The sequence below is a fragment of the Neophocaena asiaeorientalis genome, unplaced genomic scaffold, assembly GCF_003031525.2.
Source record: "Neophocaena asiaeorientalis asiaeorientalis breed wild unplaced genomic scaffold, Neophocaena_asiaeorientalis_V1.1 scaffold474, whole genome shotgun sequence".
Lineage (NCBI taxonomy): Eukaryota > Metazoa > Chordata > Mammalia > Artiodactyla > Phocoenidae > Neophocaena > Neophocaena asiaeorientalis.
The window spans coordinates 732,236-804,324 of record NW_020175391.1 but is presented as its reverse complement, the minus strand read 5'-3'; the positions used below and the strand labels follow the sequence as shown (position 1 = coordinate 804,324).

Here is a 72,089-nt window from a genome sequence, read left to right as displayed (position 1 = left end):
CTAACTCCGTTAACCAATGTGTTTCTTCATTATCTCTATTTTGATTCTGGCTTTTTTCTAATTCCAGTCTAATTCTGCTTCTGTTTCTTATTTCTTCCCTGGATTAGAATTTTAGACCGAACAATTCTACTCCTGGGTATATATCTGAAAGAAAAAAAACACTAATCTGAAAAGATACATGCAACCCAATGTTCATAGTAGCATTATTTACAATTGCCAAGGTACGCAAGCAGCCTAATTGTTCATCAACAGATGATAAAGTAGATATATATAATACTACTCAACAAACTAGTGAATATAACAGAAAGAAGCAGAAGAAATATTAATATACTGGCCTCCTGATGAAATTGAAATACAGAGAGATTTCTTTCCCAATTTTTCCTGGGGGAAATTACACTGAAGAAAGGAACCTGGGAGGGGGCTCCCCCACATGTTGGGACTTAGGAACCATTATGACTTTCTGAAAGATATGAGCTGCAGACGTGCAGTCATGCTTCTCTTGCTGAGAAGCCAAGCTAGGTGGAGGCTGAGTCAGAAACTTGAGCTCAACAAGGAAAGCAACCATCCCCTCGACCCTGAAGAGCTTTGGCTCTATCTGCCCTCCGCCCAATACCAAAGACACACGCCAGCTCTGGCCATCATGCCTTCATTTACCAACTACATCGACCAGATCTACATGTATTCCCACACCCCTTTCTAAACTACAAACCCGCACTTTCCACTCATAACTCCTAAATCACAAGTCGATGCCTCCTACGCGTCTCAGAGTCACAAATTCTAAAACTCAGCACACCAGTGAGTTCCCTGTCAGCACCACACACCACCCTCTGCCTCGACACTCTGTGATCAGACCCAGGCACAGTGTCTCCCAAAGAGTAGTGTGTACTGTCTCTCAAGTGTTTCAATCAACCACCAAGACAACACCCAAATCTGTTCCTACCCTTACCTAGTGTGTTTATCCTCACCACCAACCACCCTGTTGTCCAAACCAGACCTTGCTACCCTCTTTGGATATACTCTCTTATCCTCCTGGCACAGAAGTTTATGTCCAGTATAATCAAGAGATCGTGCTTAACTTTATTGGGTGCACCACTGGCTTACTGCCACTCTATGCCTACACTCTTCCACCCACTAATACATTCCATCCGTTAATACAACCAGATAAAAAGCCGGCCTCCCTACAGCCAGTCTAGTCTACACTAATCCATTTGCCACACTGTATCCTGAGCGACACTTCCGCAGCCTAAATCTGGACATGCCTGTTGCCTAAAGCCACCTAGCATCCCCATATTCCTTCACTAAAATGTCTTATTACCTCTATGACATGTACTCTGCTTCCCCCCCTTCCTCATCATCAGAATATCTCTTGCCAATTCTCAAATCCAACAACAGTGAAGTACTTGACCTGTCAGGAACTCTCTCACTCTCAGGGACTTGCTTCTCTCTACAGGGGATGGCCTTTCACAACTCCCTCTTTGTTCTTCAAATTCATCCTCATCCTTCAGGTCTCAGTTCAGAAGCCTTTTTCCTCTGGAAAGACTTTCCTGACTGTCAGAATTGAATATGTGATGTGTCAACTTTTATTTTGGCATTAATTGTGTTCTAACAAAATCACATTTTACTTGACTCTGTCTTCTGAAGACATATTTTCATATGAAAAAGATTCATATTTCCCAGAAAACTAAGGTTGTATATGTAAATAAAATATTCTCAGGAGGTAGAACAGTGCCTAGCATAGTTTATAGTCTAGGGTTGTTAAATAATGAAAGAGAGAGAGAGGAGCAAATAAGGAAAGTTTCTCTCTCTCTCTCTCTCTCTCTCTCTCTCTCTCTCTCTCTCTCACGCACACACACACACACTCTCACAGATAGACAAAAGAGAAAAAATTAGCTAGATAGGCATAATGATTAGTCTGCAAAGTAGCAAAACTCCAGCAGAGCAATTGAAAAGGGTAGAGAATACAATGATCAAGAGTAAAGTTTTGCTGGAATGTAAGGTAGTAAAAAGACCTTGAGTGGATCTTCAGAGTTGAAAATAAGTCAAGAGCTGGAAAGGAGAGGGGAAGGATATAGTGTGATGTGGTGAAGGGAATAAACCTTGGAGTGAAAATTTCACTTAATACTCTTGTGTAGGTCTTGTAAGACACAAGAGTTTGAAAGCTGCCCATTTTGATCCTTAGGCTTTTCTAGGGACTTAAAAGAGATGCCAAGAGAGGAGAGAGGCTCTGGGGCCCTGGAGTGATTGTGCATGGGTTAGTGCTTGGCCTGTGCCAAGCTAATTGTAAACAAAAGAATAAAAAAGGAATAATTTGGATATCAGAATATCAGACAAGGCAAAGGGCAAAAAAGCTTTACATTAGATAGAAGAGTAACATTCTAGCATCTACCCAGAATCGAATGTAATCGTTTTTCTCTGGCATGCCCTCTTCAAGTGGCCAAAGAGGGTGGGGCTAAAGGGAAGAAATCTTGAGGGAAATTTTCACTTATTCACCCTTTTGTAGGTCTCTCTCAAACACAAGAGCTTAAATTCAGGACTATTTGATCCTTGGCCTCTTTCAGCGACTCAGAAGAGCATCTTATCTGGTTAATTTTATTTATTCTGAAGAGAATAGATTAAATTCACTTAACTGTCCACTCTATTAAATTTTGTTATAATTTATGTTACTGTAGTTGAATCAGGGCAGGAGGAAATTAAATTGCTTAAAAAAAAAAAAAAACCTTAGGAGGAGAGAGGTTTAATAGTCACTCAGATCTGGAGTAACTCAGGCACATCCCCAAACCTCCAGTCTCCCAGACCGTCCCTGAGTCCTGAACGCCTGTTTAGGGAAAGAACTTGTGCTTGTCTCAAGATTGGGGGGAAAGGGTTTGGGAGGCACCAAGCAATGGGAGGGCAAAGAGAATGCATCCTCAGTGAAGAAATGAAGTCCAGTATTTTGATTTGAATGCTGCAACTTGGTGGTGTTTCCTGACCTAAGCCTCCTACACAAGGCTTTGCTCTGGGTGTGGTTTTTTTTTCGGGGGGTGGATAGCGGGTTGTTCTGCCTAATAAAGAGGCCTGTATAAACTTATTTTTAGAACTGGCTTTTCAAAGTCCTTCCCGAGACCCTGCCTGGTGACACCTAGTCTAGCAGTACAGACCAAGGCATTGGTGATTCAATGGTAGAATTCTCGCCTCCCATTCGGGAGACCTCGATTCCCAACCAAAGCATAGCTTTAGCTGCGGGGCCCTTCCCGGTATAAGGAGCTGAGCTCAACAGGAGTACTTTCGCAGCCCTCCGAAGCCACGAAGTGATCGCGCATGCGCGAGTGCTACAGGGCAGAAGCCACCTGGCGAGAGCCTGTCTTTGAAGCCCCAAGTGTGTCTGTCTGCTGGATCTCTGCGGTTTGGAACACTTGAAACTGAAACCCTTGTTACTACTTATCCTTTCTCCTATCCTATCCTTGGACTACATCGCACTATGGAGTGGGGATCAAGAAATGAAGGTCACTGAAGGACTGTAGCTCGTCAGGGGCCCAGGGAGGCGGACGCTTGTGGGGAGGAATTCGCGTGGAGATGAAGGAAGTTGGAGAGCGGGACCTCTGACCTTCCTGGGGAGGCAGGCCCTAGTTTGCGGGTCTTGGTAAAATTAAGAACAAGAATGAGCCCGCAGTGGAGCGGCGCACCCACGAGAAAATCATTTTTATCTTGCCTTTTGGTTTTACACTTCAGCACTCCAATCTTCTGGTCAGTAGATCTTTGTTTTTGCATTATTAATACTCGTTAGAACTGTATGAGGATTACAAAAACATCGAGCACATAGCAGAGTTGTCATATTCACTCCTTCTTTGCACAGTTTCCTCTATTACTTACATCTTGCCTTTATGTGATACACTTCTTACAATTAATAAACCAATATTGATACATTATTATTAACTAAAGTTCATGGTTTGCGTTAAGGTTAACTCTCTTTTACTATCTCTATAGTTTTGCCTTCAGTGTCATATAATTAGAATCATACAGTATGCAGTCTTTTCAGACTGGCTTTTCACTTAGTAATGTGTGTTTAAGGTTCTTTTGATTATAGTCCATTTCTTTTTATTGTTTAGTATTATTCCATATTTTGTTCAATACATTCACCTATTGGAGGGCATCTTGCCTCCAGTTTGGGGCAATTAACAATAAAGCTGCTTTAAACTTTCGTGTGCAAATTTATGTGTGGACATATGTTTTCAACAGATCTCTGTAAATACCTAGGAGGAGCACGATTATTAGATCATATTGTAAGGCTATGTGTGGCTTTTGTAAGAAACTGTCAAAGTCTCTCCCTAAATGACTGTATCATTCTTCATTCCCACAAGCAATGAGTGATGATTTCTGTTGTTCCACAATCTGCTGTAGCATTTGGTATTGTTCGTTTTTTGGATTTAACCATTCTAATGGGTGTGTAGTGGTATCCCATTGTTGTTTTCATTTGCAATTCCCTAATGACATAGGATGTTAAGCATTTTTTCATATGCTTCGTTGCCATCTGTATACCTTCTTTGGTGGGATGTCTGTTTAGATCTTTTGCAACTTTTTAAACTGGACTAAAACATTTTTCTTATCATTGAGGTTTAAGAGCTCTCTGTGTATTTTAGATACAAGTCCTTTATCAGATACTTGTTTTGCAAATATTTTCTCTTAGTCTGTGGCTTGTCTTTTTGTTCCCTTAACTGTGTCTTTTGCAGAGCAAAGATTTTCATTTTAATGAAGTCCAGTTTATCAATTTTTTCTTTCATCAATGGCACTTTTGGTTTCATACCCAAGAAACTTAGTGTCAAGCCCAAGGTCACATAGATTTTCTCCTATGCTATCGTCTGGAAGTTTTATAGTTTAACACGTTCCTTTTAGGTCTATGAACTATTTTGAGTTATATTTTGCGAAAAATGTAAAGTCTGTGTCTAGATTTGTCTGAGATTCTCTTGCAGCTTGGCTTCTGCATAGAAATTATGTATGCCATTAGATGCACTCAAGAGAAACTGTAGGAGTGAGAAAAAGCAATTTTCTGCATCTGTTGCTGGTGGCACGTAAGGTTATGGAACCATGAGTGTTCAGACACACCTGTGACTGGCAGCCATATTCTAGTGTCTAGTCACCTTTTTAGTGCTCTTCAGTGGCAGTAAATATTCCACTTCTCTATGACCTGCCTCACTGCTCCCCTTCACTCCCCCATACTAAAACCTCTAGGATAGAAGGCCATCGGTCTTGCTTTCCTTGTCAATTTCCTGTCCATTGCTCTCTTTCCTTCAGTGGACATTTATTCTCAGATCCACAAATAACTAGTAGAATGGCATTCATATGAGCCTTTCCCCAAAGCTGTAGTTTGAAATTACCCAAATGTCCATCATTTGTGACATGGTTTTACATTAGTGTAATGCTTATCATTAACACCAAAATTAAGGTGTGAGAAACTCAATAACATACGTATATATCAAAAACATAATGCTGCTTGTTAATAGCCAGATAGAAAAATTATATATTCATTCATATGAACTTGAAGAAAGGACAAGCCTAATCTGAAGGGGTAGACATCAGAGTAATTTAAAGTAGCAGGAGATGTACAGGCATTACCTGGAGAGTATCAAAGGGCCATGCTTGAATGATAAAAATCTTCTGTCAATCCTGGTGATGATCACACATTTCAATAGTTAAATAGCTGCCCATTAATGATTTGTGCATTTTGTCCTGTAAACACACGTTAATAATTTCCTTTTAGGATTGGTGGGTGGACGTCAGAAAATCCAGTGTAGACCATGATCGGTTTGCAGTATATTGTAAACTCTTTAAAATCTGTTTTATTTTGTGTAAAAAGACATGACTGATGTTTGAAACATTTGCACCAAAAACCAAAGCCGAACAAAATCCCCGTGTGACTAGACCATTTCCTTCGTGGAAGTTACATATAAGACTCATTTAGAGCTTGAACCTGATCTTTAGATATTTTCTCTTAAATGGTGAGACCCGGAGCACATCCAGAGCTCTATAGCCTAGTGCACTGATGGGCTGACCTCCGTTCTCCTTACCTTACTCCGTTTGGACAAGCCAGCGACAAGCTAAGAGTTGCTTTGGTAGATACAACGCAAAAGATGGGGAAAACGCTGCTATAACTCGGACTCGAGCCGAGGTTGCTGCGGCCACAACGCAGAGTACTAAACACTATACGACCACAGCGCGCCACCGTGCTGGCAGTCAACTGCACTCTTGCTCTTCTCATTTTGACATAAATCCGTTCCAGTTACTGCTCTGCTTTGTTGTTGGATAACTGCAGGCACTCCTGATTTTCCTTCACATCTTCCCTCCGTTATCCCCTCCCAATTCTGACGCATTTCTCATCTCCCCTGTGTCCAGCCCTTGTCTCTGCACAGCCTTCCAGGAAGTTATCTTTGCGTTGTCCTTGCCTCCCTCCCCTGCTTCATTCCCGCCTCTTTATATTTCCCTTTTGAGCAACCCTCCCCAACCCCTCTTTCCCGCTCCCGCGGCCAAGCCCAGATGGTCGGGTGAAGACGGAGCAAACGGGGAGCCATCACGAAGCCCACGGGGCGTTCAGCTTCCCTTGGACCCTACTCGGCTCAGGCGGGTAGGGTCGCGACCCCTGGCGTCTCCGGGGCGCTGGCAACTGCTGCGGGTGTGGAGCAAGGCGCGGCGGGGACTCTCTGCTCCCTTCTGCCTTCAGAATCGCCCGACGCACGGCTTTCCCACGGAACGAACGCGCTGCGTCGACTCCACGTCTCCGGTTGTCCGAAGCTTGGAGCCAGCTCCTCAGTCCTGCGAAAGGCGGACTTGCTCCCTATTGAGATGAGGTGGGGGAGGGGAGAGGAAGGGCAAATTGCAGGTGTCTCTGTGGCGCAATCGGTAAGCGCGTTCGGCTGTTAACCGAAAGGTTGGTGGTTCGAGCCCACCCAGGGACGGGCCTTATCGTTTTAGAGTGTAAAGGGTTTGCGGTTGTTTCTACCCTGTACACTGCTCTAAAAGTGCAGAAGCCCTCCATTACTCTTCTGTCCCCCAAGTCTTATGCACAACAGGAGGACGTAAGCCGAGATCATCACTGATCCTCGCAGAAGAGCTCTGGAGGAAAACAGGTCACTTGGAATCCAGGATTCCTCATCTCATCGTTATCTTCTGGGTTCCTTTTAGCAATGAAGTTTCTTCCATAGTTTGTTTGTACTAGTATTTATTGAAACCTTTCCATATAACTTTGAAATTAATTTGGTCCTATGCTTTTTTTTTAACAAATAAAAAATCATTCGTGTGCACATGTCTATAGGGTAAAGTTCTGGAAGAGCAACTGCTCTATCATAGTATTTACATGGTTTTGTATATGGTTCCATTCTCTCACCTTTGTTGGCTTATTAGCTATAACTCTTTCTTTTGCTATTTTAGCGACTGCTTTAGGCTTTACAGCGTATATCGGTAACTTACCACAGCCTGCCTGCCAGCGATGCCACACCTCTTCACATTTCTCCCCTGCCTGGCCTTTACGCTATTGTCATACATTTTACTTTGCATATGTTATAAACCCCACAATCCATCGTTGTTACTTTTCGTTAAACTGTCCCATGTTTTTAAAAAGATTTAAATAGTAATAATAATACCAATAATAAAAATAAATGTTGTATGTTTTCCCTGCAGATGCCATTTTCGTTGTCCATCAGTTTGTGTACATCCAGATTTCCATCTGGTGTGAGTTTCCTTTTTCCTGGAGGACTTCTTTAACATTTCTTGTAGTGTGGGTCTGCTGGTGATGAAGTCTTTCAACATTTGTATGTCTGTAAATTTTTCACCCTTATTTTTCAAAGACTCTTTGGGGGGAAGAAGCATAGAATTCTACGTAAACTTTTTCTTCCCCTCAGTCCTTTAAAGATGTTGCTTCACTATCTTCTTATATCCACTGCTTCTGATGAGAAATATCATATAATCTTTATTTTTTTCTGTATGCACCATGTCTTATTCTCCTGGCTTCTTTTGAGATTCCTTCTTTTTCAATGGATTTGAGCAGTTTAATTATAACGTGTTAGGTGTGGTTTTCTTCACGTTCCTTGTGTTAGGGTTCATTTGGTTCCTTGGATCAGTGGGTTTATAATTTTAATTATGATTGGAATGTTTTCTGTCATTGTTTCTTCAAAAATATATTCTTCTGGGCTTCCCTGGTGGCACAGTGGTTGAGAGTCCGTCTGCCGATGCAGGGGACGTGGGTTCGTGCCCCGGTCCGGGAGGACCCCACGTGCCGCGTAGGTGCTGGGCCCGTGGGCCATGGCCGCTGGGTCTGTGCGTCCGGAACATGTGCTCTGCAGCGGGAGAGGCCACAGCAGTGAGGGGCCCGCGTACCGGAAAAAAAAAAAAAATCTTCTGTAAAATTCCGCCCCCCCACAGTGTTTTCAGGGACTCCAATTATATTAGGTCTTTTAAAGTTGCCCTACCCTTCACTTATGCATGCTCATGAAAAAAAGTTTTTTGACTGTGAATTTCATTTTGGATATTTTAAAATTGTGGCTTTGTGTTCCACAGTCTTTTTTTTTTTTTTTTCCTGCAATGTCTCATCTGCTGTTAATTCTAGCTGGTGAATATGTTATCCCAGACATTATATTTTTCATCTCTGAAGTTTGATTCTCAACTTTTGTATATGTTCTACATCTCTACTTAACTGTTTGGACATATGTAACACAGTTATAATAACTATTTTAATATCCTCTCTACTAATTTTAAATTATATCAATTCTGGTTCAGTTTTGATTGATTGATTATTTCCTCCCTATGGGACATGTTTTCCTGCCTCTTTGCATGGCTGGTATTCTTTGATTGGATGCCAGAGCTTGTCAGAGTTTCCCTTTTAGGAAACTGGCTATTTTGACATTCCTATGAAACTTGAGATTCATTCTGGAGAGCAGTTAAGTGACTTGTAATCAGTTTAATGTCTTTAGATCTTACTTTTATGATTTCTAGGTAGATCAGTCTAGGACTGAGTGGTCCCACTAGTGAGGCAAACTTCCTGAGGGCTCTTGCCAATGGCCGATGAATGATGAGTAGTCCAGTATGGCTGGTGGGACTGAGTAAGATTTTCTGCCCTGTGTGAGTACCAGGCACAGTTCCATGATCTTTTCAGAATTTTCTTTCCTTGGCTTCATGCAGTTCCTCTGCAAGTAGACCCTGATCAGAACTCTGCTGACTACCTGAGGAAGATCTTTTTCATATGTCTGGATTCTCTCTTCCATCTCTCTCATCACTGGATCTTTGTCCTATGGACTCCAGCTACCTTGCTCTCCACAGACTCTCAGCTTTATCTCCTCTATCGAGGACCTAGCCTCAGATCCTACTCTTCATGCCCAGCTTTGAATCTCTCTGGAAGCAGTAAGCTGGGCCAATAGTAGGGCTCACCTTGTTTGTTTGTCTCCTTTGTTGCCGGATTTCCAGTGTCTGGAAAACTAGCCTTTCATGTCTTTTTCTCCTTTACTTTTCTTGGGGGCAGGGGAGAAGGGGAGGGTGAGATTTCAAGCAAGAGGGTAAATATACAATAATTTCTGTCACTCCACATTTGCCAGAAGCTGAAGGCATCTTTTTATATGTTCCTAGTTTGGCTTCAATAGGAGTTGTGCTTATTTATATCCCAATGTATTATTCCAGCTTGATGAAAGACCCTTTTTCTTGCCAGTACAACAAGCTTTGTACATCTATCTGATATTCTAAAAACGGGAGTGGTGGCCTCTGGGCTCAACTAAGCAAGAAATACAACAGAAAGACAATGTGGACATTACCCAGGGACACCTACTGCATATGTTCAGCAACTAAACCTCCAAGATGTTTAGAAAGTCTTCCAACAATTGTAATTGTTTTCAGTGGTGACCTACATAATCGGGTCCAGAGAAGACTGATTAGAATGACCTGAGATTGCTTCCTGCCAAGTAGCTTATTGGTTGGAGGTGGGGAAACCATTGGTCTCAGACATTTGTTCCTCTTCCCTTTCCCATGTGAATTGCATTTTTGCCTTTGTTGAATGCACACAATCTAATGGCTGTGTGCCTCCTATACCAGGGTGAGCTAGCATACTGATAACTGTCACTATGTAATTCCTTGACAGTGTTTGGCTATTTTTGAAAAAACAAATTACCCCATTTGAGACAAATCATTAGAACCAACAGAATCCTACTGCTAATAATGCATCAAGTGCAGACCTGGACACAAAGAGTTATTGGCTCACCTTCCCTTGGTTCTTCTGTTGAATCTCATGAGTATAATTGAGCTCTTTGGCTTTTACACACTAAATATGGTTCCTGGACAATCACTCTCTCTCTCAACCACTCACTCTCTCTCTCTCTCTCTCTCTCTCTCTGTTTGTCTTTGTCTGTCTGTCTGTCTCTGTCCCTCATACTCTAGACTGCCCCCAATCTTACCCACTTTTTCTCCTCCTCTCCTGCTTTCCAGGATCTCTCATTAGAATGTCTTCAATCACTGAGCACATATTAGGGGCTTACTAAATGCCAGGCCCTACTCTGGGAGAGATACTGCATAGTGAGAAAACCCAAGGTCCCTGCCCTCCTGAGCCCACATCTGGAGGCATCCAAAAAAAAAAAAGTGTGGCAGGAACACAACAGCTTGGCACTGTGTCCTTTCCAGGTGTGTCCTCCCACCCCTCTCCCGGGGCACTAGCAGTGAAAAATAAGACAAGGAAAGCCTAACAAAGAACGGAAAAAGGGTGACTCATGATCTAGAAGGCAGGTAACAAAGAACAACCCCCTACACAAATTTTTAAAAACTAAAAACACTTCAGGAAAACAGCAAGTGTCCAGTGACAGCTCCTTAATTCCTGGAGCAGACATTGCATGTGTTTTACACTTCTTAAAAATGACAGTGTTGGCCATGCTCACAAACATCCCTTAAAGTACTGACATTTCCTTTTAACCTGTTACCATATGGCCACTTTATAATCTATAAAAATATGAGGCAAATGACTGAAAAATGGTAGGTGGAATAATTAACACAGTTACTTCTAGAATCATAAGACTTAATCTCCATTTAAAAGATATCATATGGTATATTTAATTTACTGCAACACATATTTTTAAATCTTATAAACTTAAATATTTATGGAATTTAAGTTTGCTTATTGGGCCAGTAAAAATAATATAGCAAAATTAGGCAGTTCAGTGTCATTAGGATTTTGAAGAGAAAATAAATCTGAGACTTCTACAAAAATAGAACTGGAGTTCTTTGCTACCAATATTTTCTTCATTATTAGAAGAAAATAGCTCTTAGAAATTATTAAATTGGTGAGATGCATAAAAGGAGTCATCTTTATAAGTATGACATGACAAAAACATTGTCTATGCCATTATATGTCAATTATTAGAATTCTTTAAAGTCTTTAAAAGTGTTTTGTTTTTGTTCTGTTTTCTTTTTTGTTTTTGCTTTTGTTTTTTTACCTAGCACTGAAGACCACAAATTTATCCAGAGCTAAACTTCCCCCAACCCCCTGCCCCGAGTTACATGTCACCAAGAAAGAAAGTTCAAGAACAAAACCCAACCCATGGATGCCATCCCCTGGGATCCTGGAACTAGAAGCTCAGTGACTACCCCACTTTGGAAAGAGGCACAATGGAATATGTTCTGCAAACCAGGATGCCTCTGTCTGCTTGGACTCAGACTGGACCCTGGCCCAGGTCAAGGCCAAGACAAGATTAAGTACCATTATCACAGGGCAGCCACCCGCCCTGACAGCACCCATGCAGACAATTCTGGGAAGCTCTTGAGAACTTTCCCTCTCCCTTTAATGTATTTACCACCTGTTCCACTCATCCTCCCACCACAGGAAAGATCCTTCACCTTTCTATCCAGTCAGAACCCTTTATGCTCCCTGCAGGGCACAGAGAGCCTGGTAAGCACCAAGGGGGCAGCTGCACCTCCCTGACGGTTACTCCCAAGGTAGGTGGTTCTAGAACTCAGATTGACCCAAGACCTCACTGGCCAACAAGAGAAACAGGAGGAGTCTGGAGAGCAGATGGTCCGGCGGGATTCCTACAAGCACAGGGCATGCCCGGCCTGCACTTGGGGGAGAGCCGAATAAAACACCACCTGAAGATTCTCTACAAGCCTGGAGAGAACAGATTCCAGGTTTCTGAAGTGGCAAGAAGGGCCTCCTCACGAAGACAAAGCTTCCTCCTGTCCTTGGAGAACAGGTCCTGCAGAAGCTGGTTTTGAAGGAGATGTCAAAGGAAAGGAGCAACAGTGGCCTAACCAGTGATCTTGAGTTGAGATGTCTGTAAGTTACTCTCAAATGGTGTAGCAAATCATGTATATGGAGAGAGAGTGAGAAAGCAAGTGTGGGAAAATGTTAACTGTGAGATTAGGTACAGAATAGACAATGTTAGTGTTTCAAAATTTTTGTATATTTAAAAGGTTTTATGTTTTTGTTTTCTTAATGAGTTTTTCGAAGTTAAGTCCCAGGTTCTCTTTGGATGAAAACTCCATATGTGAGACACTAGGTTTCTGAAATAAAGGAAGAAAAGAGTGGAGTGGAGGGCAGAAGCCCTGGTGGTTCATCACATTTCCCCTCCCCCACATGGAGGGTGCCTGGCGATAGGAAGCCTGAGGAAGGTCTTGCATCGCCCTTCTGGCAAACTACCTCTGTTCCGGAAGAGGAAGATTTAGCGCAATTTAGAGCTTTGCTGACCTGGAATCGAATTCGGGCCCCAGCAGTGAAACGCCAAATTGTAGCTACCAGGCAACCAGACATAACAAACCTCCATAATTTGGCTTCTCCAGTTGAAAACTGGAAGAGTAAGGTTAGATTTTTGAGAATGGCACAGCAGAAAAGGAGGCGATTCCCAGCGGCCCGCGGCTGAAGGCAGCTGTGAAAGGTTCCCAGCCCTTGCACCGCTGCTCATCACCTTTCACCTCTCCTGTTCCGGGTGACGCTTTGGGCTCTGAGGCCAGGCCGCAAGGTAAGTGGCTGGGTTCCATCCTGGTCTAGCTTTAGCGCTGTGTGCGGCAGAGCCAAGGTCATGCTCTCTTTCTGAACCTCGGTTTCCTTATGTGTCAGGTGCTGACTTGGCTCTAAGCAGCTGATGAGAGTTTCCGTCTACTTCCTGATCTCTGAGCTCACTACAGGGGCTCTCCTGATAATGGCACGTGTAAGGACTCCTTTACGTGCCCCTACCAGCTGCAATTCTGGAGCCTGAAATTCGTCTATGTGTCTTTGGGTCGAGCACCCGGTGTGGAGTTGGGTCGGTCTCTTTTGTTCTGTCATGCAAATCAGTGTGTTCCGCAAGCGTGCTGACGTGGGGTAAGCAAGTGAGCTTCACAGGGATAAACTTCTTGTTTCCAGAGACAAAATACGTGCCAGCGTGTAGAGGAGATTTAGTTGCCACATGAGAAGGTGAGGGGATTTCCGAATGTAAAGATAACCTTAACTTAGCTTTGTCCTGTGCCCTTCTTGGTCTGTCTGTGGCCTTGTCTTCAAAGTGACACAGAGCAGACAAAGGAGGGATGGTTGCTAGTGCTGAGTAGGCTTTCAGGCAATAAGGGAACTCCTCCTGTATTTCGGGGGGATAAAAATACAACTGCACGCGCTACCTCAATCCATCCCACTCGCCCCGTTCTTTGGTGTTTAAACGTGAATGTTAGTTTCAGGGAAAAAACTGGACGTGTTTCCGCGTGGTTTCGAACCAGGGACCTTTCGCGTGTTAGGCGAATGTGATAACCACTACACTACGGAAACAGCTCTCTCTCAGGCCCCTAATGACACATCTAAGAACTGTATCTCTTGCAACGACTGGCCACAAATATTTTCAAAAGCAAAGGACCCTGGGAGCACAGGCGAGCCCTCAGGTAAGGAAACTGCAGCTCCCGAGAGGCCATCGTTTAGGGTTCCTCGTTCCTCTTCCTCTCCTCCCTCCCCTCTGCTCTGTTGCGCCTGACCCGCGAGCTCCTTCCTCGAAAGCCCTTTCGCAGCAGCGCTTCTTCGGTGTCCTTCCCTGCAAAGGGGCTTGCTCAGGTGCCCCTGTGGCTTATTCTAGTCGTCTAGTTGAAGTCCAGTACTTTAATCACACTTTCACGTTTAGCAGGAACCGTAGCAAAGGCTGACATCTCTGGTCATTTGGCTGTTGGAAAAACATCGAACATCAACCCAGGCCTGTATTGACTTCGTTTGAAGACCAGGCCCAGCCGCGGAGGACGCAGGCGCGGTCCACGCCGATCTCACAGTTGTTCATTCCTCCCTCATCGTACTTGACATTCTTCTTGAGGAACAGTTTTGTTTTACCTTTTACAAGGTCTGAAACGTCTTTTATTTGCCTTTTATAATTTTCCAGTTCAACAGGTCATGGAGAGCGAATTTTAACCTAGGAAGACAAAGAGGTAAAGGCGGTTTTGCCAGAAAGCCGGTGTCTGGAGGGGGTTTCGTGTTCACCTCACAGCACACGGCCAGCAGGCAGACGACTTTCTTTTTGCTGAAAGACTTTAATGTAATGTTGTCTGTCTGTGTGTCTGTGTCTCTCTGTCTGGTTTCCTTTAAAAGTAAAGCTTTACAAGTTTGGGGAAGCACGTGTCATTTTCTCCAGTCTTTGTTTTCCTTCTTTCTTATTGTGGCGGTCACCGCGTTTCCTTCACACGTGAGGTTCAAGTGCTGCGACCCCGAGGAAGGCGCGGGCAGCGTGCGCACTGACTCCCAAGCCGCGGGGCTCTGCCTTGTTCCGCGTCGACTCCAAGTGCCGTCGAGGGTGCGACCGGACTGCAGCATCCTCGCCAGCGCTGAAGGGCTGAATGGGTACAGTTCCTTGGAGGGAGGTGCGGCACTCAGAACAGGAGGGCGGGAGACAGCAGACACTCATTATAGGGTTCCTACCCTCACTTAACAAAGGGCTTGCGTACAACTGCTTGGTGGTCTCTTGGCTATAATTCGGCGCTTTCACCGCTGCTATCCTGGTTCGATCCCAATGAGGGAAGTTTTTTTGTGTGTGTGTGGCATCTCAGCACTCAGTAATCTTCACTTCCTCCTCACAAGTGTTATGTGCCCCAAGGCGCAGATGCAGTAGATCTCTGCATTGAATCCTTAAGCCAGTGAGGTCTGGACCCAGGGTCCAAGGCATCTCCCAGGCTGGGAGAAGGGAGATGTGATGAACAGCATTGGCAGCCCCTCGCAGGATTCCTATCATCACTTACAAACGCAGAGTGCACAGCTCCCTGGTGGTCTAGTGTCTAGGATTCAGCGTTTTCATCGTCGCGGCCCGGGTTTGATTCCCAGTCAGAGAAGCTCGTTTTTTGAAGTGTCACACGCAGCCGCCTTTACTTCTTCTGCAGAAGTGTGCTGTGCCCCAACGTCCAGATGCATTAAAGTCTCTGCACAGAATTCTGAAGCCATTGAGGTCGGTCTCCAGGGTCCAAGGCAGCTCCCACGCGGGGAGAGGGGAGATGTGATGAGCAGCCTGGGCACTCCCTCGCCTCCACTCCTCCCATCATCTCAGATACCTACAGCCTCACTTTCAGTGTCCATCTAAAGAGAACTTGGGACCTGAGTACCAATTACTCCTTAAAAAAACAAACAAACAAAAAAACCTACTTTGAAACCTCTGAAAATTTGCAAGAATAGTAACAGCATATGTTCTTCACCTAAATGCACCATTTAACATTCCCTCACATTTGCTTTCTAACTCTCTCTCCAATGTACATAACTTGCTACACCATTTGAGAGTAACTTGCAGACATCTCAACTCAAGATCACTGTTTGAGCCGCTGTCGCTCCCTTCCTTCGTCTCCCTCAAAACCAGCTTCTGTGGTACCTGTCCTCCAAGGCCAAGGGGAGATTTTGTCCTGGCAAGGAGGCCCCTCTTGACCTGTTCTCTGCAGGCCATAAGAAGCTTCAGGTGGAAATTTTTTTGGCTCTCCCTGACAGTGCAGGCCAGAATGGCGTTGAGCTTTTAGGAACACAACTAGGCTGTAATCCGCCCCCAGAACCCGCTGCCCTGCAGACCCTGCTTGGTTGTCTTGGCGGGCAGTGGGGTCTTGGGTCAGCCTGAGTGCTAGAACTGCCTACCTTGGGAGGGACCCTTCAGGGAAGTGCAGCTGCCCCTTGGCTGTTTCCTGGCTCTCTGTGCCCTGCCAGGGTATCATTTTACTCATCTTTTTGTTTATAATATTTTTTATGCATACAGTATTATATTTCAACTTCTGTATACACTACAGTGTGCTCACCATCAAAGATTGACTTTCCATCTCTTGCCATACAGTTGACTCCCTTTACTCACTTCTCCCTCGCCCCTCCACTCTTCCCCTCTGGTAACCGTTGCCCTGTTTTTGTACCTATGTGTTTGTTTTTGTATGGCTCAGCTTGTTCATTTATTTTAAAATTAAAAAAAATTCCACATGTGGTGAAATCACATGGTATTTGTCTTTCTTCGAATGACTTATTTCACTTAGCATAATACCCTCAAGTCTATACATGCTGTAGCAAATGGCAAGATTTCATCTTTTTTAAGGCTGAGAAATTACATGGCTGCCAAACCACTAAGCATTCCCGTGATTTGTCAGTATGAAATACCTTCATTTCTTTCTGATTTAATGGTGTATTCTGCTCTTTGAATGTCCTATGCTCATGGGTATGTGCCAGGTGACTATAAGCTAATGAAGGTGATCAACACAGCACCTTCTATGTTTGTGGGCTTAATAAATAAACTACTAATTATAACAGTCCACAGACTCCCCTGGGGCTGTGAGGCAGGGTGAGGAAAGGGGAGCAATATCAAGACAGTTATGTCTGGAACAAAGAGAGTTCAAAGTGCCCACAGCACATAGCCATAGAAGGGGCTGGCAACATGACAACTATGTTATTCCAGATTCTCCAAAAAGCAACTGCTGAGCAGGATTAAATATACAAGGACTATATTAGGGAAAATACCTATGTGAAAGGAAATAGGGAGGTACTTAGGAAGGATGGGAGACACCTTAGAACATGAAGCAAATCTGACTCTGAATAAGGAAGACAGGGAGAGAAAGTGTCCAAGACTGCCTGCCATGAAGTCTAAATTCATCAAAGTTATTGTGGAGTCACTGAGCCAAAGTCAGCCAACAGAGAGTCCTATGTCTCCCAGGAATGGGTCTGCCTTTGCATCCTCACTGCACTCAGCTACTGGCAGGGAGCAGCCCATGGGAGATGTGGCCTCAGAGATAGATTTTAAAGCATAGCTGGGTCCTTCAGTCAATTAAGATCTATGTATTACGAAGGTCTATAAGGCAAATTATCATGGCCATCATAGCAGCCAAACCCAGAATAGATGTAAGACTACACAAAAGTACTAGTGATTGGCAAGTATGGGGAACAGAAATAAGTACAGTGGTAGAACTGTCACCTCCCCTTCCAGTTCTGTGAAAGCTACTGTCACTCACCTTTTGTTCTACCTTCAGTTTGAGCTATAAGTGGCAATAATGAATAAGTGGACCCAAGAGCCACAGATGTGATTACTTCTGTGCCCTGGGCTGATCTCATGAGACAAGTCATCTTGTTGACAGCATCTTGATTAAAACTATTCTTTTTCTAGTAAGTACAGCATTGTTTCTTGCTCAAGCCTGCATAGAATGTAAGCATGTACAACAGTGACTGAGACAGCGGGCTGGCTCACATTGTGGAAGGCAAGGAGAGCAGGAAGAATGGATACAGGGAAGACATAACTAAACACTACTATATGTATATATATATATATATATATATTTTGGCTGTGTTGGGTCTTCGTTGCTGTGCGCGAGCTTTCTCTCGTTGAGGTGAGCAGGGGCTACTCTTCGTTGCGGTGTGCAGGCTTCTCGTTGTGGCTTCTCTTGCGGCGGAGCACGGGCTCTAGGTGCGCAGGTTTCAGTAGCTGTGGCACACAGGCTCAGTAGTTGTGGCTCGCGGGCTCTAGAGCTCAGGCTCAGTAGTTGTGGCGCACGGGCTTAGTTGCTCCGCGACAAGTGGGATCTTCCCTGGCCAGGGCCACTGCGCAACCAGGGAAGCCCACTATATTTTTTTAAAAAAGAAACTTGGGAATTCCCTGGTGGTCCAGTGGTTAGGACTCTGTGCTTTCACTGCTGAAGGCCTGGGTTCAACCCCTGGTTGGGGAACAAAGATCCCACAAGCTGTGTGGCGCAGGTCCCCCCCATCCCCCCCCACCTCCCCAAAAAACTAAATATGTAAGGAGATTGGGTTGCTGAGGGCAGTATCCATATTTCTTTTGAAGACAGGGGAGATTAGATTGAGAAAGAATACTGAAAGAATAAGAGAAGGACTAAGAGTGCTCTCCTGAGAAAGCAAAGAAGATTGAGCCCAGAGGGATGTGATAATGCAAAAAAAATGGACGCACACCACATGGAATAATCATGCATGTGAAAGCACTTTGTACATTTCAATGTACCCCAAAACAGAAGAGATAGATCTTAAATATAATGAATATGCATTGCCATTAGTTCAGTGATTCTTATGTTGCTTGGTATTATCTCACTATCTCACTCAATGCTTCCAGCAACCACTTGAGGTAGATTTTTTTTTTTTTTTAGATTTTTTATTATGGTGTTAGAAATGAGGAATTTGGGACTGGCTTAAATACCTGAGAGCCTACATTGTTTGTCTAAAGCAAAAACCAAAAAAGTAGTGGCAAACCAGAACCTCCTGCAAATAGTGGGGACAAGCAGCTGTAATTAATACAGTAAAGGCTCATGACACTTTATTTGAATCTTTGGGGCCAGATGTTTCTAAGATGTTGGAATTTGTTATTCTTTTAGGAAAATAATATAAAGCACAGCCTTTATATTACACAACACCTCCAGTGAATACTGGGATTGTATCCCACAATCAAATACATATACTGGATTCTAAAAATATAGGCATCACTTGTCTTGCCCTAGTCACTTCCAGCTCATGAAATGAGGGCCACTTCATTTGGAGTCTTTATCTGGAAGTACATTCATCCTGGAAAAACAAGTTCTCCTGTTGCTTCTCCTTCCAGTTCTGTGAAAGCTACTATCACTCCACCTTCTTTTGCTCTACCTTCCATTTGAGCCCTTGAAGCTGGGACTGAGAGGATAGCAGAGCCTCCTCAGGAATTCCATCTCCTTGGAGTGTTCTGGTGAGCCCAGGTTGGAAAGGGGTAAAGGAGGGGGAATTTGGGTTCTCATCACTGCAAAGCAGTCAGCTGGAAGGTGAGCCCAGTCACACCCACACTGATATTGAGATCTAAAGCAAAGGTGGAAGGAAGCATCACTATTGGTATCTGAGGTGAGCTAGGGCCATATAATGGCCCCTGGGGTGACCTGCACTTATCTGGGTTCAGAGAAATAAGAGTGGCACCTAAATTCAGGGAAACTGAGCTTAGTACTGAGGCATCAGGAGATGTGCTGGGTTTATTTGTGGGAGGTTGACGGGGGTTGAAGAGAGCTATTGAGATGGTGTGAGTGCCTTTGCAATAACCTACTGAGAAAGGTAGCATCCAGTAAAGACAAGCACATAAAAAACTATGCAATAGAACTATTTAAAAGACCAAGCCGTGAATATTGATTAAAGAATCATAGAACCTTACAGTTGGATTGTGCCTTAGGCATCTAGCTCAGCAAGTTCTCCTTTCAAGGATTCACTCTCAGACATTCTCCATGAGGAAACATCTACTCTGGTCTTGAATACTTCCAAGGACAGAGAGCTCTCTCCGCTATGAGGCACGCTACTTCTGTCATTGGACAGTTCTAGTTGGTAGAAATGGCTCTCATCATCAAGTCCACCTTGGCCTTCACGTCACTTTCACCCACCGGTGTTCATTCTGCCCTCTAACTCCATAGTCTAATTTCATTCCCACATGGCAGCTGTTCCAATATTTGATGAGCCTCTATTCAGAATCTTTTCTTCTCATGTACCTTTTTTCATGAAATACTCTGTCATCCTCTGAAAACTAGCAAATCTATGTCTCTTAGTTGGCAACTAGAAGTTCTCTTAAAACCGAGCAATGCCATGACCAATATAGAGCACATGGGCCTAAATTTTATCCTTGACTCAGCTCTCTGGGCATTCTTCTGACCTGCTAAGTTATCAATATGGCTTAACTTGCTCTTGGTGAACCCATTCTGCTTATCAGTGCCAATCTTTTCTATGTGCTTACATGTCATCTAATTAATACCAATCCCTTCTTAGTTTGAAAAAGATCAAAATAAAATTTACTCTTCTATATATATTGAAGTATATTATTTCTACCTTTCTGAAAATTGGACAACTGCTATTTTCCAGGCTTGAGGCAACCCTGATCTTCATGACTTTGAGAAGCAGCTTCTGTCATTCTGTTGAAGGGACTGCACCCGGGTCTGGTAAATGGTCTTCATTATAAACGTTCAGATTTTATGCTACTATATTTTCACGTGATAGTTTTTCTGTTCTTTCCAAGCATGTAATGGGGTTCAAGGAGTCCCACGGCCCCACGCTTAGTAGCTCCAACATTTTCCCAGCATCGGCCTTTCTGGTCTAGTTCTCTGAAATAGAGATAGCTAATAGTGAAAATGTATTTTTTCCTTTAACCTTTGCTACGAATTTCAGGCCATTCTGGGTTTTATTCTTTCCTGCCCAAATTTTACTTTTTATAGACAATAAATACAGGTAAACAATTTTTAAATAATAATTTATTAAATTGATCCATTCATTTAAAGGTAATATCTGATGCCTCCAAGTTTACATCCACGAATGCTGTTGGGTAGGGCTGGAAAATCTGGAGAACATATCTCTAGACCCTCCTGTTGTCATGTCACAAGATGTCCTTATCAGAGCCAGAATAGTGACTCTCAGTGTATGAATGAGGGGTCGCAAGGGAGATATCTGGAGCTGGCTGTGCAGTTCCTAGGGAGGGAGAGACAGAGCTGCAATGAAGTCTGGAGGGACTTAGGGTACTCTCTTCACTGACTGCTCCAGACAGAAACTGACATTCTTTCCCTTCCTCATTTACACTCAGCTGGAAATGGGAAAGGGAGAGAAAGAGACACCAAGCTGGTGTTCAGTTCACAGCCAGTGACCCTCTGGTTATCTGCAAAGATGGGAGAAGGGATTTATATATGAAATGTGAATTTCTCAGTGCTATTCACAACTAGAGCTTGTGAGTCCAGGGACTTGTAGGTGGGATCTCATAAGAAGCAGCCTTATCTAGATTGGGCTGTGTGGATCTGCGCAATTTTTGTACTCTCCACCCTCTTCTCTTTGATTCTGCAGCAGAGTATTGCTGTGGAAAGGAGGAATATGGAAGTGACCTGAAAACTCCAGCTGGCTTCCCTGAAGGCCCTTTTCTTCCTGTAGAGCTGAGGCATGGACTCTGGGTTCTAACCATGGAAGCCAAAGGTGGATACTGTCTCAGGGAATAACAACAACCCAGTCAAGTCACACATTTGGGTAACAGATCATTTCAAAGATATAGTTCCTTGCATTCACCAAAGTTTCAGCCCTAGCCAAACAGAAAACCTGGGAGCCTCATGCACTGGGACAATAGTATGATGTGGCTGAGTCCATGACGGGCCACACACTCCTGTCAGTGGCTGCAGTTGTAGAACAGGGTCTTTCCTCCTAATTGGCTGCTGCTGTGATGTTGTAGGGGCTCTGGTCACCTTTTTTCTGATCCTGACAAGGGAGAAGGAGTGTGGAAGTACTGGTCTTCCAGCGAGAACATCTGGATGGAAAGTGTGGAAATACGGGCCACTTGCATGGGGCGGGGGAGTGGCAGGTGCTATCCAGGGCATGTGGTAGTAACATGAAGGTGGGATGTGGTCCTCCCTCTGCTGAAGTGGGCACCATGGAAGCCTTGGCTCTATCATTTGACAGTCAGGCCACAAGCCCAGGGGCAGCACCAGGTAGTATAAGGAGTCACAAGAATGGGCATCACATCAGACAGCCCCCTGAGGATGAAAACTAGCCCTGCCTGAGGCAAGCCACTTGGGGTCAGTATTTGTAAAGTAGGGACAATAGTGCCTGTCCTGCTTCCCTCTCTGGGCTGACTGTGAGGAAGACTGGAGTACTGCACACCAATGTGTTTTATAACTGCAAACCTATATGCCCTCTTGAGACTCCTAGATGTGGACAGAACCAGGAGGTTTTGGTGCCTTTCTTACTTTTTCCTTGGTGAGCATTGCTGAGCACATATTCCAGCCTCTCCCGCAGGCGGTCATTGATGAATATGGATTCCTCCAGGCGCTGGCGCAGGTTCTGGATCTCAACAAGATTCTTTTCCAGCAGGTCGGCCCCTGTTGCGTACCACCAAGACATGGGAGAGGTAGGAAATGGGGAAGGCTGTCACTCATGGGCAGGTGGGGGGTTCTGCCCAGGGTCTCCCTGCAAGATCCCTGCCCATATCTATACTTCCGTCAACTTCCTCCTCACAACTGGGCACCCAGGAAACACCAGGCAACTTCGTTTAAAGAGCTCCTGGGCTCTCAATCACATCCACTCACTGACAGAAAGACTAAGGTAAGTGGAGATGAAATTAGATCAGGCTGTGAATAATGAGTGACACTGAGTGTTTTCCTTTGGTGAGAAGTGACAAGGAAGAGCCTGGGGAGGTATCAGGACCTGAAGGAGGAGTGAGAGAAAGGGACACCTTCAAGGAGAGAAAAAGATGCACAAAGGAAAGCGTAGAAAGACCAAAATTAGCTTCATCCACCAGGACATCTTGCTTAGGGCCAGCTTTTTCTCTGAGAATTTCAAATGTTGTATTGCTACACTGTCTGCATCCCAGAAACTGAGCTGCTTCAAGGCATTCCTCTACACAGCTGCACCCCTAGCCACTGGGTGCCAGATGCCTGGCTCCAAACCCAATGGCAAAGTTTGAGAGGCAGGACTGGCTTGTAGTTGTATACAAAGTGTGTGTGTGTGTGTGTGTGTGTGTGTGTGTATAGAAACAGTCTCCCATCCCGCAATAGCTCTTGACCTAAGGAAGACCTACCTTCCCCATGGAAGGGAACACACAAATGTGAGGCAACTCATCCTCCCTACAGAGTGCCTCAGAGTGCCTTCCTTTATTGTCCTGCCCAGAGTGAGTCCCTAGGTAGGGGAAATGGGAGAGGCACGTAGAAAGCACCAACACTGAGCTGGACTTCATTCTCTGGCTGACCCACGGGATGTTGCCTTTCATCTTCTCACCCATTTTCTGTGAGCCAGGGTCTAACAGAGGAACAAAAAACCATCTGGCCGGGAAAGGAATGTATCATTCCTGTCAATGGGCTCTATTTCACCAACTTCTCCTTTGTATTTTACCAGAGGGCTTGGAGTTGGGCTGGTATAAAGAGGAGAAGGAGGATAGGTTCCCAGATGCATTCATCTTCTGAGGCCTCATCTCATCCCATGGGCCACTGCTGCCATGAAGCCCAGGGTCTGGTGTCCCACTCAGTTGTGTGGTGCCACTCAAAGGATAGAAGGGCTGAGCAGACATGGCTTCTGAATGGTTGCTGGGCAATGAACCTGAATCAGCAGGAGTGGCTGGGCTCACATCTGTCCAGAAAGGAATATGAGTGAGAAACAAACAGAGAAGTCAGAAATGAAGTGTTTTAAAAATAATTATACTGGGTTGAATAGTATCCTCCAAAAATTCATGTCTACCTGGAACCTCAGACTGTGACCTTTATGGATATAATTACTTAAGATGAGATGATACTGGATTAGGGTGGACCCTGAATCCAACAAGACTGATACACAGGGGAGAAGACCACATGACAGTGGAGGCAGAAATGGGAGTGATGCATCTTCAAGGCAAAGGATGCTTCCTGCAACCACCAGAAGTCAGGGAGAGGCAAGGAAAAGGGAGCATGGCCTCTTGATGCCTTGATTTCAGACTCCTAGCCTCCAGAACTGTGAGAGAACAAAGTGCTGCTGTTTTTATTTTTGTTTTGTTTTGTTTTTTTGCGATACGCGGGCCTCTCACCATTGTGGCCTCTCTCGTTGCAGAGCACAGGCTCCGGATGTGCAGGCTCAGCGGCCATGGCTCACAGGCCCAGCCGCTCTGCGGCATGTGGGATCTTCCCGGACCGGGGCGCGAACCCGTGTCCCCTGCATCGGCAGGCGGACTCTCAACCACTGCGCCACCAGGGAAGCCCCTGCTGTTGTTTTTAACATCCAGTTTGTGATATTTTGTTACAGCAGCCTTAGAAAAGTAATGCAGTAATTCGTGGAATGAAGACTAAGGTGGATATCAGTGACCCCCAGCCTAGTGCTGAGTATCAGCTAAAAACTCATTTCTCAAGGACCATAAATTTCACCCCAAGGTTACTGGCATCCCTGGCCTATGATATCAAGAAGTAGTTGTTAGATGTAGTGTCTGAGGGTCACAGTGCACACGCAGGAAAAGTACAGGGGCCCCTCTCCTAGCTCCCTCTATGATCCCCAAATGCTGGAATGTTCCCAGGGAGGTACTTCAGAAATGTCTCCTCCAACAGCAGGACTCATTGCCAATCATATAGGTCATGAGACTAAGGAGATGAAGCAATTGCTGGTCTGTGAACAGGTGATTCACTCACCCAACAGTCTATGCTCTTGCCAGCAACAGAGCAGCTAGTCCTTCCTGAGGTTGTTCTGTACTGGGGTTGTTGGAAGAGGATGAAGAAGGGAAAATTGTCTCTACTTCTGGCGGATGTGCAGAAAACCTAGACAAGGTGGCTCCCACTCCTCCTGCCTCAGCTTACTCTGAACGCCTCCTGAGGCTGAAGGAGTGTCTGAGTGGCAAGTGGTGAGTTGCATCCCACCCAGAATGGCTCATGAGACTGTAAAAATAATTCTTAAATATAGCTGATTGTCTGGCTCCCGTCCAAAGAATGACCTGGGTATTTCTGCATGGGGGATTGTAGAACCAAACAATATATGGTATCTTACAGCTCAATGATCCTACGAGAACACCATCATGTCCTTTGCTGGCTCCCTTTAGAAAAAAAACCTGGCTAGGTGGCAGGGCCATAATTCAGAGAAAAGTTCAAGAGTCGCCCCTTTCAAGGATTATTATCAAGGTCCACAGAGTAGTCGGGTTTCTCCTCTAAGCAGGGAGGAGTGAAGTCCTATTTCCCTCAACCAAGCCAAGTTCCTCTAGGGAACTGCCTACTTAAGTTAGTATCCTTCCCCAGTTTACACAATACCAGATTTAATTAACATCACAGTGAAATAAAGAGTAAAGCCTTCAGTTCAGAGCCTCACTTAAAGTAGGAACTCAATCAAAATGTGATTCCCAACCCCTTTCAAAGCCCCTTTATCTCCTCCCCAGAAAATCAACTTACTCTCAGCTAAGACTGTAGGAGGGTTCATGTCTGTCAGTTAACAGTGATCAGCGTTTTCTTGTCCCATTCTCCCCTGGCCACACAACACAGGGAGCGTGCCCTACACGGCATGTGGAAAGCAGCAGAGAAGTGCCTCCTGTGAGAGGAATTCAGCCTCACAGTGAAGCTGCCACACACCATTTGTTAACTACCCTAGACATTTTGACCCCAAAAGCAAAGAAGAAGTAGTGATAAGCCATTGCCCCTCCGAGAAAATAATGACTTCAGATGGGAAAAAGAAGGGCTTCAGTCTCCCTCAGAAAAGATAGGAATAACAGAAAATAAGGCCAATACTTTGAGAGTGCCACTCCAGCAGCCACATTTTAAATGTGGCCATTCTTACAAGTAGTGGCAGGAATTGCAGGTAAGGAGAAGGTGTATTTGCCTTTCTCCTGCTGTCCCTCAGGGCAGCGCTGAGGTGGAACCAAGTGCCTATGGTCCAAGGATGCACTCAAAACTCCCATAGGCCCTTGGATGATGTCACATACATATCAAGGGCACCCCATTCATTTATAAATTCATGGGTGGAAGTGCAATGTGTCTAGGGTCTTGTCTCCTTTGCAGAGGCTAGGCCTTTGTGTGGGGCATAGGGGCAGAAAGAGTGGAATGGGGAAAACCCTCGCTCCAGAAGCCTACAGAAAGAGGTGTGCAACGGAGTGACTCCCTCCCTGCTTGGTCCCTGAATGCTGAGGCTGCAGTTCAGTGGACAGTCTAAGCTTTAGGGTCAGGCAGGCTCACAGTGAACGTTACCCCAAGCTGGGCTGTCTTCAGTAAGTTCCCTTACTTCACCAAGCCTCAGTGTCCTTAGCTGTGCTGTAAAATCAGAACACCAGCACCAACTTAAGAGGATTGCTGTCCTGATTAAATGAAGAAACATATGTGTAGTGGTCAATAATACAAGCATAATAGGTGCTCAATAAAGGTGTACTTCCTGTCTTCCCTTGGCTGCTATACTCGTGAGGAAACATTACGCTGCTTTGCTTCTCAGGGTAAAATGACAAACAGGCATAGTACCAGGTCAAAACCCATTATGGCTTATTCATGCCTAAAACAGACAGTTCAGGTAAAAACAAGAGAACAAAACAAAAAGCAGATATAGCCAGGGACTAAGGATGGTTTCCTGGTCCCTGGTTGTTCACACCAAAATCTGACTCATACAGTTGCCTAAAAATTCAAATGCTTTTCTCAGCAGGGAAAATAAAGAGAAGGCTTAGCAGGAGAAAATGAAGGTTTGATTTTAAACTTACTCTCCTCCTCCTATCCCTAGCAAGGCTGCCTTAAAGGCCTCCTTGGGGAATTCTGGAGAGGGGCATGCTGGTGATGGATTCAGCCAGTCCCAGTTACTGATGGTTTAGAGGATATTACAGCTGAATTATTAGAATGATGAGTGGGATCTGTAAAGCCACAAATGATAAAGAATACTTAGTGGTGAATAGAAAATAGGAACTGTGGCTGTTTACCCAAAAGAGTCCAAAATCAGAGGCCCAATGTTAATGATATTTGCATCCATAGTCTGAAACATGACGTGACTGTGTTGCAGTGATGAGGAGCGTCTGTCCCCTCCCGTTCCCAATTCATGACCCCTCCCCTCAAGTCCAATACCATGTACATGCCTGATGGGGTCTGGTGGCTGACGACGTCGGGGACTGGGAATGGAGAAAAGCTATCTGACACCCTTGGGGCCTGTGCTCGGCACCGAGCCCCAGACCTGTGCTCAACCAGGTGCATCACAGTGGATCTGCAGGGTCGGGCTGCCAAGACGCCTCCCCTTGGCCTAGACAAATAAGCGAGCACCCAGAAACTGGAGGCTCTCTGCATACTTACTGGCCACATCCACCGCAGGGCGCACTTCCTGCTCATCAAACAGCGGAGAGGTGCTGCTAGGGGAGCGATGGGCAGCGGACTGGGCACGGCTGCTGGAGCGGGTCTGGGGCCTAGTCTGGGGCCGGGCATCCTGCTTGGTCTCTAGGACTTCTGTCATTTTACCCTTCTTCTGCAACTCCCTTAAGATACTAGGGGGTAAGAAAGACAGAAGGAAAAGTGAAAGTCACCCGAACACCACAGCTGTATTGAGCTGGGTGCTCACAAGGGAGGCCCCAGGAGTCAAGGAGACTGTTCCTTTAGGGAAGAAACCAAACAATCCATTTCCATTTGGGGGTAGAGAGTTGGGAGGCAGGAGAGAACAACAGTGTCCAGTGCCTTGGCCACAAACATCCTGAGAAAGAGAGAAGACCCATCAGGCTCTGTAACACTTAACGGTTCCTTCACAAGACACCCACAGGCCCGTAAGATTTCAATATACTCTGTGACATAATCCACTGAATAGTATTTAAAACTGCTTCCTGAGGCAATGTTGCCTTCTGGGCGTCTTGTAGTTTCTAGACCTCCTTCCCTAAGTATAGTTATACACAGTATAAATCTATCTATGTCATATTTATAGTATAAATCTTTTTTCTTTCAAAGAAAATTTGTAGCCATTTAACACCTGCCAGCACTCGCTGGGTCACACTTGAAGATATCAGGTATAATCTCACTCCAGTTTTTAAAGATCTAGGGGAAATCAGAGGTGATCCCTGGGAGTACAGGAGACTCCTAAGACTGGAGAGTTAGGCTAGAGCAGCTCTATATTACTAAATTAGTGAATTAATACGAGACTTGGAACCCAAAGAAAAATAAATTAAAAAAATAGGAAATGAGACCACGTTGTCGCTCAGTATACATAATAGTGTAATGGTATAATCAGCTGTTTGGTTTTTATGGAGGGTGAGCGCTTCTGCTCCTTTGATCTTCTGGCCTTCGCTCTGGATCCTTTACCAGATTATATCTTTCATAGCTCCTGAAAATTTGGACTTACCTGAGGTCCCGCAGCACCTGTTCTCTTTGATTCTTCTTATTTATACAGTCATCTGAAAAGCAAATTTAAAAAAGGATCAGTCATAATTTAAACAGCTCTCATTTACCAAATACAAACACACATTGGGTTCTCTCTCTGGGATCAGAGACACAAAGCTGCTTGACCCTCAAGTCCAGGATACTCTGAATTTTCTCAGGAGACACTGGGTGGAGTCTTTAGAGAACTTGTCTGGCAGACTTTCCTGAACCCACCGTGAAGATCATCATCTCTACTCGCTCTGCCCTGAGTCAGAGTAAAAAGCTGAAAATGTCTCTTTTCCCACAGATCATGGGATACTTGTCCAGCTGGTCTCTGGACCACTCCAGGCAGAGCCTCCAAGTCCTGCCACAAGACTGGTTCCCAGTCCCGTGTCTGTGTGTCCCATCACAGCTTTCATGCAGAACCTACTCCTGCCTCTGTAGAGGTGACAGACATCCCTTTCCCACCTCTGCATCTGCCACCAGGAGCCTGCACAGTGGCCTCAAGCCTGCTCTCACTATGTGCCCTCAGGTCTCCAGGCAATATTCTATGTAAAAGGTTCCTGAAATAAATATTCCACAAAAGGTACTAATACACAGAGCGCCTAAATCATTCCCAAATCAGCAAGATTCTTTTATCATTCTTTTTTTTTTTTTTTTGCAGTACGCGGGCCTCTCACTGTTGTGGCTTCTCCCGTTGCGGAGCACAGGCTCTGGACGCGCAGGCTCAGCAGCTATGGCTCATGGGCCCAGCCACTCTGCGGCATGTGGGATCTTCCCGGACCGGGGCACGAACCCGTGTCCCCTGCATCGGCAGGCGGACTCTCAACCACTGCGCCACCAGGGAAGCCCTTTTATCATTCTTTTGAAGTACTCTGATTAATATTGTTTATTTGTCCTAAGAACAATCATGCACACTTTAGGGGCTGGTATTATTTGACCTCATTTTTTAGGTGAGGAAACAGATATCAAAAGGAATATGAATATGTCCAGAACTAGTAATGATCACATACAGGCTAGAGCAAGAGTCTTTAGATTCCTAGTTTAGGGCTCTTTTCAAGACAACTAGCTGCCCCTACTACACCTCTCTTTCAATTAGTTTCAGATAAATGCTGTCCCCCCACTGATAGCTCCTGTCATAACAGCCATATTCCATGAGAGATGGAGGAGCAGGCAATCATCATGGCATCCTCAACCCTGTGTGCCGCTCTGTTGCTCCTAACCAGCCAGTCCTTACTCTGGCCTCAAGATGGTGATTACAAAGCAGGACCCCAGATTGAAAAGTCGCTTGTGGATGAGTGTGGGCCTGTGTGAGCGTAGGTCCTTGGGAGGGACTAAAGGCCCTCCTGAGGCCTGGGGCCAGATTACCTGTGTTGAACTTGCTGGCAAGGCTCTCTGCCAGCTGGCTGCTCTTGGTCAGCTGCTCACGGAAATGCTGCTCCATGTAGCAGTCAATCTTATTACTGCTGAGGAGCTCTTCAAAGGTCTTTGCTGTGTTCTTGACATGCTGGATGAGAAGGCAAGAGACAGCCCTCCCAATCCTCATCTTTTCCCGCAGGTGGGTCAACTCTCGAGCCTGATCCTGGATCAAGGAATATTTCCTAAGGCGGGAAAGAAACAGTTAAGGGTGGAAGGGGGTGACTGATAGATTATGGCGCTTCAGCAGAAGGTGCTTTGAGAATTTCACCGAAAGAGCCTCCACGCTGAACTCTAGCACGTGTTTAGTGACTGGAATGGGGTAAAGAGAATGATGTGTTTCTCTATGTAAAAGACCCCTGCTAAGATCATCTTTCCCCTTGCCCTATACTTCTGAAAATGGCTTTCTTCTTTAATTCTACTGTAAAATCTGCTCCCAGTCCCTCTCTTCAGCTTATAATCCATTTCAATACAGTAAACAAAGCTAGGTGTTAATTGAAAAGTTGAAAGGAAAAGCATTATGTGAGAGAAGAGACCACTTGTCTAGGCAGCGGGATTCTTCTTTCACCAGGATGGACCTATCTGTGCCTTTTCCATAGACAGCCAAGGCTTGATTGGCAAGACATCCTCAAGCCCTTAATTTAATCACTATATACTATTGCTTCTGTATTCTCCAGTGTAACTGCTACAGTTTTGCCCATAGGGTTCAAAAGAATGATCTGAAAAATATGATCTCCAAAAAATGTTCTGAATTAATTTAGAATCCTATGATATCTTGGCCAATATAACTACTATTTGTTATATAGAAGAGTAGAAGAGAAGGTTTTAGTTTATCTTGTTCCTGAGGGAGGCAAAGAGGTTAGATGTATGAGCAGGAATCAGCAAGCCCAATGCACTCTGTCCTCCCACCGCAAACTTGAGAAGTCACTTTACTACTTTGTGCCTCAGTTTCTTTATCTGCAAAGTGAGAGTCATTTAGCTTCTTTGCCTTTTTAGAAATACGGTCAGGATTGAAATTTATTTTAAATGTTGGGATGAGTACAGCAAAGCCTATAAAGCATTTAACTTATCAAAATGAAGACAGATTATCATTCATTACTTTGGTAATGGTGAACTTATAAGACCAACTTGACATCCTCTGTGTTTCTACAGATGTGCCAGAGCAGAACCAACGGCTTTTGATTTCACCATTTTCTCTTGGAGACCTAGGCAGTGTTGTCTGTATTGTGCCAGCAGAAAGCACAGGTGTTTGTTTTCTGAGAAGCGAAAATCTGCCTGAGTCCCAGGGTCGCTGGTCTGGAACAGGCAATCCAGGTGTTGGAAGGAGCCTGAATGGGCATCAGGGCAGGTCAAGTAGCATAAAACCCGCTTTGAACCTTTTAACCCACCCTACACTTTATTCACATTTCTGTCCAACAATTCTCAAGTCATTAAGCAGCTATACTGGTTACTAGGCTAAGAATTCTTTCAGTGCTGACACAGGCAAACACAGAGGGGGCTCTCAGTAAACAGTTCTTCAATAATGGAAAAGAGAAGTGCTTGCAAACCTCCACTCATCTCTCCCTGTGTTCCTGTCCTAAGTGTCCTCTCAGGGAGCCTATGGATTCTCCATTGACGCAGAAAACCCTTTCCTTAAGAAGGAGCCTGCACTCACTTGTGCAGAGGTCTGTGAAATGGGATTGTCTTCAGAAATTCATCTCAGTGGGTGACAGCTTCTTAGGAAGAGATGGCCTTGTCCTACACTCTTTTCATCTGGGCTTCCAAAACACCCAGAGGTTAGAACAGTTAAGAGTGTTCTGTTGAAGCTATCTATTCGTATACTTTCCTTCCCCACCGGTTTGAGTTTCTCCATGGAAGAGACCAGATCTTATTTATTTATTTATTTTTGGGCGGTACGCAGGCCTCTCGCTGCTGTGGTCTCTTCCGTTCCGGAGCACAGGCTCTGGACGCGCAGGCTCTAGATGCACAAGCTCACCGGCCATGGCTCACGGGCCCAGCCGCTCCGCGGCATGTGGGATCCTCCCGGACCAGGGCACGAACCCGCGTCCCCTGCATCGGCAGGCGACTCTCAACCACTGCACCACCAGGGAAGCCCGAGACCAGATCTTATTGATTCCAGGTGCCTAACATGGTATCTAGCAAATGATACATTCAGTAAACATTTATGAGCTATTACGTATAAAAGCCTTTCTCAAATGTAATATAAGTACAGGAAAATACTATTATTACTGCTGCTTCAGATGCATTAAGGATTTAAGCACACTGCAAAATCTCAGAAATTCTACTTCAATATGCAGATGACTTACTTCTGTGTTCCTCATCTAGAGAGAACTCAGGAGTTAATTCAAAATATTTGTTACGACTGGCTTATAAAGGCCATAAGGCCTCGTGAGATACACTTCAGTTCTCACAAGGAAAGGTACATTACCTAGGTCATGATTTATCTCTAAAAGGACACTTTCTGTCTCCAGAAAGAATAAGTACCACCCCAAGTAACCCAACCTATGACTAAGAACTTAGAGGTTTCCTCAGACCTGCAGGATATTGACAAGCCAGGGTCCCTAACTTTTCCTTGTTAGCTACTCCACTCTATGTAGGAATTGACTAAAAATAACACTCAAGAACCTCTTCCTTGGGAAACAAAATATGAGAAAGGCTTTACTGAAACTAACGGGCTTTACAAAATCCTCCTGCATTGGGACCCGCCCACCGGCCCCCAACCTGCCAACTACCCTAAACCTTTCATGCTATTTGTTTAGGAATGTAATAATCAGGCTTTGGAAGTTCTTATGCAAAAATCTGGAGGAAAAAAATAGACCCATAGACTACAATTAGGTCCAGTGGCCCGGGCATACCCAAATTGTTTAAAGGCAGTAGCTGCAGCCTTTAAATTCCTTTGTGGGATCCTCCTGGAAACTTGTTCAGGGAAGTGAATTAAATTTACAGGTTCCTCATGTTGTAGAAAGTTTGCTAAACATTGAGCGTGCACACCATTTCTTAGCTAGTAGATTAGCATGAGACTCTACTTCTGCCTCCTAATCTGAGCATTCTTTGCTGCCGCTCTTTAAACCCTGTTACCTTCCTATGCTTACCTGACAGAGAGAGACTCAATGGTGCTGAATTTGGCTCCCCAAATCTAACTCCTAGATGAGTTTTACAGAAAACCCTATTAGCCAACCCAGATTTAGTACTCTGTGTTGGTGGCTCCTATGCCACAAATTCTGAAGGGGAACGTCAAGCTGCATGTACTGTAACTACTCGACACGAACTGTTAGAAAGAGGAGTCCCTTCCTCAGTTTAATTCAGCTCAACCTACAGGACTGTCTATCCTCACTTGAGCCTGTGAATTGGCAAAAGGAAAAACTGCAAATATCTACACTGATAGCAGGTATGCCTTCAGAGTGGTCCATGGCTTTGGTATGCTCTGGGAACAGAGAAGATTTTTAAGTCCAGTGATACACCTATAAAAATGGACCTCAGGTTGCTGACCTCCTCTCTGCACTATTATTGCCCTCACAAGTTGCTGTCATAAAAACTGAGGCTCGTACCCACTGATCAGACCCTGAATACCAGGGAAATGTGATGGCTGACTTTCATGCTAAGGCTACTACTCAAGAAATTACTAAGGTACCAAAACTTTGTAATTTAAATGAACTCCATAAAATGGCACATAGCCATTTTTCCTGAATTTCCACAACCTACCGTCCACGGTAGAGCCAAATCAGATTACTTAAGACAATTTGTGTAATAGGCAAAAAATTGTATCTGATGCTGAAAGATACAAAAGTGTCATGAAGAAGGACGAATATGTAACATAAAAAAGAGGACTTTCAGAGGGCCCAAATGGCTGTCTGGTGCTTCCTGAATCTCTCAAACTACCACTCTTGCAAGCACTTTATGAGACTACCCACAATGGAATTGACAAAATGACTCAAATTATGAAAAAATGTTAGTGATACGGTTGTTCTAAATTAGCAAGACATGTTTATAATCCATGTTTAAACTGTCAATCATATAACATGGGTAAAACCATTAACGTAACTCCAAGGGCTGCTCCCCCACTGTCTGGACCATTTGAATATTTACGATTAAACTTTTTCAATTGTCTCCTTTAGGGGCTATCAATATGTACTTGTAATGGTGTGTCTAGAGGAATAGAAGCTTTCCCATGTTGGAAAGCTGATGCCAACATTGTAGTCAAGAAATTATTAGAAAATGTTTTTCCATTGTGGGGAATCCCAAATGAAATTTCAAATATTAGAGGGACTCACTTCACTAGACAGGTTTTAAAACAACTAACCAAGGTTATTCAAACATTATGGCATTATCATTGTCCCTATCAGCCTCAGTCTTTAGGGAAGTTGAATGTACCAATGGCATTCTAAAATTTAAGTTGGCAACACTGACTGAAAACACAGGAATACCTTGGCCTAAAGTGCTACCCTCAGCCCTCATGACAATGAGGTCAACACATTTTGGGAAACATAAATTAACACCCTTGTGAAATCACCACTGGACAACCCATGCCTTTGATAAGAGAACCCCATGCACATCCTGCCCTTGTAAATTCTAATATGACCCAATACTGTAGGGCACTAATACAATATTCAAAAGCTTACAGTCAACAGGTCAAGGAGACTTTCAGAGATCCTTGGTCTGATGAGGACTTTGTATCCCTTACGCTGGAACCTGGAGACTAGGTATTCTGGAAGAGATATCAATGAAAAACTCCACTTGAGCCTTGATGGAAAGGGGCCTACCAGGTTTTTCAAAATTTCTCACACAGCAGTTAAATTACAGGATATTGAAACTTGGATCCATGTCTCTCAACTGAAGAGACGCCTCCCTGCACCACCACCAGACTCTTGAACTTGTCAACCTTCAGCTGACTTAAAATGAAAGATTTCCAGGAAAAAAAAAAATCTTCGCTCAAAGCAGATGACAACATCAGGTAGACAGCTTACACCCAAGATCACAGAACATGATTCTGCTGGATTCCCCATTCTCTTCCAGGACTTATTTTTATAACAATTATTGTGATATTGCTATTTTACAAACACAAAACATTCAAACTCATTTTCCTTTTTCTGTTAGGGATTTTCTCTACCCACTAAGGTCTACCATTCAATGCATACCCTCCTTTACTAATCAAAATGATTGTTATGTTATTATTATTTAAGTGTAGCCACTTAAATGCTCAGGGAGACTCTCAGTTAATATTAGAACCAGGTTTTATACATACTTGGATGACAGGAAAAATGGCCTTACAGAAAGATTTAGTATCCATCCTTTGGCCATTCAGCTAATACTGATGGCCAATTAATCTGCCATTGAGAGGAAGCTTCAGAAGCCAAAGGATGGCCTGTAATCACTGTAAACTTCATTGCTGGCAATCTGTCCCTATGCATAGTAAACCTTAATGGTACTGGACTTGATTTAGGACATGTTCTGGACTCACTCTTTAATCGCACCCTTTGGTTTGACTCAGATGATGGAGACTGAACTCCTATATATAATGACACAGATTTTAAAATAGATAATGACAATGAAATCTTTGATTATAGTATTAAGAAAATTACTGAAGCTAAACTCAACCTAATCTGCCAAACAAGAAAAAATTACATTGGGCTGCCTCTCGTAAGTGCCTTTGAAAATCATAAACAAAACTTAAGCTGTTCCCCCAAATTGGCATGAGGTGGCCAGTTTTAACCAAACCTCGATCATTAGGAAAACTCTAATGCTATAACAAATCATTGTAAATAATCAACAGCCTCTGCATTCTTACTATATGAGCTATCTTATAACAATATACTTCTGAGCCTCATTCTAACTGTCCGTTTAAGAGTTCCCAGTTCATGAACTGTTTTTATGTGCACAACAAACTCTTACTAATTACTATTTTTAGTGATCCAATAGTTTCAATGTTGTCATTTCTGGATTTTTTACACTCAGTTCCCTCTAACTTTCTCATTCACACCAACTTTGGCTACCCGTTCCCATCGCACCGCCATCATCTCCATCCTTCTTCTTGTTATTCTCTTTTTCCAACTAAGAAGATGCGTCTTCTCCTATCTGCTCTTTCAGCTCTATCTCAGGATATAATATTAGCATAGTGTTCCTTGTAAGAAACACACACACGACACACAGATATACATCAGGGGCCAAGGCCCAGTCTTGGCTGCATTTACTAAGATAACAGACCCTTTAACATCCTAGTCCATCAAGAGGTATAAAATACTAGTTCAGGAAGGGACTTCATCTTATTTTACAGATGAAGACATTGAGGCTCACAAAGAATAAGAAAGATATTTGACATATGTCAAAAATATCTCAATAAAGCTGAGGGGGGATATATCCGAACCCCCGTAATTGGTTGGTGGAAGAGCCATCATTAAAAATTTTGGCTTCAAACTCTCAACCTAGTATCTTTATCAGTACCATGCATCCTCTTCTTCTGACTTTCAGGGGTCACTGAGATATAAATGAAGCTAATTCTACTTTTAAAACAAGGCTCTTTTCTGAAACACATTTATTATTCTGGATTCTATAGGTCTATTATTTACTCTCAGCCAGTTTCCAAATAATAAATAGCACTTATCACAATAACAATTAAAATGTATCTAGGTAATTTTTTTGCATAAAACCTGTTTTTTTGAAAAAATCAATAAGCCTCTGGCCAGGCTAACTAAGAAAGAGAGAAGACACAAATTACTAATAACAGAAATGAAAGAGAGGACATCATTATAGATCCCATGGACATTAAAAGGATAATAAAGGAATACTATGAATAACTCTAATCCCACAAATTTGATAACCTAGAGGAAATGGGCCAATTTCTTGAAAAACACAATCTGCCAAAACTCATACAAGAAGAAATAGACAATCTGAATAGAACTATATCTATTGAAGACATTGATTCAATAATTAATAACCTTCCAAAACAGAAAGCACCAGGCCCAGATGGGTTCACTAGTGAATTCTACCAAATATTTAGGGAAAAAATTATACCTATTCTCCATAGTCTCTTCCAGAAGATAGAAGCAGAGGAGATACTTTCTAACTCATTCTATGAAGCTAACATTACCCTAATATCAAAACCAGACAAAGGCATTATAAGAAAAAAACTACAAACCAATATCTTTCATGAACATATGTGCAAAAATTCTCAGCAAAATATTAGCAAATTGAAGTCAACAATGTATAAAAAGAATTATACAACAGACCAAGTGAGATTTATTCCAGGCATGCAAAGCTGGCTCCAACATTTGAAAATCACCTGATGTAATTCATCACATCAATAGGCTAATGAAGAAAAATCACATGATCTTATCAATAGATGCAAAATAAAGCATCTGCCAAAATCCAACACCTATTCATGATTTAAAAAAAAACTCCCAGCAAAATAGGAATAAAAAGAAACTTTCTCAACTTGATAAAGAATATCTACAAAAAACATATAACTAACATTACACTTAGTAGTAAGAACCCAGAAGCTTTTCCACTCAGATCAGAAACAAGGTAAGGTTATCCCCTCTCACCACTCCTTTGCAACATCATATTGGAATTCCTAGCTAATGCAATAAGATAGGGAAAAGAAATAAAAAGTTTACAGAATGGAAAGGAAGAAATACAACTTTGTTTGCAATGACATTATTGTCTATGTAGAAAATCTGAAAGGATCAACCAAAAAACTCTTGGAACTAATAAGTGATTACAGTAAGGTTGCAGAATACAAGGTTAATATACAAAAGTCAGCTTCTTTCCTATATACCAGCAATGTACAAGTGGAAATTGAAACAATACCATTTGCATTAGCACCCCTCAAAATGACATATTTAGGTATAAATCTAACAAAATGTGTACAAGACCCATGTGAGGAAAACTACAAAACTCTGAGGAAGGAAATCAAAGAAGAACTAAATAACTGAAGAGATATTTCATATTCATGGATAGGAAAATGCAATATTGTCAAGATGTCAGTTCTTCCCAACTTCATTTAAAGACCCAAGGCAATCACAGTCAAAATCCCAAGCAAGTTATTTTGTAGATATTGGCAAACTGATTCTAAGGTTTACATGAAGAGGCGAAAGAACCAGAAGAGTCAACATAATATTGAAGGAGAAGAACAAAGTCAGAGGACAGACACTACCAACCTTAAGACTTACTATATACCTATAGTAATCAAGAAAGTGTGGTAGTGGTGAAAGAATAGACAAATCAACAGAACAAAATGGAGAGCCCAGAAACAGACCCACAAAAATATAGTTGACTGATCTATGACAAAGGAGTAAAGGCAATATAATTGAGAAAAGATAGTCTTTTCAACAAATTGTGCCGAACAATTGGACATCCACATGCAAAGAAAATGAACCTAGATACAGACCTTATACCCTTCACAAAAATTAACTCAAAATAGATCATAGACCTAAATGTAAAACACAAAACTATGAAACTCCTAGAAGATAATGCAACAGAAAATCTAGATGATCTTGAGTTTGGTAATGACTCCTTTTTTTTTTTTTTTTACTTTTTATTTATTTATTTTAACATCTTTATTGGGGTATCATGGCTTTACAATGGTGTGTTAGTTTCTGCTGCTGCTGATGACTCTTTAGATATAATACCAAGTTTTAAAATTTAAAACTTCTTCTTTGCAAAAGACATGGTCAAGAGAGTAAGAAGACAAATCACAGACATGGAGAAAATATTTGAAAAAGACATATATGATAAAGGACTGTTATCCAAAATACACAAAGAACTCTCAAAACTCAACAATAAGAAAACATACAATTCAATTAAATAATGGACAAAAGACCTGAACAGACACCAAAGAAGATATACAGAGGGCACATAAGCATATAAAAATGCTCAATATCAATGTCACCATGGAACTGCCAATTAAAACAGCAATAAGATACTACTATACATCGCTAAAATGGCAACCATCTAGAGCACTCACAACACTAAATGCTGGTGAGGATATGGAGCAATAGATGCTCTCATTCATTGCTGGTGGGAATGCAAAATGCTATAGCTACTTTTGAAGACAGTTTCTTACAAAATTAAACATATCCCTACCATATGATCCAGCAACCACACTCCTCACTATTTACCCAAATGAGCTGAAAACTTATGTCCACATAAAAATCTGCACACAATGTTTATAGCAGCTTTATTCATAATTGCCAAAACTTGGAAGTAACGAAGATGTTCTTCAGTAGATGAACAGATAAATAAACTGTGGTACAGCCAGAAAATGAAATAGTTTTCAGTTCTTAAAAGAAATGAACAATCAACCTATTAAAAGACATGGAGGAATCTTAAATGCATATTACTAAGTAAAAGAAGACAGTTTGAGAAAGCTAGATAGTGTATGACTGCAACTATATGACATTCTAGAAAAGGCAAAACTACGGTGACAGTAAAAAGGTCAGTGGTTGCCAGGGATTAAAAGGAAGGATGAATAGGTGGAGCAGAGTATTTTTAGGGCAGTGAATAGTCATTCTATATGATACTGTAATGGTAGAAGCATGTCATCATACTTTTGTCAAAACCTATAGAATGTACAATACCAAGAATGAACCCTAATGTAAACTACTGACTTTGGGTGAAAATGATGTTCATCAATTGCAACAAATATCAACAAATATACGACACTGGTGTAGGATGTTGACATTGGGGGAAGAGGCTATGCATGTGCGGGGCAAGGGATAGGTATATGGGAACTCTTTGTACTTTCCATGAATTTTGCTCTGAACTTAAAACTGCTCCAAAAATAAAGTCTATTTTTTAAAAAGAATGATCACAAGAATATAAATTTTTTCAATGTGTTTGACAAAGTGAGTGTAGGCTTTGTGAATTGAGGGCCCAGGATTCTGGTATTATTTCTGCTGAAGGCTACTGTGCAACTGTGATCAAGCAACCATATCTTTGGGCCTGAGTGTTCTCAGTTCTAAAATAACTCTCAGGTTATTTTAGCTCTAACATTATTCTCTGGGTCAGTGAAATTTAAGTGGTACATATTGACAGTGACCCAATGGAGTATGAAGCAAAATCTAACCACCTCCAAAGCTGCACTTCAACCACTAAGCAAGTTCGTGATGATTTAGTATTTCAGTAACTGGTGCTCGCAGGTAACTGTGTAATAGATTATCCCCATATTAATTGAATGCTTTCCAAAAGTTATAGGCAAACAGCCGTTAAAGACAGACTGACAAATCTAGCCAACAGGCCATTATTTGGCAATTTTGTAAGCTTATTTGTAAAATTGAGCTGATCACACTGTAGTGTATACAGAAGTAGAAATACAAGATTGTACACATGAAATTTATATAATGTTATAAACCGATGTTACCTCAATAAAAAATAAATTTAAAATGTTGAGTTTATCCAAGTTGCCATTCTAGAAACCAGGGTCATGAGCTTCCAAGAGAATGGGGTGGAGATGGAGGAGCCTCTGTATAAGTCTACCTCCTCAGGCACTGATGTGGGTCAGCTTTCACCATCAAAACATCTCAGGTAACAGGAGATTCGTATGTGCTCCCATCAATGAAGAAAAGAGACATTATTCAAGTGACTGGAAGAGTTCCATGAAATCTCAAGCACCCATGAGATCATATATTTGGTGAATACATGCATTATTAGTTAGAATAAAACCAAATTACTCTGAATAATATAAAGTAATTAATAATAAGAACACAGGGACTTCTCTGGTGGTCCAGTGGTTAAGACTTTGCTTTCTAATGCAGGGGGTACAGGTCTGATCCCTGGTCAGGGAGCTAAGATCCCACATGCCTCACGGCCAAAAAATCAAAACAAAAAACAGAAGCAATATTGTAACAAATTCAATAAAGACTTTTTAAAAAGATGGTCCACATGAAAAAAATCTTAAAAAAAATCAAACACAACTTGGTTCCACGTTGTGGATCTTTTTTAAAAAATAAAATAAAATAAAAATACTATAGACTTTTCTTTAAAGAATTTCCAGGAAGGTCTTAAGAGAAAGCACTACAGTTAAGGTACAAAGCCTGAATACAGACCCTGAAAGCTGCTACGACAGCAATGACTTAATTCTTACAGAAGAAGTCTCTGAACAAAGTGTCTCTTACCCACTGTGGGACACAGAGGAGAATCCTGCTTTCTCAGCCTGAGTCTTCTGCTCATTCACTCCCCTCTCAGCAGTTCCCTTCTTCTCTAAGGGTTGATGCATCACAGTCTTCAGTTGGAGCATTTTCTCACAAAGAACCCTCTTACTGCCTCCTTTAAAAGGAAAGATAGAAAAGAAATGCATCTGGGTCTCCACAATGGCTAGACATTCCTCCAAAGCTACCTAGAGGAATCAAAACAAAATAATGGTTTAAAGAGGCTGGATTACTATGAAGGGTCCCCTAGGAGCATAAAAATCACAAGAGCAGAACCTACAAGAAAGTAAACAATGAAGCCTACAATGTGCCCCCTTGAAGAGTTCTTTATCAGCCATGAAGACCCTGGTGATCCACTGGGTTGAAGGAAAGATGCAGCAAGTAGGGGGAGACGCTGCTTGCTATGAAGAGGAAGAGGAGGGTCCAGAGAAGTTTTAGAACTAAAAACAAGCAAACAATGAAGTAAACAAATGAAAATAAATGGGCTTTAAACTGGGCTAAAGGATGAGTATTTTTGAGTCTTACAGTTGAGATAAAGTTCCCTGGGAGTGTCCCTTCAGAAATCAGAAAGCTTTTTTATCATCCCTAAGTTTTGACAGTCATGTAGGCAGAAACAAAATTTGAGATGTCAGAATTCAAATCTCAGTAACTGGGACTCAACAATAGCACCATGGGAAGGACTCAGAGTGTCTGGTCTCAAGTTGTAGTCCTAGAATTGGAATGTGGAGGTAGCTACAGAACCTGAGGAAGCCCTGCTTTCTGATGGCCCGCCATACTCAACACAAGGCTACCTGTTTCTCCCTGGATGTCCCTATCAATAAAGACCACCTCTCTTACCAGCCAGTTTTAGTATCTGTGTATTCTTTTGCTCATACTACCAACCAATCCATTTCTAAAGAAAAATCTCAGCATATTTTCCTTGTTCAATCTTGTTGTTGCATAGAAAACATCAAACAAATCATATTTTCTCAACACCTTTTATTTTCTTGAAGATAGTTTCAATAAAAACAACTCTTGTGGCTTTTCCTAAATGAATTTTTTAAGGCTTCTAGTGATTCTCACCATTTCTCTTTGGGAACTCTCCAGACTTCGCTCCTTATATTCTTTTTTTTTTTTTTTGCGGTACGCAGGCCTCTCACTGTTGTGGCCTCCCCCATTGCAGAGCACAGTCTCCAGACGCACAGGCTCAGCGACCATGGCCCACTGGCCCAGCCGCTCCGTGGCATGTGGGATCTTCCTGGACCGGGTCACGAACCCGTGTCCCCTGCATTGGCAGGCGGACTCCCAACCACTGCTCCACCAGGGAAGCCCCTTATATTCTTTTAAGAGCAGAGTGATCAAAAACTGGAGCATATGTTCGAAGTATGACTAATAAATTTAGCATAATGATTTTTCATTAATCATAATCTTTTCATTCCATAATAATTAATATATCCCAATGCAATGTTGGATTTCTTTCCCTTGAAGTAGGGAAACAGGTAGGGGTTTCGTTTAACAAGAAGTCAATTTTAACTTTCTGAACTCCCACCCTCGCCCAACTTTGCTACTTAACAGATGATTGTTTTTTGCATCTACAATTTACTTCCCACTTTGTCAAAGCCCTTAAAATATTTTATCTCCTTTAATATGATTAATGGATACTTAATGTTGGTGCCAATTTAAAAAATCTAACAGATTTATTTATTCTTTCACTTGGGTCTTGATAGAGTTGCCTGGGCTGCCAAAAAGCCATTGGAAATGGCCCTTGACAGAGCCCAGTAAGACCTAGGCCATGGAATGGAGGGAATGGATAGCAAATGCAAGCAATAGTTTTTAGTGACAGCAGCTGAGACTATAAAGAGAGTCACAGGCACAACAGGAGTGAGAGGGATTACCTTGTTTCTTAATGCAATTGAGTTGAGTGCTCCACGCACTCAACTCAACTGCATTCAGTCTCAGTGGGTGGTGGGTCAGTGGGTGGGCATGGGGAAAGGGTCAGGGCCAAAAGGGAAACTTCAGGAGGAGGAAAAGAAGAAGGGGAGGCATGGTCAAGGACAACAAGACCTCCCAGGAGGCTTGTGCAGAGACCCAGGCCAGATCCTGAGAGAAGAGAACTGTTTTTATTCTGTATCAGAATGGGGAGGGAGAAATGGAGAGAGAGGACCTGAAAGAGAGAAATGTGCGAGAACCTGTAGTTGTTTAAGAACAAAGTTGGAAAACATTGTGGATGTTTTCACAACAAAAATATTAAAGGACAGGGAGTGGTCAAGATGCTCAAGGAACTTGAAAGAAGAACTGATGAACACAATGAGAAGTTTAACAAAGAGTTAGAAAATATAAAGAAGAACCAAATAGAGCTGAAGGATAACTGAAATAAAAATACACTAGAAGGAATCAACAGCAGATTAGATGATACAGGGGAATAGAATAGCAAACTGAAAGACAGAGCAGTGGAAAACACTCAAGCTGAAGAGAAAAAGGAAAAACAAATTTTAAAAAATGAGAACAGTTTAAGAGACTTCTGAGACAATATCAAGCATACTAACATTCGCATTATAGGGGTCCCAGAAGGAGAAGACAGAGAACATACTTGAAGACATAATAGCTGAAGACTTCCCTAACCTGGGAGAGGAAACAGACATTCAGGTCCAGGAAGAACAGAGAGTCCCAAACAGGATCAACCCAAAGAGGATCACACTAAGACACATTATTAAAATGGCAAAAATTAAAGATAAAGAGAGAATATTAAAAACATCAAGGGAAAAACAACAAGTTACATATAAGGGGACTCCCATAAGGCTATCAGCTGACTTTTCAGCAGAAACTCTGCATGCCAGAAGGGAGTGGCATGATATATTTAAAGTGATGAATGGGAAAAACGTAAATACTCTACCCCACAAGGCTCTCATTCAGATTTGAAGGAGAGAGCAAAAGTTTTACAGACAAGCAAAAGTTAAAAGAGTTCAGCACTATGAAACCAGTTTTACCAGAAATGTTAAAGGAACTTCTTTAAGCAGAAAAGAAAAGGCCGCAACTAGAAATATAAAAATTATGAAAGGAAAAATCTCATTGGTAAAGGCAAATATACAATAAAGGTAGTAGATCAACTACTTATAAAGCCTAGTAGGAAGGTTAAAAGACAAAAGTAGTAAAATCATCTAGAGCCACAATAAGTAGTTAATGGAAACACAGAAAGATGTAAAATATGATGTCAAAAACAGTAATCATAGGAGGAGGGGAGTAAAAATGCAGGGTTGTTAAAATGTGTCTGAACTTAAGAGATCAGCAACTCAAAATAATCATACATAGATACAGATATAAAGATTACTATATATAAACCTCTGGTAATCACAAACCAAAAATCTATAATAGATACACACACACAGTTATTATTATTATTAATTTTTTTTGCGGTACACGGGCCTCTCACTGTTGTGGCCTCTCCCGTTGCGGAGCACAGGCTCCCGACGCGCAGGCTCAGCGGCCATGGCTCATGGGCCCAGCCTCTCCGCGGCACGTGGGATCTTCCTGGATCAGAGTACGAACCCGCGTCCCCTGCCTCAGCAGGCAGACTCTCAACCACTGCGCCACCAGGAAAGCCCCACACTGTTATTTTTAAATGGGTATGTGATACATGTAAAAGAAATAAATTCAGTTAGAATCTATTTTAGCACTGTAAACTGAAGTGGTTTAAAAGCAACATCACCCAAAGCTCAGTGAGTATCCACAGTGTCCAGGTTTTGGTCTTTAATACCATTACCCACAAAATGAAGCAGACTTCTTAAAGAAATGACTACTTCCAGGAATGGTGCAGGGGAATTACAAGGTGAGCATGGGAAAGCTTGGACCAGAAAGCAATGTTCATTAACAAACTATTAGGATCTTTTCAAAAACACATAGCCAGCTTTAAGGAATTCCCAGTGGCATAAGTTGTGATAATTTGAGCATGAAAAAGAATTGTGATTTTTGTGCAGGGGTCAGTAAACTATGGCCTACTGGCCAAATCTGGCTCACAGCCTGTTTTTGTAAATTTTTTTTTTTTTTGGAACAGAGCCAGGCCTATCCACATATGTATTATGTATGGCTGCTTTTGTGTTACAATGGCAGAGTTGAGCAGTTGTAACAGAGACCATATGGCCTGCAAAGCCTAAAATATTTACTATCTGGTACTTTTCAGAAAAGAGTTTGCTGACCACAGTCTAGTGGATTAAAAAACAGAATATTGGAGTCCATAAATGATAATCAAAGAGATGAAGTCATTTGCATGTTGAAGTACTTAGGTTCAATGATCATGATGTCTGTAAATTCCTCAAAATGGTTCAACAAGAACATATAATTAAGTAGATGTAAACTATCTGATTTCTATCTTCATAGATTAGTGTTGACTGTTTTGAAATTCACATAAATAAATATACTTTTTGTGTGTGTCTGGCTTTTTTTTTTCATGCAACATAATGTTTTTGATGCATCTGTGTTTTTGAGTGTATTATTTTGGTGTTATTCATGAAGGTTATTCCTGTGTGTGTCCATATCACTGTTGATGGATAATTGAGCTATTTCTAGTTTTGGCTATTGTGAACAAAGCTGCTATGAATATGCTGGTATAATTCCTTTCTGTAGACATGTGCATTCATTTTTCTTCAATATATACTTTGTAGTAGAATTGCTCAGTCACAGGGTAGGTGTACGTTATTAGAAACTGCCAAAACAGTTTTCCAGAATGTGCGATTTTACCTTCTCAACAGCAGCAAGATATAAGTTATTCCACATTCTTGTCAGCATTTGCCGTTCTCTGTCTTTGAAGTTTTACTTATTCTTATCTCATTGTAGTTTTAATTTGTGTTTCCCTAATAAGTAATGATATTGCACATCTCTTAGGTCTTTTGCCCATTTAGAAATTCTCTTTTGTGAAGAAAGTCTATTCCAGTATTTTGCTCATTTTTATATGGCTTGGCTTTTGTTATTATTTCTATGAGTTCTCTATACATTCAATACTAGAGTCATTTTCAGTTATGAATATTGCAAATATCTTCTCCTAGTCTGTGGCTTGCCTTTTTACTTTATGGTGATTTTGGATGAGCAAAAGTTTTTAATTTTGATGAAATCTAGTTTCTTTATTTTTTCTTTTATTGCTAAGGCATCTTACTCTAAGACATCTCTCCTATCCCCAGATTGTGAATATATTTTCCTACATTTTCTTCTAGAAGCTTTAATGTTTCAGCTTTCAGCTTTTACATATATGATTCATCTCCTGACCTCAGCACAATCCTTAATCACTATAGAATCCATAGCTTGCTTGCAGACCACCAACCCAGATTCCCCAAATTTTTACAACCTTTGATGTAAACACATTCACAATAGTTTCCTGCTCTGCTCTTCGATAACCACAGATCCTTGTACTTCCATCTCTCACTCTTTCTTTGGCCCTCTCTTTCCTTCTCTCTCCCCTTCTTATCCCTACAGCTGAGAAAACCAGAAAAACCTAAAACTGAGAAGAAAGACCTGGTCAATCTGTGCTCAGGAGCACAGGTTCTGGTTTGTAAAACTGATTCAGCCCTTGTGTGGCCTTGGACAAGTAACTTAAACTTTATGTGCTTCAATTCTTTCTTCTGTAAAATGGGCCTAATAGGAGTAGTCTACTTCATTCTGCCATTGTTAGCTGTGCCTAAATTTAGTAGCTACTCGATCAATGTTATACTTAGTAGAATCATCATTTTCATTGTCATTATCCTCTGCATTATTTTTGAAAAACACTGTGCTGATATTTTGCACCTTAGTTTTACATCTTTGAGAGGTTATTGTAAATGGAATAATGGAATATGAACGCTGTTGTGTTCTGCATAATGGCTCTGAGTTTTATTCATATTGTTGAGTATATCAAAAGTTTATTACTTTGTATTGCTGAGTAGTATTCCATTGCATAGATATACCACAATTTGTTTACCAGTGTCCTGATAATGGACATTTGGGTTGCTTCAAGTTTTGGCTATTGTGAATAAAAATGCTATGAACATTCTCGCTACAATTTTTTTTGTATGGACATGTGTTTTGTTTTTTTTTTTTTTGCGGTACGCGGGCCTCTCACCGTTGTGGCCTCTCCCGTTGCGGAGCACAGGCTCCGGATGCGCAGGCTCAGCGGCCATGGCTCACGGGCCTAGCTGCTCCGTGGCATGTGGGATCTTCCCAGACCAGGGCATGAACCCATGTCCCCTGCATCGGCAGGTGGACTCTCAACCACTGCGCCACCAGGGAAGCCCCTGGACATGTGTTTTTATTTCTCTTAGAAGAATATCTAGGTGAAGTGTTTCTGGGAACAAAAGGATATTTATGTAAATTTATGTTTAAATGTATAAGAAACTGTCAAACCAAAGTGGTTATAACATTTTACAGCCCCACTAAAAATGTATAAGAATTCCGGTTTGTCCACATCTTCACCAAGATTTGATGTTTTCAGACATTATAATTTTAGCCATGCTACTGAGTGGAGTGGTATCTCAAGGTAGTTTTAATATCTATTTCCCTGACAGCTAATGATATTGAACACTTTTTATGTGCTTACTGGCCATTAATATATCTTCCTCTTTGAAGTGTGTTTAAGCTTTTGCCTGTTTTAAAAAATGGGTGTTTCCGTTTTTAATCTGAACTGTAGTAGTTCATTATATATTCTGGAGACATAGTCTTTGTCAGATATCTTTTGTAACTATTTTCTTCCAATCTGTGACTTGACTTTTCACTTACTTAATGGTATATTTTCATAAGAAGACTTTTTAATGTTGTTAAAGCCTAATGTATCATTGTATTTTTTACTTCTTTCTGTGTCATATTTAGAAAATCTTTGCTTACTACCAGGTCACAAGGATATTCTCATGTATTTTCTTATAAAACGCTATAGCTTTAGTTTGTATGGTTTGATCTATGATCCAACTCAGATTAGCTTTTGTGTATATTGTGAGGTAGGGATTGTAGGTTTTTTCACTACATAGATATCCAGTTGTTCCAGCACTATTTATTGAAATGATATTCCTTTCCCCATTGAATAGCTCTAGTGTCTTTTAAAAAAAATAATTTGACCATATAAGGTGGGTCTGTTTCAGGTGTCTCAATTCAGTTCCATTTATCTATACATGTATCCTTTTGCCACTCCCATACTATCTTGTTTGTAGTAATAAACAGCTTGATAGTAAATCTTAAAGTCTTCCAGGTTTGACTTTTCACACAGCTCAATAAATTTTGAAATGTGTATAGACTAAAGTAGCCACCATGCACATCAAAATATGCTGTCACTTAATCCCTCTCATTTAATTGCAGGATACGTGCCTTCACATATTATGTCACATATTATGGCTGACCTGTTAGCCAAAGATCCTCTATTGTCACATATTATGGCTGACCTGTTAGCCAAAGATCCTCTATTGCAGCCCCCAGAGAAAAATCTCCAGTTACCTTCAGAGCTGATTGAGAGACAAAATATCTGCAACATTCAACAATGAATCTAGATTTTTTTGAAAAAAAACTTCATTTTCCTTACACCCATGAATACAATTGTTTGATTTGCAATTTTCTATTCTTTGTAGGGACAGTCCCCTACAAAGGGGTAGGTAGGCGTAGGTAGGGTAGGTAGGAAGGCCTACCCTAATTTACTACGCTGATTGTTGAGTGCGGGGTTGCAAATTAAAGGCTGAAGTAGAATTTACTTTTATTGTGTAGAAAAGATGATGGGGAGATGCTGAGGAAAGGCGTAGAGAAGAGTAAGCTGGAACTAGGAAGTTGATATTAGTATCTTGCAGTGATTGTCAGATTTCGTAGAAAAAGGGGTTAGATGCTACCTATCCAAAGGCGGAAAAAATGTTGGTGGAAAAGAACAATATTTAAAGGCATTTTATTAGGCCTTGTCATTTATATATCATCTTTCCTTTTCGCTTTTGTAAAATTGGCATAAAGCTGGCCTCATGTGTTTGTTATATGACTTCTGGAATGTGTATTTCCATTGAAAACTATTAAAATTAAAATATTCATTGTGAACATCCTAGATTAGTGGTCCCAACCTAAGGGACAAACCTACCTGGCTGAAGTGCCGTTCCTGGGTCTGTGTCATTAACAGTAGTTGCTTTCCCTAGTGTATTGGTGTTCGTATTTCCCCCACACTTGAAAGTCGTAGTTCATACCAGCCATAAACCGTTTCCTTTGCTAAAAGATTTTAAAGCACTCTTACCCCAAGTAAGTGCATTTTAAAAATTGACCTATCTGTTGCATCCTTGGAATCCATCAAAAGCCAAGGGAGAGACGTTCAAGTGCTACAAGTTCAAGTGCTGCCCATCTGGGGAGGCAAAGGGGCTGCTTACTCGCTGGCCGCCTGGCCACGGTTGTCTGCTTTGGCTCCAACTGCTCACGGGAACTCGACTCAACTTCACCACGCCGGGAGGACCGGGTCGCTGCGGACGCCGACTTCATCTTCAGGGTGCGTTTAGATGAGAAATTCGCATGGGATTTCTTCTTTTCCCTTAATCTGTTTTCACCTCGCCCTCTGTCTCTTCAAGACCGTTTTTGGATCCTGACTGGACAGGACTTAGAGAGGCTTCCCATCTCCTACAGGTCTCTTCCTGCCCGGACGTTACTGCCCGCGAGGGAGAACGAGAGGAGCCGGGAGGGCAGCGGGTGCCCGAGAACCACAAAGTCGCCGCGTGCGCCCGCGCGCACCGCGTCCCTGCGTCTCGCGGGCCGCTGGCCAATGAACCCACGCCGCCCGAAGCTTCTCCGCCGGCGCCCCGCGAGGTGTGGGGCTCCCGACTCGGGGAGAGGGGCCCCGCTGAGGCGGCCCGGCCCTGCCCCCGGCCCCCGAGGACAGGTCCGGAAGAGGCCGATTTGGACCGGCGGAGCCAAGAAAGTCTCAAGCGCGGCCCTGCCCCACGCTCCCGAGGTTAAAGGTCTCAAACCCTGAAGTCTTAGCGAACCGAGCGTCGCGAGTTGAATCGATTTCCACGCCTTTATCAGGAGAGTCGAGGGCCAAAATCAGACCAAGAAGAAGACTGTGTGGATCAAAGTGCGCAATTAATCAGAAAGGAAAAACTATTTCTTAACTGATTAGGTTGTGGATTGTGAAAGACCGGCATCAGGTTTTTTGGCGTGAGCACACGAAGGATGGAGTTGCCCTCAAGTAAGGTAAGAAAACTGCAGGTGCAGCAGGTTGTATGGGGAAGATTTGGAATCCAGTTCAGGGCCTTGGAGCCTGATTTGAAAGCGTTTTCCATCCAAGCCGTCTCCGTTGCTACATCCGCCTGAGTACATTTGGACGATGGAGATGCCGGGTCACGGTGCGCGGCCCCTTCTCTCCCCGCGCACATTCCCTCCCGCCTCCACTGGGCCCCTAGCACGCTCCCCGGTCACCGGTGACCTTCTCTCCACACTCAGCCACCTCACAAAGACGCGTCACCAGGCCAGTTCTGAGGTGCTGCCAGGATGAGGCAACTCGCTCGGGACTTGCAGACCCGGCTGGCCTCGCGCGCGCTCGGAGCGTCACCTGCGGGCTCCTTTTTTGGACGAAGCAGGGAGGGAACGACCTTAGGAAAGGGTTTCTGGAGCGACGGGTGACCGTTCCGGAAGGCTCAAGGCCTTCCAGAGCAAAGGGAAAAGGTCACTGTAGTCAGAAGTAAGGAGAAGAGCAGTTGATTTGCAGTTCCCCGGTGGTCTAGTGGTTAGAATGCAGGGTTTTTACTGCTGCGGCCTGGGTTCGTTTCCTGGTCAGGGAGGGAGGTTGTGCTTCTTACTAGGTTTGGCATTTTCTAACCGCTATCATTCGTTTTTTCCACGACTGGAGGAGACATGGGGTTAACTGTTTACCAAGAATACATTCCAGAAAGTGGAACAGGTAGGTGAAATGTAGTATGAATTTAAAACTCTCATATGCGGGCACCACCAAAGTATAAATCCAATTACATGCCCCAAATTGTACGAGGCAATTTTCTCCCCACATTTAAAACCAACACTAGAAATTATCAATTTTTTAGATATGATTTTGAACTTTATTTACCATCAGTCTCTTCACAATTTCCCCATAGTCATTTAAGTCCGCAGGAGACAAACTAAAAGAACTGCCTAGTATTTCAGCAAACTTGAATTTAAGACTCTTTCTCTGTTCTCTTCTGTTTTGGTGTTCACCCTTCCAGGTAAGATAAGTCGCAATAAAAAACGTAAGCCTGGGCTTCCCTGGTGGCGTAGTGGTTGAGAGTCCGCCTGCTGATGTAGGGGACACGGGTTTGTGCCCTGGTCCGGGAAGATGCCACATTCCGTGGAGCGGCTGGGCCCGTGAGCCATGGCTGCTGAGCCTGCGCGTCCGGAGCCTGTGCTCCGCAACGGGAGAGGCCACAGCAGTGAGAGGCCCACGTACCGCAAAAAAAAAAAAAAAAATGTAAGTCTGGCTTTTTTGCTTCCAGCGGTCTCACTGGTTCTAAATTTTGTGGATATGGAGTTGTAGCTTGGATAGTTTCACAGGTATACTTTACCTTTAGGAACTTCACAAACGTGGTACATCGGAGGATCCCTAGATCCATATTTGGAAGTGTTGGCAGAAATAAACACCAGAAATAAAAGTAACAGCTCCTGAAGACCAAAGACTGGTTGGAACCACAGCAGACTTTTGTTGTTGTTGTTGAAGTGTAGTTGATTTACAATGTGGTGTTAGTTTCTGGTGTACAGCAAAGTGATTCAGTTATACATATATGTACATATTCTTTTTCATGTTCTTTTCCATTATGGTTTAGTATAGGATATAGAATATAGTTCCCTGTGCTATACAGTAGGACCTTACTGTTTATCTGTTTTATATATAGTAGTTTATAGCCACAGCAGACTTTTTAAAACCAGAGAGGAGTTGCTTTCATAATTTAATTTTCATTTTGATGGCCACTTTATCTATTTTGATGAGGACATTAGTGGAGGGAAATTTCTTTATTGGGTCATTAATTTTTCTATATTGTTATTTATCTAAAGGAAACAATAAAAAATTGTACTATAATGGTGATAATAACAATAAAATTTAATAATAAGATTTCACATCTTACATTATTCACATTGATGTAGCTGGCTTATGCTGTCATGTATTGCCCACTGTATAACATTACCTGATGAGTATATTCAAATATGTAGTAATACCTACTATTTTGTATATATTTTACATATAGATAGATAGACAGATAATGCAATTATTTATAATTCAAGAAGGGAAATATAATGGGAAGGTGTTGGTAACCTCTTAGGTAGTGTAGCCCTGAAATTAACTGATTTTATGCCATGTTCTCACATACTTTAGAAGGCTATGCTATACTATTAAAATGACATTCCTTGGCCAGCTTTGTTGCCCATTTCCTGACCCAGCATTAAACACAGGAGGAGTGACAATGGGAAGAAAATGGCCTTTTGATGGACTTACCTAATATCTCTCTCTTATTATTACTTAGAATAACATCAGAAAATCAAGGGAAATATTTATGTAGAAAAGGGACATTCTCTGCTCTTCCTCTTCCCCAACCCTTAATACCCAATGGGGGAGTAAACACTTCTCATTCTTCACAATCCAGGACAGATATTGAGCTTGCCTTTCTAATTGTTGAGGTCAGCGTATATTAAAACATCATACCAAAGGGTGTGGTTATTACTGCCGCTTTCTACCTGAGCAGCAAAAATTCTAACCCAACTGGTGTCAGGGGGAGGTTCCAACCATGCATCCCCATTCCATCTGCCTTCTTTCTGGCCTTCTCCTCTCATAGCACTTGCACCATCAGATTCATATGCGGAAGTTTGGTAAAGGTTGTTTTGTGCTTAGAAAGAAGGAAAAACCTCTCAGACCTCGAACTGAGCCTTATGTTCTGGTCTAGTTTACTGGAATTCCTTCTACTATGGCACAAGCCCTACCAATGGAAGTTTGTTATTGGTAATAACCAATACACTTTGCTACTTTTCTTTATGTACACATCTCCCTCAGGGACCCCCACACCAACCAGCAAATCTAAGTTATTGGCAGGTTGAGATTTGGGAATTCTTTGGTCCTCTGGCCAAACACCACCAATTAAGTGCTCTAATTCCACCATTTTTTAAAATTACACCCACCATATTTTAAACACTTTATTTTAGAAAGTCCAGTTTGTAGGAAATGGAGATTATTACTTTCATGTTATTTCTGTATTTTAAAAATTTTAACTATAATGGAGATTTCTCATCAAAAAGCATGGAGGCAAAAAATAAAAAATAAAAAATAAAAAAAAAATAAAAAAAATAAAAGCATGGAGGCCAGAGGACCGTGGAACAACAATTTTTACTGTAAAACAAACAGGTCACACTTTGGCAGGAGTTGTAAGTCTAGCATGCAGTGGTGGCTTCCATATCAGAAATACAGAGTTCTTTACTTTGTGAGAGAAAGCAGCTTTGGGGTTTTTTTGTTTTTGTTTTTGTTTTTTTCTTTTGGCTGCCAGAAGGATTGAGAATGGCCAGGGGGATTGAGCCACCTAGTTCCAAGTAACTTTACTTGACAAGCAAGCTACTTGCTTATTGGGGTTTATCAGTCACTCCTGCTAGTAGCAGTCTGATAACACTGCAGTCAGAGCTGTTGATATTAAATTTTTTGACTTGTCAACCAAGAGAGTATTATTTACACGGTGAAACTTTGGACATTAGAGGGTACAGGCACTCATGCTAAACTTTGACCCATCCACTGGTGGCACACCCCAGGGGAGTTTATCCCATTAGCACTTTTTTTTTACACATGACAGTACCCTGAACAGAAGAATCTCCTCTAACACTTTAAGAGCATCCAAAGTATAAGCATGTAACTCATTAATTTCAATTACACATTTTCACAGCTATGTGTTGAATTGACTCGGAGGCCTCACTCATAACTTTAACTTGGTTTTTCTCTTTGATGCAAGTTGTACCCAAACTCTGTCAGTTGAATTCACGCTCTCTTTTGCCGGAACACAGACCAAGGAGTTTAACACTTGCACTTGATGGGTTACAGCAGCAGCCAAGAGACCATTTTACCCCCTTGACAGAAAGTTCAGGAAGTGCAAGGAGGTGTGACCAGTCTGTGAGGTCAGTTGGAACAGTGGGAGGCTTCTTATTATCTGAGGTCAGGAGGAGGAGAAGAGAGGGTTTGGAGAGCATGAGGGTGGCAGCCCCAGAGCAGTAAGCACAGCTCTGCATTTTGGTTTTAAGAGGCTGTCTACTCAGTCTCAACAAAGTTTTAGAACAACTAAAACACTGTTTAGGTGACTGTTTTCGATCCTTCCTTGTCATTGCCCAGCCTCTAAATGTTCATTAACTTGTGGGATAGTTGGAGGATCCTTATTCCCTGCCCGCTCCTGCTCATAACCACCACTTGGGGGAGAACTTCCCAGGGAGCCTTCTCATATCTCCTAACCTGGCTTACACAGACCCTTCTGTCTTTTCTTCAAGAAGGTACTGTGACCTCACTGGCCCTACGCTGGGCACCAAATGAGTCAGGCAGTCTAGCAGTCCCTGGACAATGGTATAGTGGCAGCTGCTAGTCACACTTCTGTAGAATTGGTCAGTAAGGAGACAACAGTCTCAAATGAACTGAAGTAGTTCATTATTTACACACACAGCATAAGTAAATGTAGCATGTTGTCAGCTCCCCACATCCATAATTCCACAAAATCACACCACACTAGAGGGATCAGATGACAAGAAGACACAAGTGATGGCTTGCTTTGTTACGAAGGAGCCAGTTTCCATGTTACAGCTGAGCCGTTTTATAGCTTATAGTTGAGCCCTAGGAGGGTGGGGGCAAGGTTGGAAATTTCTATGTCTCACAAAAGCAAGGAGGCAGGTGAGAAACTATCTGCTGGTAGCCTGTCCCAAGGTAGGGAACCTCCTATAAGAGATCAGCGAGAAAGAGCCTTATGATAGCACCTCACAAGACTGCCTATCTTTCCATGTTCCGAGGCATTCAGCCAAGACTTGGGTCAGACTCCAATTGAGCCTTGCCTATGTGACCTATGTAGAGACGTATAAGGTCACCAGAGTACCATACCAGAGCCATTCCCCTGTACCATGAACCTTGAAAACGAGGTTGACTGGACATGATATCTTTGATTTGTACTTTCTTTACATAAGTTCCTTGAAAATGCTGCTCCACTCTTGCCTTGCTTTGTATGTTGGTGCTCATCTAATTCTGTTGCTTTTGTAACTTATTTCACAGTTTTGCCTGGCAAGCCTAAGGATGTTTTCTTTATTTTTGTTTGTTTGTTTTCTTTATCTTTAAAATCTAAGAGTTTTACTATGATATTGTCTTGCAGTTGATCATCCTGGTTCAATTTTCCCCGATACCTGATGAGTCCTTTCATTTTGCCTCAACATATAAGTTATCTATCATTTCTTTTTTATAAATCAAGTCCCCTAGTTTGTTCTCTCTAAAGCCTGATTCTTGTATGTAACACATTACAATTTTTATTCAACAAATACAGAGATTCCCAAACAAGTTCCCAAACAAAATAGTAAAACAACCCTGATGATTTCAACACAGAATGCCAGTTTAAGGCTTAAAAAAAAAAAATCACCATCAGTTTATAAACAAAATGTAGAAAGACAGAATGTCAGAGTAAGGAAACCTTTGAATATGAATAAATTTATTATTAAAAAGAGGAATGTAACTGGCTTGAAAATAGGTTTAAAAAACTTAAATTCTAAGCTATTCTTAGGTGAAAAAATTTTGGAACAAGATTAATCACCAAGTTGTCTTTCTAACACATTAACACCCATTACTTTTAAATGGCAGTCTTTCGCAGGAGCTTCCTAATGTGTCAAGAGCTATAAAACAAAACCCTATAAACAGTTGCCAGATTCTCAGTTCATTTTCCCTTTAAAAAAATATAATTTTCAGGCTAACACCTGTTGATACACATAATCAGGTACACAGGATCCTTCCCTGTGTTGGGGACAAAAATTCTACCACTGAACCACCAATGCTTCCCTTTGTTACACCACAGGCAGAGTAAGTAGAGTGTCCAGAAAGACCCAGCAGTAGTTCCAAAAGAAGCTTTTTATGGTGCTAATAGCTAACAAGGACACCAGAACAAAAGGTTTTTAATAGGAGACTTATCGTAGATAAAACTATAAATAACAAAATATCTGATTGATCAGACTCTTAACTCTGAAAAAGATTCTGTGCAACTGCACAACAGCTTCTGATAGAAGAACATCAGAACTTCATCCAGGTTCTTTGTTTCTGTTCCTAAATCTTCACTTGTCAACCTCAAACTGTTGCCTGAGAAGGTAAGCTAACTTGTAGGTTAGGTAAGGTACAATTCTAATCCAGGAAAGAAATAGGAATCAGAATCAGAATTACAATTAGAAGAAAGAGGGGGAAAGGGGACAGAATCAAGATAGAGATAGTGAAGAGATCAATTTTGTTTCTTGGAGTTGGTCCTTTGAGCCTTTTTTTTTTTTTTCATGAAAAAGTAATGATCAGTCTTACGATAATTATAATAATATTATGTGTTTGCTTTTTAAGGTGCATAAAACATTTGAACGGGTATATAGTATGAAAAGATTAATATTGTTTGCAATCAATATTTAATTTTTTGGGAGAATTCAATTTCCTAAATTAATAGGCTTTGATTTATTAGCTGTATTAGGCGTAGACTATTTTAAAGAAATATTGATTGTTAAAATATTAGCATGGTGATCTTTTGGTGAAGTTCAAATAGTACAGAGGTCTCTTTCCTCAGTCTTCCCTGGGGAAATTAAACTGATGAAAGTAGCCTGGGGAGCTCCCCCACATTTTGGGACTTAGGACTTTTTGAAAGACAGGAGCTATAACCTGCAATCATACTTCTCCTGCTGAGAAGCCAGGCTAGTTCCAGGCTGAGTCATAAACTTGTTTTCAACAAGGAAAACGACCATCACCTTGACCTTGAAGAGCTTTGGCTCTATCTGCCCTCTGCTCAACACACCAGACACACACAAGCTCTGGCCAGCATGCTTTCAGTTACCACCTACGTCAACCAGATCTACATTTATTCCCACATCCCTTTCTAAACTACAAACCTATACTTCCAACTCACAACTCCTAATTCACAGGTCAATGCCTCATATGCGTCTTAGAGTCACAAATGCTAAAACTCAACATACCAGTGAGTTCCCTGTCAGCATCACACACCACCCTCTGCCTCAACACTCTGTGATCAGACCCAGGTACTGCATCCCCAGAGGGGTAGTATACTGTCCCGTGTTTCAATCTGTCAGTAAAACCATACCCAGACCTCTTCCCATCCCTACCTAGTACATTTATCCTCACCACCATCCAGCCTGTTGCCCATACTAGATCTTACTATCCTTTTTGGATAGACTCTCTCATCCTCCCAGCACAGAAGTTTATTTCCAGTATAATTAATAAATAGTGCTTAAGTTTATAGGATTCTCTACAGATTCACCTCCACTTCACTACTGTACCCTTCCTCTATCACCTCTTACCTCCATGAATCTAAGCAGATCAAAAACTGGCCTCCCTACAGCGAGTCTAGTCTACTCCAGGCCCTTTGTCACACTGCATTCTGATTGACTATTCCGTGGTATAAATCTGGACATACTTGTACCTAAATCCACGTCAACCAAGACAGTAGCCAAGCAACAGTAGTCCTCCCTCCCTTGGTCATTAGGGCCCTGGAGACTGTGGGAGGTGCTGGGAAAATAATTGCAATAGATCAGCATCTGGAGTTAGTGGTTTCTGGACCTATGTTGGCTTTAAAACATTTACATTATTGGAGAAGCACAAGTCTCTGACAGGGCTTGGAAATTAGGAAGCAAGGATAAAAATGAGTCACTGTGCTGGTACACCTGTCCTTTTGACTTTTCAGTTTCACCAAGTCAGTTTCCTAGCAGCCGGAGTGAAGCCCACCAAAAGGCCCCTGTAGGAAGTTCTCTGGAGGAAACATTCTGAAACTTGGTCTTATGGGAATTCTTAGTAGTAATGATCAGAGGTGTCCTAGAAGCACAGAGGTCTTCACACAGGGACAATTTTGGGTTCCTCAGGGGAGAATTTTCACCCTTTAGAGGGAGCTGGGTCCTACCTGCAGTTCTCTTCCATCCCAGACCAAGCTCCAGAAACAGTGGGCTGCTTGATGTGCTGGAATCTGTGCAGTCACTGAGTCCAGGGTGTGGACAGGTGCCTCCATTTCTTTGAAGAATCCTGGTAGATGAAGTCGTATGACCTGCTGGTGGTTGTGGGAGAATCAATCTCATGAATTATTGGATGTGTTATGATCTGTGAAGAACACCTTAAACTAAGAATACTGGTGCTTCCATAGCAAGCATTTTATCTCCCACCTGAGTGACCCAAGTTTGAGTGCAGGCCAAAACGTACAACTGTTTTTCTTCTTTCTGCACCATAGTGGCTTCATTACTACCTCTATTAAGTCTTTATTGCAAAGGCAAGTCTCATCAAAGATCCAACAGGCAGGGGCAACACAGCCTAGGTAAGGGAGGGAAAGAATAAAATGGACAGTGTTTGGGGAACAAAAATTATTGAAGACCATTTCTAAACAGTAACGTGACAGCCTTGGGACTGGGATAGGGCTATGATCATGGAAAGATTAGTGCCTGGCATGAGTTACACAACTGTTCCTCTGGGGTGCATTTTCCAAGGCAGGAAGTAAGTTTCGGTGTGTTGCTGGGACATGTAATATTTGGAGCTAAAATCCTTGCTACACTCATGTGTATAACCTCTGACACCATGACATCACCTACTAACAAATGAGTGTCCTAGAATATGAGGAATAACTTTACTGTGTTTCTATCTTTGGAAGTTAGCTTTGGAAAAAGATCAGAAGATTTCCTTCCCTTGTCATGCCTATATTATTCTGATTTTCTCTTGTCATGATGCATGTAAATGTACCCCAAGAGATTTGAGGAACATAGAGGAAGTCTCACCCTCTCCTTTAGGTTGCCATTCCATAAACTTTTCTTGAAACTTCTGTATGTTACACTGAACCAGAAAGATGAGGAATTTGGCCAATAAAGACACTTCTCTCAACAGGTCACTGTACAGGTCACCACAATATCACAAATGGTCAAAATCATACATTAAGTTAACTTTTGGAACCTAGTATCTGAGAAGTCAATTGTTCATTTTGAATTATAATTATTTACCTCTTCTAACAGCCTATCAGACAATTACAGTCAACAGAGGAATATTCAGAACTTCTGACTTAGGTGGGCATATGGCAGATACAGAACAAAAGCTGTTTAGAATGAGAGAGAAACTGAAGGGTAGCTCTAGAAAGTGCTAAAGGCAGTCAAAAGCCAATCAGCTTTAACTGCCAACCATTCAGTTAACAGCATAACTCCCTAACTGACTGACCACATGGCCACTCCTCACAGATGAGACTACATCAAGTGGTAATGTGGACAGTTCACCTGCTGAAACCGAGAACATGTCCACCTTATCTCTACTCTGTCCAAATCTGCCAGCTCCAGAAGGCTGAGAGTGCAAGAGAGTGTAAGACCTCTGCTTCTTTGGTAGATGCATAGGAAACACAGGAATTTAGGGGTTAGCCAAACAATAGGATGGGGAAATTGTCCTCACCACTTTTGGTGTTCTGAAGACACAAAATTAAGAGGGAGGAAGGGATAATGTGTGAAGTTCGGTGGGGTGGTGGAAGACTATTCTGGTCCAAATACCTCCTGCTATTGACCCAGTGATAAGTGAAGCAGTTGGCCTCAGAGAAGCCACATAAATGAGCATTTGATTTACTATGGGAGGCAGAGACGAAAGAGCAGCAGGAAGCTGGACAAGAGCAGTCAAGGAGTTTGGCACTGGCACTGCCATCCATCCATCTGCATGCCAGAGACAGTGTCATCCTGGGTTTTTCCCTACAGTCTCCCCTGACCCTGGACAGCTAATAACCTAAGATTTGCCTAGGGAAGAAATTCTGAGGGCCTGCTGTGGCATGGGAATCATCCTAAATTATAACATGAGTGTAATTACATACACACATTTTAAAGATAAGGTATCTTTAAAGATTTATTAGTTTATTATGCCTTTATAGTTGGAGGGTGAAGAAGAAAATATCAAAGTTCTTTATCTAACAAAATGACTCTTGGAAATTAATTTATATATCATTACCCATAATAACCAGTTAGCATAAAAGGCAATTAGAAATGGATGGTTGTATTCCACAAGAGACATATTCTGAAGTCATGTTTTTTGCCTTAAAGTCTATTAATGTAGCTACTTTTTGGTTAATATTTTCGATAAAGCTTGTTTTTTCTCCTTTTGTTTTCAACCTTTCTGTCACTTTATAGTTTCGGTATATCTCTCGAATACAGCATATAGTTAATTTTTAAATCCAGCCTAGCAATATTTATTTTTTACTGTACAACTTGATCTCCTTATATTTATGTAATTGTTAATATAATTAATTTAAAATCTATCAGCTTTATCTTTTTCTATTTGTCCTCTTTGTTCTGTGTTTCTATTTCTCTCTTGGGTTTTTTTTAATTGGTTATCTTTTAAACTATTACAATATTATGTTTTTTTATTGTTTTATATATACTTTGCTTCAATTTTTTCCTTCTAAATTTTTAATTGTATTTCACTTCGTTTCTATCCTTTTTGTGATTAGTTTAAAAATTACAATCTTAATCCTTAGTTTATCAAGCATAGTAATAATTATGACCCTTACTGTCATACTGAACAGTATAAAGACCTTGGGATACTTTTATTCCATTTAGTCTCACTCTACGTATATGCTGTTATCATTTGTTATAGTTCTAAGCATTTTTAAACCCCATAAGACTTTTTATGTATTTTTATATGGCCAATGTTAATTTAGATTTATCTATGTATTTACTGTTATCTTTCTCTATTTTTGTGTCTGTCTTTCCATGTGGAATCGTTTTCCTTCTGCTTGAGAAACATCGTTTAGAGATTTCTTCTGTGTGGGTCCCTGGTGAAGAACTGTTTCAGCTTTTTTTCTCTGAAACAGTCTTTATTTTTCTTTAATTATTGAAGACTATTTTTATTAAGTATAGGAGTCAAGAAGCAGTTACTATCAGAACATTGAAGATATTTGCATTTCAAAAGTCAGTCAGTAGTCTAATTGCTGCTGATTTTAATGTAACCTCTCTTTTTTCTCTGGGTGTTTGTATAACTTTTGTCTTGTTTTTGATTTTCTGCAATTTTAGTGTGATCTCTCTAGTATTGATGTCCCTTTATTTACCTTGTATGGAATTGGTTGGCTTTCAAGAATCTGTTGGTTTGTGTGTTTCATGTTGTCTCAAACATTACTTCTTCTAATATTTACCCTGTTTTCTCTCTCTTCTACTTCTGAGACTAACTAAAAAATAAGGTAGACCTTCTCACTCTATTTGCTATTTTTTCACTTATGTTTAATATTACTGTTTTCCTTCTTGTTCTACATTTTTAATTTTTTCTTCTTCCCGATCTACCACTTTACTAATTCTCTTTTCAGCTATGATTGATCTCCTGTTAAATTCTTCCACTAAGTTTTAAATTTTAGTTATTTTTATTTTGTTTCAGAATTTCTTTTTTTTCTACCAGGTGAAGAAAACGTTTCCAGGAAGAGGGAAGGATCAACTGTTGTTGATAGATTAGATAAATGTTGATAGATACATAAAGGAAGGTAAGAATTGACCACTGGATTTAGCAAAATTAGTCATTGGTGACCTTGACAAGAGCAGTTGCAGGGGAGTGATGGGGATAAAAGCATGATTTTAGTAAGTTCTAGATCAGAGACTGAATATGCAAATGGACAATGGCCAGATAACAAATAAAAGTAGAACTCTGACCCACAATTTGTAGTAACCAGCCTAGAAAACCAACCCATTATCTACACTAACCAGCCCAGGAAGTCAACCTACTATCTATAAGTCAGAGTTGTAGAAGGTCAACCATTTTCTCAGCAAACAATCCAGGAAGCCAAACAAAAACCCTTGTAATCATCAGTCCCAAATGGCCAGGACTTGATTAATAACTTTAATTTTTGTCCCTGCTTCTAACTTAGGACCAACCAGAGAAGGCCAAAAATGCACCTTTAACCAGTCATATAGGACATCCTGCTTCTACAGCTGGATGCTGGAAGCTGTTAGCCTGCCTACAGCTTCCCCATGCCAGCAGCCTCCAATCACAGCATACCTGAAGGCTTCCCTTTTTTCCATAAAGCTTTCCCAGTCTTCTGCTTGCCTTTGAGTCTCTACTAAACCTAAAGGATGGTGGCTGACACCTTTGCTATAGCAAGTTCTGAATAAATAGCTTTAGCTTATTCTCATTTGGATAGGTTTATCATTTTAGAATTTCTGTTTGACTCTTCTCTAAGTCCGTTTTGTCACTTTTTATAATTTCCATTTTGTAGTTAAAATGTTAAACCAATAAAAAACCAAAATGTTTCCCCTTCTGCATGACAATTTGACCTTTAATTAACCTAGGTCTGTTTTCCTGGAATCTTGGGGTGAAATATCAACTATATTACTAAAATACATTGCATGATAATAAAAAAAAAGACTCCTGATTGACACCTGGACTTGGAAAAATAAGCATCTGGCGAGAAGCTATACTTTGAGCTTCCTTGAATGCAGTGACTCTTGTAACTTGCATAAACCTTGCATGGACACTGGAAACTATGTTATTGTTACCTGAAAACTGGGTTCACCTCTTGGTGAGTGCTGAGTCAAAAGACACAACCAAGCTAAAGACTGAGAGAAGGAATGGTTTGTTGCTTGCAGCAAGTAAGAAGAATACCAGGGATCCTTCCCAAAGCAGTGTCTCCCTTCCCGAGACAGCAAAATTGGGGAAGTTTTAAGCTAAGGGTACATACATATTCATAAAGGGGGTTGGGCAGCCAACAGGATCCAAGCTTAAGTTTATTGAAGTCAGGAGGGTCAGAAAAGGCCAACCTCATCATCCCTTAGGTTCCTGTTGAACTGGTGGTTGAGGTTGGGGGGTGGGGGGGGGGGTAGGGGGTGTTAAATTCTGCAAATCAGCTCAAGAAAGTGCTTCAGGCTAGTCTTTACCATAGAAACAGAAGTGGGGGTCTTTACAAATGATTCATTATCTTTGCTATTGTTACTTCTCTTGCTTGATAACAGTTTGTTCTTTTGCTCCCTTAAGATCATTATTACTGAGACCTGTTCAAGGGCAAACAGTGTGGCCAGGCTTAGATCACAAAATGGCTCAGGCCAAAAATGGCTTCTATTATGTCAAGAAAGCCATGCCTGTTTTTCTTTCTCCAGGGACCCCCCCCACCCCCACCCTATCTGCTTACACTGTGAAGTTTTTGCAAGAGATATTGGTTCCTGGGACCTGGAGTTTCAAAGCCAGGGTGGCTCCACTATATCTTTTTCCCTTACACCTCACTCTTCATCTGTCCTGGAATGGAACGTGAGGGGCAGAGAACCAAGATAATATCTCCTGGGTGGCAGTGCAGACTGCTGCAAGGACTACTTCCACAGAAGAATAATGCCTGAGATTGTCCTGCCAGGAAGCTGTAGTTCTTATCTTTTATCTTTCTGAGTAGACTGGTGCCATGTGTGGCCTATGAAAGTCTTGTGATTCTGAATGTTTAGTTGAAGCTAAGAAAACTCCCTAATAGGCAAAATTCTTCCAAATTTTCAATTAAAACAAAATTTTTTATTGAGGTATAAGAGATATACAACATTATATTAGTTTCAGGTGTACAACATAATGACTCAATATTTTTATATGTTGCAAAATGATCACCACAATGTCTAATTAACATTGATCACAGAATTTTTTTTCTTATGATGAGAACTTTTAAGATTTACTCTCTTAGCAACTTTCAAATATGCAATACAGTACAATTAACTATAGTTGCCATGCTATATGTTACACCCCCATGACTTATTTTATAATTGTAAGTCTGTGCCTTTTGACTCCCTTCACCCATTTTGCCCACCCCCGACTCTCCACCTCTGGCAACCACCAATCTGTTCTCTGTAACTATAAGCTCCGTTTTTTTTCTATTAAGATTCTACATAGAAGTGAGATCACATGGTATGTGTCTTCCTCTGTCTGACTTATTTCACTTAGCATAATGTCCTCAAGGTCTATCCATGTTGTTGCAAATGGCAAGATTTCATTCTTTTTTATGGCTGAGTAATATTCCTCTCTGTGTGTGTGTGTGTGTGTGTGTGTGTGTGTGTGTGTGTGCACTGAATTTTCTTTATCCATTAATTTGTTGATGGACACTTATGTTGTTTCCATATCTTGGCTATTGTAAATAATGCTGCAGTGAACATGGGGGGTGCAGGTATCTTTCTGAGTTATAGTATTTTCAGATTTTTCACTTGTTTCATGAACAATGTAGACATCATTGTTTACAGTCTTTATGATAACTCCAATATCTCTATTATTTCAAGGGTCAGTTTCTGTTGCCTGATGTGTCTGCTGGTTCTCATGCATAGATCTAGTTTCTTTGTTTTCATTATCTTTGAATATGTGCTACATGTTGTATCTGAAAAAACAGTTTTGTAATAATTTGAGACTTACAATGAAGGCCTTCCTGCCAGGCACCTGGGAACACTCCCAGCCTAGAACAAGCTTAAACCAAGTAAAATGTGTGAAAGATGCTCTAAGTTAATTGTATTACAGCGGGGATGTTTCATTTCTAGTTCATCTTCATCCTAAGATTATAGCCATTTGGGGTCCTAGCTTTTGATAGGAATGCATTTCTGGTAGACACCCCAACTTATGCAGAGCCTGATCTTTTATTTCTGCTCTATTAGCCACAGGAGGCTGTCACACCAAATTTGCAGGATCAGGAAGTGCCCTTAGCAAAAAGTGTGGCTTCTATTCTTGTTTATGTCTCTGGCTTCCAGTTTTTCCTTACTTTAGACCTGGTGATTCTTTATCGTCTAATCATCACCTTAATGCGTTGAAGAATACGTTTTCTGTATTTTATCCAACACTTATTTGTTTTCAGAAGGAAGGTTAATTTAAATATTCTAGCCACTATTACCAGAAATGTATCATCAACTTTTAAAATATACTAAATGCCTCAAAAAATAAGGTCATGTTTTACTGCTGTGGCTCTTAAATCTAAGTTGCTAACACCACAAGATGGAGTACAAATCACAGTTCAACCATTGTAAAAACTGTCAGATTTTATTACAGAAAATTACTACAGAATTTTCTTTCCCCTCTTTTTCTTAACTCATTCCAGCTATCAGTCTATTCTGGGCCATGCAATCAAAGGCTTCAGTCTCAAAATCTAACTTTTTTTCCCTATGGATCCCCCAGATGGCAATCCTATACATGTTCAGCCTTTACTTTGGATAAGAAAATCAAGTCACATCATTTAAAATTAAACTGTTTATTTTTATTATGTAATTAAAAGAGTGTAGTACGCAGATGCACATGTATATGTTGGCTAGAAATTGAGATAAGTTTTCACAAGTGAGAATCAAGAATGCCACCATAGAACCATCGGCCTCAACTTCACTTGTCTGAATAAGATGGCATAGCCTAGTTTCACCACAACTGAGAGCACACTATTTGGCATTTTCCAGTGTCCTTGAAGGTTTTAGTTACCTACCAGAGGACAGGTCATGTAGAAATAAAAACTGGTGCCAGGTTCCAAGTGCCTTCAAGTGACAGAAATAAAGATTTAAATAAACAGAAGCGGAGTCGGCCAAGGAAAGTGGCTCTGCTGTCAAAGGACTCTAGAGTACAAAAGTAGAGGCTTTACTTAGGATTTCAAGGAAGCGATAGAGAAATCTTCACTAGTTTTTATCCTTGAGATCCTTTTGGTGGTTGTGACCCTACAAGTGGGATAATCCTAGGATCGTTTCCAACCCTAAGGATATCTTAGGACCCAAGAAACCTAATTTCTGGCAATTCTGACTATCATAAGGCCTATTCAATAAGTCAGTATCTAATGTTGTATCTGGAAATTGTTATTACTATTGTTTCCTATTTGAATGGTCATTTCATTTCCTGCTTCAAAATGATATCTAGAAATAATGGCTTAGGACCACATTCTCAATTTTTAGGTGAAAAGTAGTCTCTGGAGACATCAGACACAATAAAATACTCCCTTAAATGACAGTGCAGTATATGGATTGGGGATCAGGAAAGCAAGAGTGTTCTCTTAGGAGACAGAGAAATTGATAGAGCAATTGAAATTATGCCATCCACCCCTTATGTGCTATGTAGGAGGGAAATTCTTGCCTTACCTAACCAGTAGATGGAGCTACCAAGATGAAAAATAAATTTTGATCTGGTTTAGTTCTTTTCTGACCCATACACTCTTGAAAATTTGAAAACATTTCAGTCTTTTTTGTGTGTGTTTCAACGTAGATAGTTTCTTTTGATTTATCTTTAAGTTCATTTTTTTTTAGAAGATGTTGGGGGTAGGAGTTTATTAATTAATTAATTTATTTTTGCTGTGTTGGGTCTTCGTTTCTGTGCGAGGACTTTCTCTAGTTGTAGCAAGCGGGGGCCACTCTTCATCGTGGTGCGTGGGCCTCTCACTATCGCAGTCTCTCTTTTTGCGAAGCACAGGCTCCAGACACGCAGGCTCAGCGGCCATGGCTCACAGGCCTAGTTGCTCCGCGTCATGTGGGATCCTCCCAGACCAGGGCTCGAACCTGTGTTCCCTACATTAACAGGCAGATTCTTAACCACTGTGCCACCAGGGAAGCCCTTAAGTTCATTTTTAAGTCAAAATCTTTCAAATATTGGCAATTTCATATGGCTCAATATAATAGCTTAACCTAATGGGCAAAATTCAGATTTGCTTATACACAGCTGAATAATATTTTTTTTAAAAAAAGACTTTGCCAATTTACTTACATTGACAGTGTGTAAAAGTATCCATTTTCTTTCATTCTTTCCAACCTGATATTATCAATAATTTTTACAAACCTGAAGAGGAGGTTGTGGGAACTCGGGGGGCAGTCTTGTGGGACTGAGCCCTTACCACGTGGGGTCTGTGCTTTGAGTAATTAGTATCAGAATTGCTTAATGTGGGGGGAAAACTCATACATTTGGTGTCAGGAGTGTTGTGAGCAGAGGAAATAATTTTTTTCTTTTAATATGTGTGAAGGAAAAACCACCCTTAAACTCACTTATCTTGGGGAAGTGGGGGGGGTGCCACAAATCTGACACTGGAAATGGCCTTTCCCCATGTGAGTCTTCTGAACTGAACCAACTGCCATCTATCTGAGCTAGGATAACAATATTCCTAACCAAAACAGGGAGAATAGTGATATGATCCCAGGAAGTCCTTGTACTCCTAGACGTCTAATCTTATCTATTTCATTTGGTCTTATAGTTCATAGTTCTTGAAACTGTAGAGACAGAACTGAAGACTGGGCCACATTTGGGGCAGTGATGTCTCTAAGATCAAAAGAACCAAGACTTGGATCTAGAAGTGAGTAGTGGGAAGGGAAAGTATATGGTTGTAACTTAAGAACCATCTCAATCCTCCCTGAGTTAGTAGTTGTCATCCTCTTACTTATGCTGCTCCTAAGAGATTCCATTCAAGCCTTTGTGGCTCAGCAGTGGGCACAAACATAGCTCTTCTCCTTCCAGAATAGTGTTCAACAGAAAACCTTGACATAAACCATGCATTGTGTCTATATTATGCCATCTTCATGGAGTCAGGTGAGAAGGCCAGAGGATCCAATCTGAAATGCTGTGACTTAAACAGGGTCTTTATTGAGTTCTAATGTAATATCTTAAATTATAGTTGTAAAAAGAAAAGTCTCCCTATGTCCCTTTTGACTACAATAAGGCTGTGCTTACCCTCTGAAAAGTCAGAAGAAGATTAATACAACATTTACTCTTATCAAACCAAATGAGTCCGCTCACCCGCACAAAGCCAATCTACTGACACTGGGTTGTGGTGAAGGAAGGTGCACCATTTATTGTAAGGCACCAGACAAAGAGTCTGGGACAGCTAATGCTCAAAAAACCTTAACTCCCCTATGGGTTTCAGGGAGACATTTTTAAAGGCAACGGGAGGGAGGGGAGTCTCAGGGTATGTGATCAGCTCTTGCACAATTCTCTGATTGGTTGATGGTGAGGTAACAGGGTGGTGTCACAGGGGTTAATATTATCAATCCTCAGGCTCCGGTAGCTCTGGGGGCTACAGTGCTCATGGTCATCAAGTAGTTAACTTCTTCCATTTGGTAGGGGTTTTAGCATCTGTAAAACAACTCAGGAAATGTGCATCAGATACTGTTATCTATATACTTCAGATAAGAACTAAAGATTCTGTGACTGCCATATGGCCAATTTACTGTTTAAATTCTTATCAGTTCTCCTGGCCCAACTGCTATTTTTGCCACTACATGTTCACATCCTTTCAGTCCTTAACTCTTGAGCCAGGCTTTTGTGACTCAGGGGCGGCCTGGGAGACTACAGCTTTTCTACAAAAAGGAGGCAGGCAGAGGACAAGGTGGTGAAGGGTCTGTCCCAGGAAAGTTCTATAGGGTCCTGCTCTGTTACGTGCTAAAGAATTTGGAGTTCATTTCTGAAGGTGACAAGGAGCCACTGAAGAATGTTAAAGGGGGAGTGAGTGACTCTCCCACTTACCAGCTGCGTGGCTCTGGAAAAGCCATCTCACCACTGTGAACCTGAGTCTCCTAATGGGTAAAATAGGGATAGATGCCTATCGTCTGGGGTGATGGCAAAGAATGAACTGGCTCATGACCATGAGGCATCCAGCTCAGCCCTGGTATGCAGCAGCTTCTGGGCAGCAGATCAGATTCTGTGTGATCCCTCCCTGCAGAGAAGAAGCTTTAAGGAGGCCAAGCAGGGCTGTTCTGTGGCCCAAGGTCCCTGGTGTGGGATTTGTGGGTGAACACCTTTGAGCAGACTTCCTTCTAGGGTACTGGGAGGACTCCATCGAGGCTGTGCTTGCTGTGCTAACTTACCTCTTGGAGCAGCAGAAGCTGAAACCTTTTTTTTTTTTATTTTTTTTTTAACACAAGAGAACTCTTAGCTTGGGGTTGGAAACCATCTGCTTTCTTCTATTGGTGAGCTGCAAATTCTAATGATTATAATCTATTAAATACTTACAGAGCACCTATTAATACCTGGAATCTTCTGGCTACTGGAGATATGTCAGGGACCAAGACAGACAAATTTCTGCCCTCATGGGCCTTTCATTCTAGTGGGAAAGGCAAATAAAATACAAGTAAAATGAAACTAACATAACATTTTTGGTAAGTTGTAATGAGTGCCTTGATGGGAAAAACAAGGATCTGAGTGAGAGAAGAATCGAAGTAGAAAGTCAGGGAAGACTACACTGAAGAGGGGACATTGGAACTCAGACCTAGAGGAAGAAGAGGAACTAGGGTTGCAAATAAGGGAGGGACCAGGAGGAAGCTTTCTGGGTGGAGGGAAAAGCACATGCAGAGGCTGGGAGGTGGGGAGGGGCTTGGTCTGGGATGGGAATTGAAAACCACCAGTGTGCCTGCAGCAAGCGGAGCAGGGTGGAGGGGGACTGGACATTCGGAGAGACAGTTTGGCTACATATCACAGGGGTTAAGAGCACAGGCTTGAGGAGTGAATCATATTTTCTCTGCCGCTCATTAGCTATGTGATCTTGGACATGTCACCAACCTTTCCAAACCTCAGTTCTCATCTGGAAAATGGACTCAAAAGGAATACCTGCCTCCTAGGAATATTGTGGCTATAAATGAGTAAATACTTAGCAGTGTGCCTGGCACATAGTAAGTGCCCCACTCCTGTTAACTATAATTATTAGTAATAAGTGGAGGGTGGGTTGGAGCCAGACAGACTTGTGTTGAAACCTGCCTCTGCTGCCTGATTGCTTTGTGCCATAGAAAGTAAGCCTCCATGCCTTCTGTCTCCTCATCCATAAAATGGACTTCATATTTCTATCCTGGGGGGTAGGTTATTATGGGGATTATATGAAGTGATTTATGTGCAGCCATCCTGAAGGTCTTACATTTTTTTTAACACAATGCTCTTTTCAGAATAGCTGAGAACATTTATTGAACATTTAACATCCCATTATGTATTTTTAAGAATGTTTTTGTTTTTCTTTTTGAATATATGGTCAAATCCAAAATGTACAAAAAACATATACAGTTAAAAATCTCCTTCCATCTTGGACTCCTAGCCCTCTGTCTTAGTCTGTTTGGGCTGCTATAAAATAATACCACAGGCTGGGTCACTTGGACACAACAGAAATTTATTTCTCACAGATCTGGAGGCTGGAAAGTCCAAGATCAAGGTGCCTACAGATTTGGTGTCTGGTAAGAGCTCAATTCCTGATCTATAGATGACTATCTTCTTTTTGTGTCCTCACATGCAGAGGGTGAGGGTGCTGTCTGGGGTCTCTTCTATAAGGGCACTAATACCACTCATGAGAGCTCCACCTTCATGACTCAACACTCACCAACGGCCCCACCTCCTAATACCATCACTTTGGGAACTAGATTCCAACATATGAATTTGGGAGGAAACACAAATATTCAGTCTATAGCACCTTCTAATGTCCTTTCCAAAAGATAATTACTATTGGTTGTTTTCTGTCATCTCAGAGACTTTTATGCTTTTATAGGCAAATAAAGGGAGACATCCTTCCCTCTCTCTCCCTTTGTACACAGATGTTAGCATAATATACACACCATTGCACCTTGCCTTTTTCAAATAACTTATCAGGAGTAGTATTTGCTCCAGAGCTCCTCAGCAGGTCGATCAAGGCTGTCAGGCCTTCATTGCAGTCTGATTTCTTCCTCTGCCCAATCCTATGTCCTCATTCTTCCTTTCACAAGGGTTCATCCCTAATAATCATCTTGTACCCTAAACTCTATCTCAGTCTCTGCTTCCAGAAAGTCCAACCTGAGCATTTTGTATGCCACTGCAACAATTTATAAAGTCTTTGGAGTCTTATAAGACTGTTCAAATAACACTTCTAGGGACACATTTATTTTAACAGAGAACAAAACAGGTTGTTAACATTAGAAAATATGCACCACGGCTCCACTGTGCACAGGAGAATAAGCTTGATATTCCTGTGAATGTTTTTGGTTTAAAACCTTATCAAATCAGATTTTTTGAGCTGGTTTATGATGCAAAATGTTCTCTCTCCTTCTGTCTGTAAGGGAGAGGGAACATCTTCAATTGTTTCTAATTGTACTTTTATGAATTATGAAGGCTTGCATTTTAAGGTCAGGGTTTGCAATTTCACTAGTTAACACTACAAGCAAAATGCAAACCTGATAATTTTATTTGTAGAATCAAGAAATGGGTCAATAAGATTTTATTCAACACTGGTGAAACAAGCACCATACAGCATTTTATTCTACAGTCACCACCACTCCCTATTGTCACACATATGCATTGCTTTACTCACCAACATAGGTGTCCCCCAAGAGTGTATGAACCCACAGGGATATATAAAGATGTTCTAACAGGTACATTGGCAATGATAGTTTAAGGGAATCAACCGCCAAACATCAACTTCCATAAGCACTCTTTCATTACATTGTGCAGCCTAAGAACATGCCTGTTGTAAATGCTTGAAGCTGGTTCACCTTTTCCACCTCCTCTTTCCCACTCACCCTTCTCCCAGTTTACAAAAGAAAGGCATATCTCTCACCCATCCCAAATCATGATACACTACCCTGGGGATAAAAAAAAAATCTCTGAGTGTACCGAAGAGACAAAGGAACTATAAACCAGAGGTAAGTTTTTGTGTCTTTCTCTATTTTATACTTATGGGTGTTAGGGGCAAAGTCAGGTATTAGAAATGGATATGTTAGCCCATGTTGAGATGTTCTGAGTCCTAGTATACTGTAGAGAGGTAGGGCAAATTTCATGACAATTTTTACTTAAAGACCTTGCCTCTTGCTCTGTTATTTAAAAAAAAAAAAAAAAAAGATGCTTGGCTCTGAGGTGCAAGTCTTCTGAGAGCAAGGCAAAGAAATTGTAAGTAAGAAATACTGATAACAACTGCACCTTATCTAGGATAACAAACATGCACAGCTCTATACCTGGTCTATTCATCTATGAATTAGGCTGTATAAGAATAGGCTAGGGTATGTTAAGGCTCAAACAACTCCAAAATCTCAGCACCTTACACCAACAAAGTTTTGTTGTTTATATTACACTAGGGTCAACTGAGAGGGAGGAAGAAGGCCAGTTGTTGTGCCAGAGTGAAAAAGAGTTCTGGAGCATCTCAAACCAGAAATTAAATGCTCCAGCCCAGAAGTGACACGCAACACTCCCACTCCCAACTCACCGGTCAGAAGTGGTTACATAGCTCCACCCAAACACAAAGAGGATGTAAAATCCTAAAGTAAGCTGGAAATATTGTGAGGACAGCATAAATGCCATCACAAAGAGTGATATGCAAAAAGCATGCTGGGAAATATCAC

At 41.8% G+C, this 72,089-nt stretch overlaps 1 protein-coding gene and 2 non-coding genes across 3 annotated transcripts; 1 reads left to right on the top strand and 2 right to left on the bottom strand.

Annotated features, from left to right (window-relative positions):
• The first annotated feature begins 6,852 nt into the window (after nt 1–6,852).
• On the top strand, nt 6,853–6,926 carry TRNAN-GUU (transfer RNA asparagine (anticodon GUU)). Its single transcript has one exon. It is a non-coding gene; the product is annotated as a tRNA-Asn (tRNA).
• Nucleotides 6,927–13,653: 6,727 nt separating this feature from the next.
• On the bottom strand, nt 13,654–13,726 carry TRNAV-AAC (transfer RNA valine (anticodon AAC)). The gene has a single exon. It is a non-coding gene; the product is annotated as a tRNA-Val (tRNA).
• Nucleotides 13,727–20,750: 7,024 nt separating this feature from the next.
• Nucleotides 20,751–40,798, bottom strand: LOC112413742 (myomegalin). The gene is made up of 7 exons (XM_024765783.1): nt 40,677–40,798; nt 29,521–29,753; nt 28,136–28,187; nt 27,106–27,293; nt 23,240–23,473; nt 22,099–22,230; nt 20,751–20,842 (listed from the first exon to the last, which is right to left on the bottom strand). The coding sequence occupies exons 1-7, from the start codon at nt 40,796–40,798 to the stop codon at nt 20,751–20,753; spliced, it is 1,053 nt and encodes a 350-aa protein (XP_024621551.1).
• Between the last annotated feature and the right edge of the window lie 31,291 nt (nt 40,799–72,089).

Excerpts from the sequence above, each read along its gene's own strand:
- LOC112413742 (XM_024765783.1), bottom strand. The coding sequence starts at position 40,798 with ATGCTCCAACTGAAGACTGTGATGCATCAACCCTTAGAGAAGAAGGGA. Across the intron at positions 28,188-29,520 it reads TGCCAGCAAGTTCAACACAG|ATGACTGTATAAATAAGAAG; the intron begins GTAATCTGGCCC and ends TTTGCTTTTCAG. Across the intron at positions 23,474-27,105 it reads CCCTGCGGTGGATGTGGCCA|ATGTGAGCCCAGCCACTCCT; the intron begins GTAAGTATGCAG and ends CTTTCTGGACAG.